At 37.7% G+C, this 72089-nt stretch overlaps 4 protein-coding genes across 4 annotated transcripts; all 4 read left to right on the top strand.

Annotated features, from left to right (window-relative positions):
- Positions 1–1267: 1267 nt before the first annotated feature.
- LOC138869536 (uncharacterized) lies at positions 1268–1837 on the top strand. Its single transcript, XM_070147161.1, has one exon. It carries the CDS (start codon positions 1268–1270, stop codon positions 1835–1837), a length of 570 nt encoding a protein of 189 aa, XP_070003262.1.
- Positions 1838–23144: 21307 nt separating this feature from the next.
- On the top strand, positions 23145–26413 carry LOC104240669 (dnaJ protein homolog). The gene is made up of 7 exons (XM_009795539.2): positions 23145–23315; positions 23446–23633; positions 24364–24532; positions 24621–24762; positions 24897–25173; positions 25258–25456; positions 25845–26413. Exons 2-7 carry the CDS (start codon positions 23484–23486, stop codon positions 26162–26164), a joined length of 1257 nt encoding a protein of 418 aa, XP_009793841.1. The 5' UTR covers positions 23145–23315; positions 23446–23483; the 3' UTR covers positions 26165–26413.
- A 1504-nt stretch (positions 26414–27917) lies between these two features.
- LOC138869535 (uncharacterized) lies at positions 27918–30109 on the top strand. The gene is made up of 3 exons (XM_070147160.1): positions 27918–28025; positions 28118–28268; positions 29739–30109. The coding sequence occupies exons 1-3, from the start codon at positions 27918–27920 to the stop codon at positions 30107–30109; spliced, it is 630 nt and encodes a 209-aa protein (XP_070003261.1).
- Positions 30110–38485: 8376 nt separating this feature from the next.
- Positions 38486–39606, top strand: LOC104213887 (CASP-like protein 4D1). Its single transcript, XM_009763445.2, has 3 exons — positions 38486–38610; positions 38868–39000; positions 39379–39606. Exons 1-3 carry the CDS (start codon positions 38495–38497, stop codon positions 39520–39522), a joined length of 393 nt encoding a protein of 130 aa, XP_009761747.1. The 5' UTR covers positions 38486–38494; the 3' UTR covers positions 39523–39606.
- The last annotated feature ends 32483 nt before the right edge of the window (positions 39607–72089 follow it).

Here is a 72089-nt window from a genome sequence, read left to right as displayed (position 1 = left end):
TAACTCTTTTGATGAGTGTTTGAAGAATCTTGACAAAGTGTTGGCCCGATATGAGGAGACAAATCTAGTGCTTAAGTGGTAAAAATGCCACTTTATGGTCGAGTGGGACATTTTCCTCGGCCACAAGATCTTAAAGAACGGTATTGAGGTGGATAAGGCAAATATTGAAGTGATTTCAAAGCTTCCTCCTCCTACTTCAGTCAAGGGGGTTAGAAGTTTTCTTGGGCACACGGGTTTCTGCCGAAGATGCATCAAAGTCTTTTCTAAGGTAGTGAATCCTTTGTGCAAATTATTGGAAAATGATGCAAAGTTCATGTTTAATGATGAATGCATGAAGGCTTTTGAAATTCTAAAGTACAAATTGACAACCACTCCTATTATTACCGCACCCAATTGGAGTTTACCTTTTGAACTCATATGTGATGCAAGTGATATTGCGGTAGGAGCGGTCTTGGGTCAAAGAGTAAACAAGATATTTCACCCGGTGTTTTATGCAAGCAAAACAATGGATAATGCTCAGGTTAATTACACGGTGCCGGAAAAAGAGTTGCTAGCAATTGTGTTTGCAATGGAAAAGTTTAGGCCTTATCTCATGGGTGCCAAGGTGATAGTTCATACTGACCATGCAGCACTCCGCTACTTGATGACAAAGAAGGATTCCAAGGCTAGGTTGATGAGATGGGTTCTATTGCTTCAAGAGTTTGACCTTGAGATTGTTGATCGAAAAGGAAGTGAAAACCAAGTGGCGGACCACTTGCCCCACTTGGAGGAGGAGGGTAGGCCCCGTGATGACCTCGAAATTAATGATTCATTCCCTGATGAGCAACTCCTCTCTGTATCTGTGAATAGCATACCTTGGTTCGCGGATGTTGCCAACTTTCTTATGACCGGCATTGTTCTGTGTGAGCTCTCTTCTAACCAAAGGAAGAAGCTTAAACGGGATAGCTTGGACTACTACTGGGATGAGCCTTATTTGTTCAAAATTTGTACTGATGGTGTGATCCGGAGAGGTGTTCCGAAAGAGGAGCAAATGAGTATTCTTGATGCTTGTCATTCTTCTCCCTACGGTGGTCATCATGGTGGGGCTAGAACGGCTTCAAAGATGCTTAGCTGTGGATTTTATTGGCCTACATTGTACAAGGATGAGGGTGAGCTTGTGAAGAGATGTGATGTGTGTCAGAGAGCTGGTGGAATTTCAAAGAAGGATGAAATGCCTCTCACCACTATTCTTGAGGTTGACAAATTTGACGCGTAGGCCATTGACTTCATGGGACCTTTTGTGAGTTCATGTGGTAAATTGTACATTCTGGTGGCTGTTGATTATGTTTCCAAGTGGGTTGAGGCTGTGGCTTTACCCAACAACGAGGCCTGGAGTGTGGTGGCTTTTCTCAAGAAGAATATCTTTACTCATTTTGGCACTCCTAGAGCAATCATCAGTGATGGGGGTTCTCATTTCTGCAATAAAGCATTTGACACTTTACTTGCAAGGTATGGTGTCAATCACAAGGTTTCAACCCCTTACCATCCTCAGGCTAGTGGGCAAGTTGATTTCTCTAACAGGGAGATTAAGAGCATATTGTCAAAGACTCTCAATGCAAATAGGACTGATTGGTCAAAGAAACTGGATGATGCTTTATGGGCTTATAGGACTGCTTACAAAACTCCAATTGGTATGTCTCCGTACCGGTTGGTGTTTGGGAAAGTGTGCCATCTTCCAGTTGAGTTAGAGCACAAGGCGATGTGGGCTTTGAAGAAGTTAAATCTTAAATGGGATGTTGCAGCAAATCTCCGGGTAGAGCAACTCAATGAGCTTGATGAGTTCTGGTTTCATGCCTAGTCCAGCTCGTCCTTTTATAAGGACAAGATGAACTACTTACATGACAAGTATGCTCGTAGCAAGGAATTCAAGGAAGGTTACTTGGTTCTCTTATTTAACTCCCGGTTAAGACTGTTCCCGGGAAATCTCAACTCAAAATGGAGTGGACCTTTCGAGGTGGTGCTTGTAACTTCGTTTGGTGCTCTTGATTTGAAAAACAAAAATGGTGAAATCTTTAGAGTTAATGGGCACATATTGAAGCACTATCTTGGCAAGTTTGATGACAGCCACGTGGTGGCAATGATCCATCTCAAATGATTGATGGTAACCTGCGTCGTGCCGTGATATTAAATCAGGCGCTTCTTGGGAGGCAACCCATGTGTTTTTCTTCTTTTTCATTTTCTTCTTAGTGTAGGATTTGTTTGAACTAACTGGTTGTGAGATGTGTGTAGGAATGTTTGATGCAGTGCAGGACTAAACTGGAAAAATTCTGCAACAGTCTGAAGTTGGACCGCTGACAGCGCTCCATTTTTCGCGGTCAACAGTGGGCAGTTCGCGGAGGCGTAATTTGATGGCGGCCGCGGGATTGTAAAGTCCAAAATGAGACTTCTCTGAAGTTTTCATCCGCGTCCGCGGCATATTTTTTGTGGTCAGCGGTGCCTTGCCGCGACCGCGTGCCTTTTTCCGCTCTCAGCGGCAGTCTCAATAAAGCAGCCCTTCTGTTCGTCAAAAGCGCGGACCGCGGTGATTTTCCGCGGCCGCGCCAGGTGAGCGTTGTGGGTCCCAGGGTACCTTCTATAAATAGAAGGTCATGAGACCTTTTACCCTTTTCGCTCTCTCCACTCTCAAGCAAACAATTTCATTGTTCATTTGAGCCCTAATCTGCACAAACACAACTAAAGTCTATTTTTCATCACTCATTACACAACTGGTAATTTCACTCCTTCATTATTCTTTAATTTTGTACTTGTTTTTCTTTTAATTGTTAGTTTTTACTTCTTCTTCTTCTTTTCTTTTAATTTTGACCTAGGGTCATTAGTGTTAATTAAATTAGGTTTAAATAGTTAGGGTTGTGACTTAATAGCTAGTTGGGGTTAATAGTATAGATAATAACTGCTAAATGCATGAAGAATTGAAACCCTAGGATTGCTCAGTCGATTTTGAATTCCGCGGTCAGCGTTCATGAGATAAAATCTGAGTTTGGAAGTCTTGATGACCGTAGTCAGTGGTGACAAATTTCGCTGACAGCGGCCCAACCTCTGCGGTCGCGCTGAAGTTCTTGCGGTTAGCGGTGCGCATGTTCAGAGAAGTAAATGATATGGGTTCGCGGCAGCGGTTATTATTCTGCGGACAACGAAGCAATCTCCGCGGCCGCACCCAATTTTCCGCGCTTAATGGGACCATAGAATCAGAGGGTGGGTAGTCTGATCCCCATAACTTCGCGGCTGCACTGCATTTTCCGCAGTCAACGATGCTCATTCTGCGGCCGCGCTTCTTTATCCGCTGTCAGCGGTCTGCAACTTTTTCAAGCACTGTCAATTGTTCATTAGTTTTTCTTTACTGATTTTTCTAGCACCAGCACTAACAATCTTCCATTGATTATGTATGTAGACAATGGCTAAAACAAAAGGTGGCAATGACAAATAAAAAGGGAAAGTAAAGTCCTCCTAGGGTATAAGGGACGAGGACAAATAAAGTTACCCCTAGCAGTGCGGCAATCTATTGGGAAGATGTGGAAAGATATCAAAGTTGTAAACAGAGCTGCATCCCACTCCGAGGGGAGTGAGTATGTTCCCTCCCGGGAGGCCTCAGAGAGTGACTCTTTGCCCACACATGTACCAGACTTCCCAGAGAGATTTTGACTGAGAGATACACCCCAAGCTTCTCCTACTTCTCCTGCTTCTTCTGAGTTGTCTGATGGCTCAGCGGAGAGTAGTGAGTCTTCAGCACCAGCCTCTCCTACTCCCCCCCCCCACACACACACACACAGTCTGAAGCCCATTGATGTAGATGCTGAGATACCGGATGAGAGGAGAGGGGGTGATACCCAGACTGGAGGTTTGGAAAGGACAAGAAAATTGGAGGTGTAGCAGCAGAGATTTGTTAGTGAGCAGGCAGATCACAAATTGAGGGAGTGGTGGCCTCCAAGGTCACTCATACATGAGTGGCAGTTTATAGAGCAGGATCTTTTGCCCCACAACCCTAATATGAAGCAACACTTTAATGAAAGAGTGGGGTGGGAATACTTCACAAGCAGAGTGTTGGATGCTAATGAGCACCTAGTCAAGGAATTTTATGCCAATGTCGCCCACATCAAAAAGGGCACATTTGTGACTAAGGTGTGGAACCTGAAGATCAAGTTTGACGAAAAGACTCTGAACGATTATATTGGTTTCAATGATGAAGATGAGTCACTGTACTTAGAGGAGGTGGCAATGGATGAGGCAGCCCTCACGTGGTTGGCATCACTACTTGATCTCCTGAATACTACTCCATCTTGGTTGGCAACGGGGGTCCCTATTTACAGGAACACCCTAAACTTCGAGGTAAAAGGTTGGGAGACTTTTGTGTGTAGCAGATTAGACCCCACTACTCACGACAGTGACATGCCGGTTTCCCGGGTGATTATAGTGGCGGCTATCATGGCGGGGTTCCCGATCAATGTCTGGAATATCATGTCTAGGGTGATCACCAGAGTGGTCAACGAGGGTGATAGATCCTACCCCTTTTCGAACTTCCTCACCATGTACTTGGAGGATCAGGAGGTCGAGAAAAGGAATTTCAATATTAAGGTGAAACCCAAGAAGCCCTTCTCATGGTACAGCTTTCAGGGTCCAGGCAACCCCAAATCCAATGGCAAAGCGATTGCTTCTATTGGCCAGTCTAAAGAGCCAGCAGTGGTGGTCACTATTTCTGAGCCTTCCACTACCATACCAGATCTTTCCTCAGGACCATCTACTTTTGTGCCTTCCTCAGTGCCGTCCTCATCAGCATACCCTTTGACTGCACAAGTGCACATAGGCTGAACCAGACTCTCTCCAGCATCAACAACTAGATGCAGGCAACAACTTCTAAGCTGTATGTCCTATCCAGTTCAGTGGTAGCCTAGTCAATTCCCGCACAGCCCCAGGTGCCAGCTTCAGTGGAGGATTCTCTCAAGGAGCTTCTGGGAAACCATAAGAAGCTTTTGGACAACCAAAAGCTTATCATGGATGCTCTGGCAGAACAAGGTAAAGCAATTAAGGAGCTGAGCAAGTAGACGAAGAAGCTGAAAAAGACTAGAGCATCAAAGGAGTCTGTGAAGCTGTTGAGAGGAGAGGTGGAGAAAAGGAAGTCAGTTGGCGACCTACCATTGGAGCTATTATTACAGGACCAGATTCCAACAGCTCAAACAGAGCAGGTACCAGAGCAGGAAGCTGGGGGAGAGCCTAGGAGAAAACGACTGATTCCTCAGACTGATGACTTGGAGATTCAGTTGGAGGACCCCGAGGGAGGTGCTTCAGGCCAACCACAGGACCCCAAGGAGGGTGATCCAGGGACCCGGCCACAGGACCCCATGCAGACAGAGGACCCATAGGGAGTTTTCTTTACTCTCTAACCCCTTCCTTGATCTTATTTTTTTTGTATTAGCATTAAGGACAACGCTAGTTCTTATTTGGCAAGGTGGTCCTACTTTGATTTATGATACTTATTTTTCTCTTATTGTTATTTTTCACTTTTGGTATGTATATAACTTTAACATTTAGTTCACTTTTCATTATTTTTCAATCTCATTTGTATATAAAGTTACTTTCTCATGTATATATCCATTCCCCATTATGTATATTCGTGTAAATCCCCTATTGTACATATTCAGTTTACTTTCCGTATTTTACTTCATAACTTCTTTTGCAATTTTTCTTAATAGCATAGCTTCTTATTTCATTTAGTAGCTTCTTATTTTTACAAGTTGTCATAATCAATAAGCCTTTGGTTTTCTTAATGCCATGGTTCTTTCCAAAGGTGGAGTTTGTGTGAACCGGGTGGCTCTTCCCGATGATGGATGGTATGACAAACTTCTTAAGGGTTTGAGTCTGTTTTCTTTTCGTTTTTTTGTAAATAGTAGCTAGTGAAAAATAGTGCCTCAAGCAAAATTTCACTTGGACCTAACATATTTACCTTTGACCTTATGGTTAAAAACAAATTGGTGTGTATAGGATGGTGATAGTTGTGACCTTGAGACACTTGTGTTGACTAAACAATCATCGAGTGGTTTCTCAGAACCATTTGTGTTGCTCAAATCTTAGCTAAGATTGTTGTGGGCCCTCGACTCTGTCTCTTTAGCAATCCTATAGCTTGTGTGGTGAGGTTTTAATTTGCAAGTCCAAGTCCCGTGCCAATAAGTCTAGAACTTGCCCTGAATGTTATCTAGGCGAAATCCTAAGTGTAGCTCGACTTGAGAAGTGATTATAGGCTCTCCTTGATCCAAATTGAGACTTGAAAAATTCCATAAGCCACCAAGAATGATATCCCTAGTCAACCCTATTGAGCCATAACCCTTGTTCTTTCAATAACCATGATACAAGCCTTTATCCGTTCTAAAATGATCCTCTCTTGGCACCTGATCTTTCCTTAGCACAAGGCAAAAGCATAAGTTTGGGGGGGAGAGACGAGGAATGCAAAAGTGATAAAGGGTACAAAATAAAGAAAAGGAAAGGCAAAAAGAAAAGCCAAAAAGTCAAAAAGAAAGTGAACAATATGGAAGAAATGAAGGGATTCAATAAAAGCAAAGATAAAAGGCTTGGAAAGATTAGAAAGGAGAAAAAAGGATTGAAATGAACAAGAAAGAGTGACAGTGTGTCTCTCTAGCCCCTAAGGAAGAAGTAAATGACTAAAAGAGTCAAGAAAATGTGAGCCAAAATGAAAAACTGAAGTGCTTAAGGAAAGATGAAACCTTCATAGACCAATATATCCTACCTTGAACCAAAAGTCTTCATTACATTCCCGCAAAAATCCTATATGATCTTAGGTTGAGTGAGCTTACATTAGTGGTGACTCACATGAGGGCAAGCTTATAATACTTAGAGCTGGACTTGTGACCTTGCTTTGAGAGAGATGAGTATGTTTTCCACAATCCTCGTTCTGAGTGCTACAATCTAAAAGCGAGGTTTGCATATGGAGAGTCGAGGAGTATGAGTTTGGGTTCCACAATGACCAAAGTAGTAGAAAGAGTTTTCTTGATGAGTTGAGTCAACTCTTGATGCTTTTGTGTCGCACTAAAGCCATGGTGCTAAAAAGGTTGTGTATTGTTAATAATGCATTTGAGTTGAGGGTAATTGTTAGTCCCAATTGATGCTTGATGAGGTTACTTTAGGATAGCTGAAATTTTTCTTTCTTTTATCTTGAGGAGGTGGGAATTACTTTGTTTGCTTGAGGACAAGCAAAAGCGTTTGGGGGAGTTAATAACTAGGGATTCTAGCCGATTTTATGCTCCTTTTTGCTTAAATTTTGGATTAAAAGTATGAACAAGTATTCCCGAAAGCTAACTTATTGTGCTTGTTTGCAGTATGGTCAAAAAGAGACAAGGAAGTCATAATCAGCTCAAAAAGGAGTGAAACCTGCACAAGTTCAAAGTTGAACTCACTTTGAACTCAAAGGGCACTGACAGTGAGAATTAACAGCAGACGTAGAGGGTCTACCACTGAAGCGGGCCTGATGCCGCTCTCAGCGGATTGAGGATTCATAGAGTGATTCTTTCAGCTTAACAGTCACCGCTGCCCGCGGTGAAATTGCGCGGCAACAGTATCATAACGCGACCGTGATCAAGTTTTTGCCCTTAGCGGAACGAAGAATCAGAGGACATTAGTTGGGAGCTCAGATTGAATGGCGTGCTCCGCGATCATATTTCGCGGCCGCGGTTGAAGGAGCACTAAGGCAAGTGTTTTTCCACTCCCAGTGGACTCAAGTTCAGAACCAGCTAAAACAAGAAGAACCGTGGTCCACGCTTGCTTTTGCGTGGTCGCGGAAGTCCAAGCACTAAAGCGACCCATTTTTCACTGTCAACGGAATTCCCGTAGGGGCAATTTTGTCCGAAAAATTAAGTTGTGTATAAATAGTTCTTTTTCAGATTTTTAGGTCATTTGTTGATTTGTAGAGCACGTGAACCACCTCTTTTTGCTTTTTAGAGTAATTTTAGAACATCTTTAGCAATTAATCTTCGATTTTACTTTTTATGGCTTATATTTCATCTCCATCTTTGATTTCTTTTTTGATTATGAGTAGTTAAACTCATTACCTAGGGTTGTGGCCCAACCCTAGTGTGGGTATTTAATGGATCTTCAATTTTAGAGCTTAAATATTTATGGGTTAATGATCTTTAGCTTGATTCATGCTTTAATTGTTGAATTGGTGGTTGCAAACACTGATTTGTGCCTTTTTGACTTAGGCTCTTCTTGAGAAAAAGAGACTAAGTCTAGGAAATTCAAGCTAATAAGGAATTGGGGTGCATTCAAGAGATTGATAGCCCCAATTAAAGGATTAAACCTAGAGATAGTAATAGCCGACTTGAACCAATTTTGCTCGCATTATTTAAACACCCAATTGGGCTTGAGAAAGCCAATTAGGACAAAGTCACTCAAACTACCGAGAGGTATAGAGTGAGTAACTATGCGCAATAATTATATCATGATCCCAATTATAACAAGTCTGCCCTAAGTTTTAGACCCCGTTAGATACCCACCTAGGTATAAGTCACTTCCCTAGTGTCCTTTTTACCAATTGAGAAAACCCTTACAAAAATATCATACTTAGCTTATTTTCATTCTTCATTAATATTAAAAGTAGAATAGTAACCAAAACAAAGCATGATTGGAAGTACAATTAAAAACATCGCACATAGCTAGATTAGATAGAAACTCAATTCTAAACTAGTATTAGCTCTCTGTGGATTCGATCTCGACCTTTCGGGTAAAAGCTGCATCGACCACTCTTGTCATTCTATAGTGGTATAGGGTTGGACTCGATCACGCGAAAGGGATCGCATAAGCGGACTAGCAAGGGGAGGCCAGTGACCACAGAAGCGGACCAAAGACCGCATCTGCGAAGGCGTAGGTGCGAAGGAAGCCATTGCAGAAGCGGCACAAGCGCTGTAGAAGCGAGGCCGCGGAAGCGGCCTATGCACCGCAGGTACGAAAATGCTGGAGGCAGTGAGGTTTCTTTAAAAAGGGGGTTTGGCCCATTTTTCTGCCATTCTCTCTTGGTTGGATGATTTTTAGAGAGCTTCAAGTGGATATTTGCGTCATCTATGTTAAGGTAAGTGATTCCCACCTATTTCAAGTTAAATACTTGGATTATACATGCATTTGGGCATGAAAACTAGTAAGAATTTGGGATTTTGAAGAAAAACCTAGAACTTGGTATTTTTGGATTTTTACCACGGATTTGAGCATGGAATTGGACATAAATTATATATTTGAGTTCGTAAGGTTATGAGTAAACTCTATCTTCAAAAAAATTCGGAATCCGGGCACATGGGTCCGAGGGTGATTTTTATCGACTTTTCGATTGAGGTTAGAAATTGTTATAAATTGAATTGTTATCAGTATTTGAGTATACTTTATGGGTTTGAATAATTATTGACTAGTTTTGGAGCATCGTGCATCGATTTGAGTTGTCGGAAGAGCTTCGGAGCCAGTTATGGAACTTCGGAGCAAGGTAAGTCTCCTTTCTAACCTTATAAGAGGAAATTAATCTCATAGGTGATTATTATGTGCTCCTATTTGTGGGGGTTATGTACGCACGAGGTGACGAGAGTCTGTACGTAGCTACTAGCTATGCCTATGTCTGAGTAGTTTTAGGCTCACATCATGCCTCGTTGATATTGTTGTTAATTTATGTTTATTGTCTGTCTTGAGAAGAAACAAGATTAAGGTTGCGTAATAGTTGTGTTGAAAGAAATTTGAATTGAAGAATTTAAGATTTTAATATTCTTCATTAAACCTCATATTTTCGAAAAGAATTGAGAGATATTATAGTAGCTTAAGAAATCTATGAGTAACCGCGTCGCATGTATGATTCGTGAGCGCGGTAATTTCCTTAAAAAGCTACAAGCTGAATTTCCCTTATTTCGAAAAGAATCAACAAAGAGATCTGATTTTAATGTTAAATTTATATTTGACCGCGTCGCAAGTATGATCCGCGAGCGAGGTGATTCCTTAAACCGTGTCGCATGTATGATTCGCGAGCGGGGTATTTCCTTCTACTACTCTTATGGGATCGGGTCGTTCGCCGCGGCGGGATCTATGTACCAACTCTCATGGGAGCGGGTTGTTCGCCTCAGCAGGTTAATAGATGCATTTATGGTTCACGCTGTTCGACCCTCGGCAATGCATATTTTACTTTTATGTTAGATCGGGCCGTACGCCTCGACATTTTCTATATATGTATTGTATTTTCCTTTCTGTCCGACTTTTATTCCGGACAGTTATTGTACTATATTTTGTTTTTCCTAGAAATTGCTCATGCACTTATGATACCGGGTTCTGGGATGACTATGAGATCATTCAGTATTTAAATCTGTTAAAGACATCACTATTTACACAGTAAAGTTCATTATTTATTGTTTAACATAAGGAAATAAATGATTTCGAAAGATCTAAAATGAGAATTTGATTAATTTCTTGGTGTTGGCTTGCCTGACAGTGGTGTCCGGCACCATCACGACCTTTAATGGATTTTGGGTCGTGACATATTTGAAGATGACTAAGAAAAGGGAAAAATTCTTATGGACAAACAGATCCTTAAATTTCCGAAAACCAAACTAAAAGTCAGGTATCACCTACATATTTAGTGAAAATAAAGAGAATTCGGCGTAACAACAAAAAGCCCAAAACAAAAGTGTCAAAATATTTCCGGTGTCAAAAGCAAGTTATTCTTCCTAATTTTATGCAAAATCCATAAAAAATAGAATTTTTCTGGAATACTCTTATCATTTTAGCTTATAAATTCGAAGTATTTTATTTTAATATATAAATGATCAAAGTGCTTCAATGGAAAAACAGGAGAGGGGACAATTGAAACTTTCAAGAGAAAGAAAACTATATTCACACAAGTCCATGTAAAAAGTTATATCAAAATGGTTGTTGCTTCGGTGAAGAACTTCTACAATGCTTCTGATCCCCTCCTTCCTTTTCTTCGTCGCTAGCTTCACCCCCATGATATCCATGAAACTTTAAACCCCTAGCGGAAGTCTAACTCCTTTTTCCACATCCATGGGAGTGATGTTGGATCAAGTAAGAACTATTTATATGGTATGATATGCTGCTGTTACAACTGGAGTTCCAAATATAAAGTAGTGGTGTTGATGCCATACGTGAAATTAGAAAATAACCTTGGATTGCTAATGGCTTGGTCCCATGACCTTATTCATCAGAACAGTAAACCTATTTATGCTAAACCATACTGCATGATGTTTGGATATGATGTGCCTGTTTATATAGTGATTTAAAAATATAATGGTGAAGATTCCATCCAAATTCTGTAATTAAGTGATGCATGTATAAAGGTATAACTGAATTATTTTGGAGAAATCCATGATTGCATAAAACTGTAACTGAAAGAATAATTAATTTTACTGAAACTTTATGTAAAGGCTTCAACATCAGAATGGTAAATGAATAAAGAAGGGGAAAAGTAGGAAAAATTTGTGAAAAACTAAGAAAAGAGATAAATAAGAATGGTGATTTTATCATGTAATTGGAAAGTAAATTTGGAACATGACTTGTTGGAATTGCTGGAATTGGAGTCACTACTTCAAAATTTGCAGTTTCTCGATTTCCAATGTACCAGGGGTACCATGCTCAAAAACAGTAGCCTCGTCGAAGATTTTTCAAGATTTATAGAGCCCCCTCCCCACGCCCGAAGGACTTCGGCGATAGACCAGCAATGGAACACTTGAATTTGTACTAAAATTGTGATATACATTTCGGTATACATGTTATTTGATGTGTTATACACTGTAATATACTATAAATATAATTATTTTGGTGTTATACACTTGGATATAGAGACAACAATAAATTACAAATAAGTATATTTATAATTTCATATTTTAGATATACAAAGAAGGAAAATAAAATTATGATAAACATTTAGATATACACCACGAAAGAAAATAAAGTTTTGATATACATATTATTGTTGTGATATACATTTATTGGCTACCTGATGCTAATATCTATATGTAGGACTTTTTCTGCTTATTATGTGGATACATTGTCGCACTATGCCAAAATCCCTAAACATTAATACTTAATCCCTACTACTTTGTTCCATTGGATTCGGTTGATGAAAATAACAGAAAACGGGCCAAGGCCCGAATACAAAATACTATATAAACAACGAAAAAATGATAATGTATAGTCGCTCTTAAAATAATAGTCGAATATATATATATATATATATATATATATATAATATAAATTTTATGCCCTTTTGTAGCTACCGAATATAGGCTAAAAGTAATTTTTGCCCATAAATAAATGAACATATTCTGGGCCGTCACTTAAGGAAAAACTTACAAGCAAATAACTAGGACCAATAATATATTGATGGACTATCTTCTTCTTTTTTTAACATAAGAGCACGATATTTATATTACTTAAAAGACAAATTACAGGAGTAAGACATAGTCTTAAGGGCATTACTATTGCCCATATTTGCTAGGAAATTACAAACATCAGTAGAAATAGTTCTTATACTATTACAAGATTCATGCTTGTTTTTTTGAACTTCTTCTTTAGCAAAAAAAGGCGGACAAGTATGGTAAACACATTTGTTACTGGGGGCATGCTTCATAGCTTCTTTAGCCGGTCGATGAGCCACTTCATTTCCTTCCCTAAAATTGTGCCTCGGTATTGGGAGCTTCAATTGGTGCATTAACCATCTGCATTCAAAAATAATATTGTGAAAATTAGTGCAATCCTCATGCATTAGTTTAATAACATCCGTGCTATCAGTTTTAATTTCCATATTTGTATGTTTAAAGTCCACTGCAATTCTTAATCCTTCCAGAAGGGCCAACGATTCTGCATGAATTGGGGAGGAAGCGCGTATTGCTTTATGATATCCCATAATCCAATCATCATTGCTGTTGCGGAATAATCCACCAATTCCTGCTACATTATTAGTAGAAGAGAAAGCGCCATCACAATTTAGTTTAATAGCATTTTTAGGTGGTCTATACCACCTAATCTCAATGGGGATTTTCATGGTGGTAAAAGGCTTTTTTTCCGTGAAGAAAATATATTCCCATGCAAAATGCATGGGTTTTTTTTTACGTCCAGATGGCAGCTAAGATTATTTAAATTATTGTTATTTCTGTTTTTCCAAAATTCCCAAATGCAAAATGGGAAGAGAGTTTCCCAACTAATCTTATGAGAATTGTGATTGATGAAGGCATCACGAAGGTCCCTGAGCCAATTAATTTCGCCCGTAGTGTTATGGTAGCTGATGCCCATAGATTTCCAGAATTATTGGGTAGAAACACAGTTTAAGAAGATGTGTTGGATGCTCTCAATGCCAATTCTGCATGTAGTGCATCTGGCATCAATATTCATACCAATTTTGTGAAGGTAGGATCTACACGGAACACGATTGTGGGAGCATTTTCGGAGAAATTTTTTTATTTTGTTAGGACAACGGAGATCCCATATCCATTTATGGAAATTTGAAGGTGGATAGGGATTACTGAGGAGATTATAACAAGACTTTGAGGAGAAAATGTCATTAGAGCTTAGCTTCTAACTAAATTCATCAACTTTGGAATTATTGGATGGAGTTGGAGTAATACTAATATTGTGGAGCACTTCTGGGGGTAATTCAAAGCCAATTTTGTTTAAGTCCCAATTATTATCCCTAGTTAAATTTTCTAGAGAAAGATCACACTCAGATTTGTTAAGGGGGCCCTCAATGGAGCTTCTAAGGTAGGAGGAATTATAAATCCAATAATTATACCAAATGTTTAAACAGGAATTTTTTGAGAGGTGCCAAAGAATTTCTTTATTGCATAATTTCCATCTTTGGAGAATGGATTTCCAGATGAAGGAAGAGTTTGTGATAGATTTTGAGTGAGCATACTTGGACATGAAGAGGTGACACCAAGGAGCTGATGGATTTTTTAAGAGTCTCCATACAAGGCTTGATAGGGTAACCAAGTTCTTATTTTTTGCCTTGTGAATACCCAAACCACCTTCCTTTAGATCCTTGGTGACAGTATCCCAGTTGATTAGATGAAGCTTTTTAGTAGTACTTGTAGAGCCCCAAATAAAATCCCTTTTGAATTCTATCAATGGATTTTAGTGTTTTGGGAGGAAGGAAAGTGTATTGCATTATGTGTGAGGGGATTGCTCCTAGAGTACTTGTTGCTAGGGTGATACGCCCAGCCATATTAAGAAAAGAACATTTCCAGTGAGAGAGTCTAGTATGTAACTTATCCGGGATGAATTGGAAGTCCTTCGTTTTAGGATATTTACTAAGGATTGGGAATCCAAAGTATTTGCCAAGCTCAGTGGTGGATTTTATACCAAAAATAGAGGTTAGGAAGATTAATTGATCTTTTGAGAAATTAGGAGGGATAACAATTCTGGACTTAGTTTTGTTTATGGTTAGTCCAGATTCCAAGGAGAAAAAATCCATGCATCCTTTTATGCATATGCTAGATTTTTTATTAGCTTTTCCCATAAGAGTTAAGTCATCCTTAAATAGTATATGGGAAAAGGAAGAGCCCCTGTGGCCAATTTGGATGGGATCCCAATTCCTAAGGTCAACCTGGTGATTGATAAGTCTAGAAAGAAGTTCAATACATAATATGAAAATATAGGGGGGGAGAGGATCAACTTTACGAATACCCCTATTAGGTTGGAAGAAGTTTGTTCTAGACCCATTGACTAACACCCCTATTGAGCTAATAGTAATACAATGCATAATGAGTCTAGTAATCTTAGGAGGAAATTTGAAGTAATGAAGGGTCTTATGGACAAAAGACCATTCTAGTTTATCAAAAGCCTTTTCTAAATCTAGTTTAATGAGCATATCAAAGTTAGACTTTTTTGAACGTCTAAGGCTATTCACAATTTCCTGAATGATTATAGCATTATCGCTAGTTCTTTTATTTTTAATGAAACTAGATTGCATAGGACTAATAAGGAGGGGTAGGAAAGGTTTCAATCTATTAGCGATGATTTTAGTGATAACTTTGTAAGCAGTATTGCACAATCCAATAGGTCTAAAGTTTTTGAGATTGTTAGCATTAGGGAATTTGGAAATGAGACATAAATATGTATCATTGATACTACTAGGAAGGGATTGGGTGGAGAAAACTTGGTGACAATAAAAAGTGAAGGAGTTTTTTAAAATGTTCCAATACTTTTGATAGAAAAAAGAATGGATGTCATCCGGACCTGGAGCCTTAAAGGGTTTGAAAGAAAAAATGGCCTTAGTGATTTCTATATTGGTAAGAGGGTAGTCTAGACAATGTAGGTCACGCTTATTAACAGTAGAAGGATCAGAGATAGAATTTTTTATTGGGGAGGCAATTTTTGCACTTTAAAAGGTCTCTCTAAAGAAGGTAAATGTGTGATCTAAAGAAGGTAAAGGCGTGATCTATATTGGTAAGAGGGTAGTCTAGATAATGTAGGTCAGGCTTATTAACAGTAGAAGGATCAGAGATAGAATTTTTTATTGGGGAGGCAATTTTTGCACTTTGAAAGGCCTCTCTAAAGAAGGTAAAGGTGTGATCTAAAATTTGATTTGGGTCTGCTATCCAATCTCCTTTATCATTGGTGAAGTACATAATGACATTATGACATTTACAATTAGAAGTCATAATATGAAAAAACTTTGTGTTGGCATCGCCATCATTTAGCCAATTGCTCCTAGACCTTAACTTCCAAAAGTCATGTTCCATATGGAGGATATTGTTGTATTCTAATTGGAGGGTGAACTCAAGGTTTTGTAGGAAGTGACTATTGTGGTAGTGGGGGAAAAAATGGATTCCATTTAGTCTAGCAAGGATTTGTCTCTTTTTTTAAAAGATATCCCCAAATGTAGTATTTTTCCAATTAATAACCTCCTCAGTAAAATGTTTTTGCGCATCAACTAGGTCTTTCCCTAACCAACTTTGTTTAACTATATTAATGAAGTCCGGATGTCTACACCAAATAGTTCTAATCGAAAAGATTTATCTCTACTATTTCCATTCCTAGGTTTTAGATTTAATAGAAGAGGATTATGGTTGGAATGAGTTTTTGGAAGATGAATGACTACGACCTTAGGGTAGAGGTCAATCCAATCTTTATTCACAAAGATCCTATCTAGCCGTTCCATAACTAAACCTTTTGATTTTTTTCTATGGTTAGACCAAGTGTATTTATAGCCCTTGTAACCTAAGTTTAAGAGATTACAATGATTAATACTTTTCCAAATCTCTTTGCTACGTCTACGATTAATGGTGTTACCTCCTAGCTTATCACTTGAGGTAATGACATCATTGAAATCCCTCCCCCTCCCCCCGTAGCCATGGACCCTTTACATTATTGCTGATTTTTTCTATGTTATTCCACATTTCTACCTGTTTAAACAATTTAGTACTAGTATAAACGGAAGAAAATAGCCAAATAACTTTTAAGGGAAGTACCTCAATTGTGGCGTGTATTTCTTGTTTGTTTCTAACAAAGTCATGGACCTTGACCACATTTTCATCCCATAGAAGCACAATACCACCTGATTGACCCTTACTAGGGACTTCAATCATTTGAGAAAATTCAAAATCACTTAGAAGGGACATATGACTTTTCCATTCTAGTTTCTAGTAAAGTGACCATGCAAGGTCTATGAGTGTCCAGCATTTTCCGAAAGTTGACCCTAAAATTTTCATTGTTACCACCCCGGATGTTCCAAGTTATAACATTGGTGGGCCTATACATATTTGCATGGTTGGTTGGTGTCCCATTTTCCCTGTGTGCTTGAGGAACTGGGTTCCTCCTTAATGAAGGAACTAAAATCATGGCATGATTCCCCGTCGTTGGGTCCTGAGGGGGTCTCACATCCATTGAGAATTTGTATAGTGCTATTGGGTAGCTTAGGACATATCTTTTCTCTCTTTGATCCCTGAAGAGATATACTTTTACCTCGTTGATTCTTGAAAATTCTAGGACTGGACCGGATCCTAGTAGATTTACTTCTTCCTCCTCCTCCATCTCTACATTTTCTGGTTCTGGTGCATTGGGAGGGACCTGAACCTGAGGGTTCATTTGAGGGATATGAGGTGGTGCATGGGGATCCTGTAGGGGTGGAGGTTGTTCATGTTGTGGAAGTGGTGCATGGGGTGGTAGCTGGTTGTTTTGTGTGGCTACAGTGTCGAAGCGAGTCGTCCAGGGGATGAAGATAGGATTCATGTTGTTGATCTCCCCTGGACGGAAGAATGGGAGATCCACTGGGACTTGTTAAGATTGAATAGGGTGAAGTGGGGTGGTAGATTCCATTGAGTTCTCATGGCTTGGGCTTGACTGGGGTTTAGTGATGGGGCTAGTGGGTGGAGGATGTTGTTCATCCACACCTGATTGAAGTAATTGTTCATAGCCATGTTCATCTCCTCCGAAATAGTTGAGCTAGGAAATGAGAGTTTTGTAGCACTATGATCGTTTCTTGACCATTGAGGACCATGCTAACGTTATTGCATGGCCCGTGAGGGCTTTCTCTACCCACGAGAGGGGTTGAAGATCTTGTGGTAATGGTGGTTGGATGAAGAAAATATGGTTGTCTGTTGCTTGATTTTGAGGAAGAGGAGGGTTAGACATGTTTAAGGCTCGTTGGTGCCTTAGTATTTGCACTAGACGATATCTTCTTCTTTGAGTAATTGGGATCCTTGTCATTGTCAAGAGGAGGGGTAGGGTTTATATGAATGTTATGAGGGTAGTGGTCTAGGTTTTTGCTGTGAGTAGTCGAGATAGAAAAACTAGTAGTGTTGATATCTATAGGGATATCTTTTAGGTTACTTGGAGCAGTGGTGTTAGAAAGATTTTGCTTGGATTTTGTTAGGGAAACGTGGTGTGATTCATTGGCCATTTGGGACTGGGAGGATAATTCTTTGACCATGTGGTTGGGTAATAGAGGTGGAGTATTACCTTCCATGCAGTTAGATGATCTTGCATTAGTGAGGGAGTGGGCTATATTAGTAGAATTAGTGATGTTTGTGTGTGACATACGATTAGATTTAGGAGGGGTTAGAGCATCATTAGTAGTAGAGGAGTAATTATGAGAATGCATATGATTTAATTGGGTTATTTTTTAGTCTGCCAAGTGGACGTCTATTGGCTCATTGACTGCCACGTCAATTTCCATGCAGGAAGTGTCGATATTTCCTAGGCTCCTTGTGATTTCATTGGTGTTAATTGGCGGATTGTCCAATGCATCAAAGGAGTTGCTTATGTCAACTGTATTTTCATTTTGATTAGTATTATTAGCATGTAAAAAAGGAGTAACAATATTCCCATTAAGATTAATATTTCGAGATGGGAGGGGGGAGACTTACCTGGGATGGGAAGTAAATGAACCATTGCCTTACCAGTTGGTTTGTTGTGGTTTTGGCTTGTGCACAGACTTTTTCTTCTTGGGGAAAGTAATAGTGTGCCAGGCATCCTCTTTGGGCAGTGAAGATCCCTTTTGCAGGCCATGACTTGAAGTGTCTAATGCCTTGGATTGGCTAGTGGCACTGTCCCCTTTTGAAATGGAAGGTTTGCTTCTTTGCTTCGTGTAGATGCATGAGGCCGTTACCCTAATCTACCACAATTCTTGCATAGGAAATTGACTCTTTCATAGTGGATTTCTTGTTTGTATTGTCCAATGTAAATGAATGGTGTAACCGGAATCTCCAATGAAATTTAAATGCATAGTCTATCATAACGACCCCCTAGGGTAGAAGAGGTGCATGCATCAATTTTTAATAGTTTACCTATCTTGTTACCAACTTTGTGAGTAGTTGGCCGTCGTAAAATTCTGTTGGCAATTGTGGTAAACGTATCCAAATAGCAGCCAGTGAAATCTTAGCTTTTGAGGCAATAAAATTTGGTACCCATTTTTGGACAGATAGGAAATGGCCAAAGATGAACCAAGGACCCTGATGAAGGACTTTGAGCATGCTATCTTCATTGCTAAACTTTGTAATATAATAATCGGATCCTAGGTCAATAAGTGAAAAAATTTCTTTTAGTTTCCACATGTCCTGAATTTTCTTTTTGAGTAATTGATGTTGGATTCTCATTCCTTGTAGCTTTATAATCGTTGAGTATTTCCATGGAGAGTAAATGCGGTGTAGGTCTTCCGGAGATAGATGAATTAGGTGATCATCATTTGAGTAAGGGATTGTATTTTCAAGGCCATTGGAAGGAGATGGATGAGAATGGTTATATGAATCAATGATCATGTGGATCTCCCCATCTTGAATTCCATCGATTAATTTGTTCTTGAAACTTGAGTTTGAAGGCGTAGGAGTTATTGAGCATTGCATTTGATCAATGTAGGAGGCTTAGGAGAAATTAAAGTAGAGATTTTTGAATTGTTCATGGTTTGGGATTGTAGTGAGAAGGAGGAGGTTCTCTCTCCAAATAGCAGCCAGTCTTTTTCCGTTAGTACTAACACATCGTACTATCTTATGTTGTATACAGTATGTAATTAGAAATTTAGAATAGATGAACAATTAAGAAATGTCATTGTATGCTCTTTTTAAGCTACTATTTATATATTTTTTTCGTTTTAAAAGATTTACAAATATAGATTTAACGGCCGACTACTATTCTATGCTCGTTTTCTCCTTCTTCCTCCTTCTTTCAGTATCTAAATCCAAAGAGCTTTCACAAAAAATACCATGAAAATTACTATAAAAATAATGAGATTGAGAATACTAATTGCAAGAAGTATTGTTGGGTCTGAGATTCTTTACGTTAATTAATCTCTCTTTTGTTAATTAGTTTATTATTTATTATTTATCACCCATTTCGAGTTTAAGAAAAAATTAAAAATATTTAAAATATGACAAATATTTTAATGACTATATAAACATGCTATCAAGTATTAAATATGAAGTTAAATTTAATTTTTTTAAAATATAATAAATTTGTATCCTTTTTTAATATATTTAAAAAAAGTATTACATGTTTGGAAAACTGAAAGGGGGTGTGTGGTTTGAATACGGCTTATGCTGTGATAAGTTATGCTAGGGTTAGTTATACTGGGATTAGTTATAGATATTATTTTTTATTCATTGTTTGGTATATTGTATTAAAAATGACAATTGCATAATTTTAAAAAGAAGGTATAAGTTATCCCGACACTAATTACCTCACCCCCTATAAGTTATCCCGACACTAATTTTAATTCCGGGATAATTTATACCAAATTTGCTAACCAAACAAAGTATTAAGGTGGTATTAAAATTGTATACCACCACTATATCTACTTACCAAACAAGACTCGAAGAGTTTTTTCGTCTTATATCCAAACTTCCAAAGTATTATTATTAATTCATTTAAAACTATTATACAGTGAAAATATAATCAACAATAATATTTACCCAAAAGTTAAAGCAATTATAGAAATCAGAAAAATATATTGTAAATACTTGATAATTCCATCATGTCTAGATTCATCTCAAACCAAATTATGAAAAATTTCTTTATACACCACATTTCTAGCTTCATTCGTTATTTGGCCATCATCATCATAAACTAAAATCTTCAACCCTTTTCTACTTGTCACGCGTGAAAGAGCAACATACACTTTTCCATGAATAAATATTGGCTTCTTCAAAAATAATCCCACATGAGACAATGACTGACCTTGATTTTATTAATTGTCATGCCAAAAGATACAACAATTAAAAATTGTCTTCGCTGGAACTTAAAAGGTATTCTTGCATCTGATGGCGTCAACGTCATTCTCGGGATAAACACTTTTTGTCCAGCCATATTACCCGATAAAACCTTGGCTTCAATAACTCGATTTTCAAGTCTTGTGATGATCAACCTCGTGCCAATACACAATCATGATGATTGGTCAATATTTCTTAGCAACATCATAGGAACACCAACCTTCAAAGTAATAGAGTGATTTGGAATTCCAGAACATTTAATACTGTTCAGGAATTCGGGTATATGCATGTGCTCCAAAGCTGAAAAAGAATTATCAGACATATAAACTGTATCAGAACTCAAATATGTCTTCTTAGGACTATGATTGAGTGAAACCATATATTCATTGATCGACTCCACCGTATCAAGATTCGGAGCAAGAATTGCTCTTCGCTGGAGGTAATCAATGTCACTGGAATGGTTAAAGAAATCTGGATATGTGATTTCAACAATTGCCGATATTGGATCATCACAATTATTGATGAGAAGATCATCCGGGATTTGGACTTTCTCAATGCCATCAATGCTTATGTAACCCACATCTTATGAAATATTTATATAATATCCGGTCATATTGATTGTTTATTTTTTATAGCTAATATAAATATATGATATACCGACAACACACGATTATACACATATTATATATGGATTATATCTAAATTACACATCATTCAATTTTTTAATTTAAGTGGTCGGGTGAGCACCTATTTAGGCTGATTAGATAAAGCCAAAAGAAAAATATGCAATAATTTCAACCAAAGACTAAAAATATAATTAAAGTTCATATGTAGACAATTTTTATTAAAACTCATCCTTTTATAGTGAAATAAATTATTTTTTTGTAACAAAAGAAATAATGACATAAAAAATAAGATAAAAGAAAATATATATTGAAAAAAATGTTAGAAAATCTAAAAACGAGAAAAGATGACAACAAATTTCTTCTTATGTTTCATCTTTATTGAGTATAAAAATTTTGAAAGTTAATCTCATCGATTTCAAATATTTCTTTTCAACTCAAATACATAGATTATAAGATAAAGATATCTTAGAATATTTTTTTTTAATTTACATTATGTGTCATTTTAAAAAAAATCACTATTACTAACAAATTAATATAATATTCGAATTTGAATTGGAATGCAATTTGAGTAGTTTGCATTGAGGTTAAGCCAAGTATGGTGTCGAAAAATAAACTATTTGATAGTTTTAAGATAATATATGCAATATTTTATAATAATAATAATAATAATCGACTAATTTAACATTTAGTGATTCAAAGAACAAATTTTTTGTATATATAGGATATTAAAAATTCAAATTTTGGGGCTATAGATATCGATAAACTTAAAGTGGAGTCATACTGAAATAAATTCGATCAAATAATCATTTAAACTTTCTGATAGCTGATTAAAGTGAATTTTAAATTAAAGATAATATCTTCACTTGCATCATTAAAAAGATAATTCATTATTATAATATATATAAAGTTTTAGAAATTGAAATTTTAAAATAGAAATATTTTTTGAAAGATAAAATCATACCAAATAAGAGTTCAAGTCGTAGTATAAGAGTTACGTCGTAAACAAAGAATCATTTATATCGTGTCAACTTTTGTGCTTTGCCATAAATATGAGTTATTATTTCACTTTGTGGCTATTTTTAGGTTTCAATGACACCTATGAGAATAGTGCAAAAATAAAATTATTACTATGAGAATTGAGAAAATGTTAGTCTTTTTTCATGTAGTGCTTCTTAATTAATATCTGATGATTATCTATAATTATTTAGAAGGTTTAAATGTTAAGGTTATTTACATATAATTCAAATAACTCAGATATTTAATATGGTTAATATCAAATATCAAAATGGCGTAAAAAAAATCACTAGCTAAAGAATTTTTTATATTTTTAGATAGCCAACTAAAATAATTTTTGAATTAAGAATAATATTTTCAATTACATTATTATAAAAATAATTATTGTTGAAAAATAATATTTTAGAAACTGAAATTTTAAGAAAGAAATATTTTTTAAGAGATATCAACACGCCAAATAAGAGTTCAAGTAGTAGTAAAAGAGTTAAGTCTTATCTAAAGAGTCATTTATTGTCTCAACATTTAATTGTTTTGCCATAAATATGAATTATTATTTTGTTTCCTGACTATTTTTATGATCCAATGACACTAACAAGAATGATATCAAAAAAAAAATAGAAGAAATAATTATTTTTTTCATGTAATTAATATCCAATAATTATCTATATTTAATAAAAAAGTATAAATTTTAATATTATTTACCTATAATCCAAATAACATACGTGTAATCCAATCCAAATAACTAGTAGAGTTATAAAAGAAAGAAGTCTAATAACGAATTAGGAGCATTCTAGAATGTTCTAACTCCTAACGAATCAAGTCCGTTAATTCCCTAGCTCCAATAAAACCACAGATCCCACACACGAAGCTACTCCTCTTACTCTTTTTCTCCATTCCCCTGACTCACCTGAAAGTCAAGACGTCCCCTCCTTCCTCTTCTCGCCGCTACTTTCCATCGGTACGTACTCATCGATCGATGATTATAACATTAATCGTTTATTCGATTTTACAGCTTGATGTTATTTCGTAATTTGTAGTGAATTTTGATGTTAATTTTGTAGATCTATTCGTGTTTTTGTTTTTTGTAGATCAAATTTTGACTTAGTAAAAGCGATCGAAGAAGAAGATGTTTGGAAGGACACCGAAGAAGAGCGATAACACAAAGTATTATGAAATCTTAGGAGTTCCGAAGAGTGCTTCTCAGGATGATCTCAAAAAGGCTTATCGTAAAGCCGCTATTAAAAACCATCCCGATAAGGGAGGCGATCCTGAAAAGGTAATTTTACTGTTTCTGTTCTAGGGTTTCTATTTATTGATTACCTATTTTAGCAATTGCTTCTACCTATGTGTACAGATTGGTGTATGAATTGATTTAGATCTGTAATCTGTTAATTGTTATTCGTTATATTGTTTCTACTTAGTTGACGTAGATCAACTTGATAATGTTTAGTGGTTGTGTAATTATACCCTCAGATTTATCTGAACTATAATAGACGTATAGCGCTTAATATGACATACTTTTTTTGGTTTAATAGTTTGTGATTAATTGCCGTGTCTGAGGGTGTGATCTAGTGGTCAATGAGGTGGGATGGAAAACATGAGGTTTGAGGTTTCAATCCCAACGGTAGGCAAAAATATTTGGTGGTTTCTTCCCATCTCTCGAAGCCTTAGTGGACAGATTTACCTTTACCTGTGCTGGTTGAAGGCAAAAAGTACCCCTGGAAATTAGTCTTGGTTGGCTCAAGCTGGCACGGACACTACGATTATTAAAAAAATAATTTGTGATTAATTGGGCTGCATGCCTTTTAAATTAGCCACAATGTGTGCCTTTTGTTACATTGTCAACTGCAATTACTGTTGTGTTTTGACTATATTTTGTATGTAGCCGAGAGATATCTTGATGAATCAGTTTTGTCCTTTGGTTCTTTTAGTTTAAGGAGCTTGCCTGAGCTTATTAGGTTCTTATTGTTAGTTGATGCATTATTTGGGTTCTTTGATTCTTTCAGTTTAAAGAGCTTGCCCAAGCTTATGAGGTTTTAAGTGACCCGGAGAAGCGTGAGATATATGATCAGTATGGTGAGGACGCTCTCAAGGAAGGAATGGGTGGTGGAGGTGGTGGACACGACCCATTTGACATATTCCAATCATTCTTTGGTGGTGGAAGCCCCTTTGGTGGTATGTTAAGCACATGTTGAAGTTGAATTTACTTTTTTTGTTTTCACGTTTGTGCAATTAGTTTATCTTAAATTTTTCTGATGTTCAGGTGGTGGAAGCAGCAGAGGTAGAAGACAAAGAAAAGGAGAGGATGTTGTTCACCCTCTCAAGGTTTCGTTGGAGGATGTTTACAATGGGACATCAAAGAAGCTTTCACTATCTCGCAATGTGTTGTGCACAAAGTGCAAGGGGTGAGTGTATAGCTTGATTAGTTATGTTTCAACTTCATTTTTCATTTATTTATGGAGTCATTGTAGTGTGTGTCAGGGGTGAGTATTTTTCACTATGTCTTGCATTCATGATGGTGCTATATTGTCATTTCCAGTAAAGGGTCTAAGTCAGGTGTTTCAATGAAGTGTTCTGGCTGTCAAGGGTCTGGGATGAAAGTTTCTATTAGACAGCTTGGTCCATCTATGATCCAGCAGATGCAGCACCCTTGCAATGAGTGTAAGGGTACTGGTGAGACAATTAATGACAAAGATAGGTGCCCACAGTGTAAGGGAGAGAAGGTTGTGCAGGAGAAGAAGGTGTTGGAAGTTCACGTGGAGAAAGGTATGCAGAATGGGCAGAAGATAACATTCCCAGGCGAGGCAGACGAAGCAGTAAGATATGCAGTCACATTTTTGAAATAATTTGCTTATAATAACTGAATCTTGACATGATTTCCTTGATTTGTGCTTTTGCAGCCGGAAACTATTACTGGGGACATAGTTTTTATCTTGCAACAGAAGGAACATCCTAAGTTCAAGCGAAAGGGAGATGATCTTTTTGTTGAGCACACGTTGACCTTGACTGAGGCCCTATGTGGTTTCCAGTTCATCTTGACTCACCTAGACAACAGACAGCTGCTGATCAAGTCCCAGCCTGGCGAAGTTGTCAAGCCTGGTAGGCCCGATAGCCCCTAATGACTGTCAAAGAATCATGTGTAATGCACTTGGAGTCTCCCATAATAGGCTGCTTCATCAGTTTATCCCCTGGCCAGTGCCAATCTTTTAGCATTACCCCTCAAATATTTGCTGAGGGTGATAATGGCAAATATAAGAACCTTTTCTTCTCAGGTTCTTATGCAACTATTTAGATTCATGGAGTCATGTGTATTTAAGCCTCTCTCTCATTCTCTGCACATGTGTGCATGTGTGTGTTTATGCTCTGTCTGTCTCCTGCCCTTGGCTAAATTTGGTTGTGGTTCACTTTTTGATTTCTGATGGATAGGCTGTGGTTCTGAAAATATCTTGTGGATACTGACTGATCACAATTTTTGTTGGTTCTGCAGACCAGTTTAAGGCTATCAATGATGAAGGAATGCCAATGTACCAAAGGCCTTTTATGAGAGGGAAACTGTACATTCATTTCACTGTTGATTTCCCCGAGTCATTAACCCCAGAGCAGTGCAAGAACCTTGAAGCGGTGCTGCCGCCAAAACCCAAAATGGAAGTGTCTGAAATGGAATTGGATGAATGTGAGGAGACTACTTTGCATGATGTGAACATCGAGGAGGAGATGCGAAGGAAGCAGCAAGCAGCCCAAGAGGCATATGACGAAGATGATGATATGCCTGGTGGTGCACAGAGAGTCCAATGTGCACAACAGTAATTTGGTAATTGGTAGTGTTCTGTATGCTTCAAGAAATTAACAGGGCCTACTCTCCCCTGGTAAAGACCTTTGTCAGAATATTGCTATCCATGGTAGGACGTAGATTACTAGTAAAGGATTTGGGAAATTTTATTATGCAAACTGACACTATAAGCAGAATTTTACTGCTTGACAATTGCAAGTGTGCTTACATGTTTTCGCAATTTGTTGGTTATTTTATTCAATTGAAAACCTAGCATCTTACTTCTATCCTTTATAATTTCAAGTCGAATTTGAAAATGAACGTGTGCCTGCCTGACGAAACAACTTGTGAAAGTCTTGTACTTGTAATATCTTACTTGTGAATTGGCATGGCTGGCTGCACCCAAGGGGTCGTTATACTAGAAAAGTGGAGATGGATTTTGACAATAGCTGGATATTGATGACACCGGATTACTAGTTCTCTGGTTCAAAGGTACAAACAAAAGTACAAAGTGCTCCAGAGTATAGCACAAAATGAGCAAATTATAAACATATGTAACTGGTAAGATTAAAACCATAAAAAGTTAACCTATACGGGCAAAGGGATTCCATCAACTTGAGCAATCGTTATGATAAACGCTTGTAATCCTATAAATATTTTTTTTTAACTATAATGATTTAAATGCTCTTAAAGCTATTTACAGGCAAATATAAAGGTAAAAGTATCTCTACAAGGAGAAGGATCAATGAGATAAGGCCGAATGACAAAAATGAAACGAAGAAAGAGTTCCAGATATTTTGATTGTTCATAAAACGCGTATATAAGTCAAAAAATACCTATAATAACCTGACAACTTATAGAGCATGTTTGGATTGGTGTATTTTAAGTGCTTTTAAGCCAAAATAACTTTTTAAGTTATTTTGTAGTGTTTGAATAAAGTAAAAAGTGCTTTTAAGTACTTATTTTTAAGATAAAATGACCCCTCCCCCCCAAAAAAAAAAAAAGCCAAAAGCTAAAATTTCTAACTTATTGTTTATGCTTAAAAGCCACTTGAAATAACTCCATCCAAACGGGCTCATAAGCTTGTCAAAACGTCCTTTTATGTAGACGAACTTAAGCCTAAGCTATTGAAATAAGACGACTTTCTTGTATTGGGAAAAATTTAAATGTAAAGGTGACGTGTCGAGATACGTAGACTGGTCAAATGGTCAAAGAATTACAACTAGCCAGGAGGCACGAGTTGCAACAGATACGAGCAAATGGCAGAGGAAGAGGCACAGACAGTTATTCAAATAACTCAGCGCCCGTACCTATCTAAGTCATTTATGTCCGAGAATCAAAAGGAATGAATCTGAGAATAGAAAAGAGTGCAGATACGATATTTAATAGGCATTAAATGTGGAATACGTTAGATAATTTGTATTGAATGTAATGATTATGTAACGTAGCATTCAATGTCTTTAATTACTCATAATAGCCTCATTATGATTTGGGCAAAACATATATCTCCAAGATATCTATAAAAGGGAGATATCTGATCAATTGTAAGGACAAGAAACACTATTAGAATAAACTTTGGTTTACTTGTTTTTCTCTTGATTACTCTCTTGCTACCTAAATTACTTCCTTTTATACATTCTTTTGATTATCAGTAACCCGTGTTCTTCTAAATTCTAGCTTTGACTAAAATTTCATTTTTTGGTTAAACAAATTGGTTCCGTTATCGGGAAACTGATAATCTATTTTCTTTTCACTTAACTTTCCTTGTTGCATCAATTATGTCGAACAACAATGACAACACTCAAGGAAACCAAGAGAACCAACAAAATTAGGGAGATCCACAAAATATTAACACTCAAGTTCCTACTCCACGAGACTCTCCACGGCAATCTCATGAGGGTACTCCTGATGGGTCTCAAATAAACGAGCATGCTCAATTTGAAAATGCTGAAGCTGTTGATGAAGCTTTGAAGAAATTAATTGTTGCTCAGGTCAACAAAGCTATTGAGGCACTTGTTAACCAGTTACCTGTTGCAACACCCATACCTATTCCAAATAATAACACTTTGGAAAACCCTCGTTCCGGGCTTGTTAACTCAGGCAGCGGTGGAACTCCAAGTGAATCACAGGAGAGAGAACCAGGTAATGTAATTAATTCTGATTTACAAAATTTAGTACTAACCTTGCAGAAACAGCTCAAGGAGCAAAGTGAGCGCATAGAGCAGATACCCGGGGTGCCGCCCATAATCAAAGGGGTAGATATGGATAGATATTCGCAACAACCCTGGAAGCCAAGTGCTGCTCCACTCCCAATTCCAAAAAGTTCAAAATGCCTGATATTCCAAAATATGATGGAACAACAGACTCACGAGATCACGTGACTGCATTCACAACGGGCGTAAAAGGCAACGATTTGACTAAGCAAGATATTGAATCAGTATTAGTCAAAAAAATTGGTGAAACGCTCACCAAAGGAGCGCTAACATGATGTTCTCTTTTACCTGAAAATTCTATAAATTCTTTTGCTGAGCTTGCAGATTCTTTCATCAAAGCACACTCGGGAGCTCAAAAAGTAGAGAAAAGAATGGAGGATATTTTCAAAATCAAGCAAGGGGACTCAGAACTGCTTAGAGAATTCGTGGACAGATTTCAACGTGAAAGAATGACATTGCCACATGTACCTGACAACTGGGCAGTTATAGCTTTCACAAGTAATTTGAATGAAAAAAGCTCGGAAGCTACGAGAAGACTCAAGGAAAACCTTCGAGAATTCCCAGCTACAACGTGGAATGATATTTATAACAGGTATAGCACGAAGCTGAGGATTAAGGAAGATAACTGTTCCACGATTTCAAAAAGAAGAAAAGGTAAGTTCGAGACGTGCGGAGACCGAAAAAAGATCCAGTAAAAACAGGTACGAGCCTTACATGGGACCTGTGGGAAAGGACTCATGGTCAAAGCAGGATAATCAAAGGTACGATCACAGATCAAGAAACAGAGAATCAGGTTCTTTATCAAGATTCAGGAACAAGCGAAACAACTATGAGTCACGAGATGATGATAGAAATTTAAAAGCGAGATTCGGTGGTTACAACTTCAATGTCAGCACCTCCGAGCTCGTAGCTGTTTTGAAAAGCATGGGAGATAAGGTTCGATGGCCAAAGGAAATGAGATCGAATCCAAACAGGCGCAACCCTGACCATTGGTGCGAGTTTCATAATGATCACTGACATAAAACAGCAGATTGCAGATTTTTATAAAGTGAAGTTGATCATTTATTAAAACAAGGATATCTTACTGAGTTGTTCAATGAGAAAGGCAAGCAAGCTTACATGAAGAATAAGCAGGAGCCTCCAAAACCACCATCTCCCAAAAGAACTGTCAACGTTATAAGTGGGGGTGAAGACGTCAATGGTATATCATATACTACAGCTAACAAAATTTCCAAAGTAACAATTACCCAAGGGAAACGGGTGCGGCATGTTTTAGAGGAAGACAACATTACATTCAATGACGCAGATGCAGATGGCGTATTAACCCCTCATAACGACGTACTGGTAATATCTTTAATTGTACATGATACTAATGTGAAACGAGTTTTGATTGATCCAGGTAGTTCCGTGAACATTATTTTGCTAAGAGTATTATGTGAGATGCAAGCTGAAGATAAAATGATACCAAAGGAGCATACTCTATCTGGATTTGATAATTCTAGTGTCATCACGAAAGGAGAGGTAACACTCACCAGATTCGCTGAAGGAGTCATCAAAGATACAAAGTTCCAGGTGGTAGATATGGAGATGGCTTACAACATGATTCTTGGGAGACCATGGATCCACGAAATGGATGATGTTCCTTCAACCTTGCATCAAGTTATTAAATTTCCATCGCCATGGGGAATCTGTCAAATTTGTGGAGATCAACATACAGCCAGGGCTATCAACTTTGTTGCAGATACAAGCATGAGAAATGAAGGTAAATAACAATCACAGAAGGCAGTTGAGGACACCACAACACAAACCTCAACTGAACAAGGGCAAACAGATGTAGATTCAAGGCCTGATACCATTCAAGAACCAGAAGAAAATGAAAATATCAAAACAACAATAGAGGAATTAGAGCCTGTCGTGTTATTTGCTCAATGGCCTGATAAAAAAGTCTATGTTGGAGCCAATCTTAGCCAAGGTATGAGAGGTAAGTTAATTGAATTTTTGAAAACTAACGTGGACTGCTTTGCTTGGTCCCACTCTGACATGACAGGAATACCACCGGAGGTGATGACTCATAAACTAAATGAAGATCCATCATACCCTCCTGTCAAGCAAAAGAAAAGAAAGCAAGGAACTTTCAAGAATCAGGTGATTCAAGAAGAAGTCCAAAAATTGCTAAAAATTGGTTCCATTCGTGAGGTAAAGTATCCTAACTGGTTAGTTAACACTGTTGTAGTTCCAAAAAAGAACGGTAAATGACGAATTTGTGTAGATTACACAGATCTTAATAAAGCCTGCCCTAAAGATTCTTTTCCACTGCAACTGCAGGTCACGAACTATTAAGTTTTTAGATGCATATTCAGGTTATAATCGGATTAAAATAGATCCGAGAGATGAAGAAAAAACTTCATTCATAACAGACAAAGGGACTTACTGTTATAAAGTAATGCCCTTTGGTCTATAGAATGCAGGTGCAACGTATCAGAGGTTAGTTACCAAAATGTTTCAAGAGCATTTAGGGAAGACTATGGAGGTATATATAGATGATATTCTTGTTAAAACTCAGTATTCAAAAGATCACATATCACACTTATCTGACACATTTTTTTCAATTTTGTGCAAATTTAATATGAAGTTAAATCTCGAAAAATCTGCATTTGGCATTGCATCAGGTAAGTTTTTGGGTTTTCTTGTTTCTAACCGTGGTATTGAAGTGAATCCTGCACAGATTAAGGCCATTGAAGAAATCCCTGATATACTTTCAAACAAGAAAGAAGTTCAAAGATTAATAGGGAGAATTGCAGCCTTAGGAAGATTCATTTCTAAATCATCAGAGAAGTGTTTTAAATTCTTCTCAGCCCTTAAGAAGCAGGATCATTTTGAATAGAATGAGGAATGTCAACAGGCACTCAGGAATTTGAAAACGTACTTATCAAATCCACCTTTGCTGGCAAAACCAAAGGCTGGGGAAAGACTACTCATTTACCTTGTTATTTCGGAAGTTGCGGTAAGCGTTGTTTTGGTCCGAGAAGAACAAGGTAAACAATCCCCTATCTATTATGTTAGTAAATCTTTGTTAGATGCGGAGACGCGGTATCCTCAGTTAGAAAAACTTGCACTTGCATTAATCATGGCATCTAGAAAGTTAAGACCTTACTTTCAGTGTCATCCTATCGCTGTAGTAACTGCCTACCCTTTACGTAATACATTACATAAGCATGAGTTATCAGGTAGGTTAGCTAAGTGAGCAATAGAGTTAAGTGAATACGAAATCACATACCAACCTAGAACTGCTATAAAATCACAAGTGTTAGCTGATTTTTGCCAGGGGATGCAATTAGAAGCAGAAAAAGAATTACAGGTATTCAATGGAGCTAACCCGGGAACTTGGATTTTATTCACTGATGGCTCATCTAATGTAAAAGATGCAGGTTTAGGGATTGTCTTGGTACCACCTACGGGTGAAACCATTCGACAAGCTATTAAATGTCACTCCATAACTAACAATGAAGCGGAGCATGAGGCTGTGATTGCAGGTCTAGAATTGGCATGAGAGCTTGGCATAAATCAAATTATAATCAAGAGTGATTCGCAACTCGTGGTTAATCAAATGTTGGGAACTTATACAGCTAGGGAAGCAAAGATGCAACAATACTTAGAAAAGGTACGTGAATTGATAAAGCAATTTCAAACCTGGAAAGTTATACAAATACCAAGGGATGAAAATGTTGAAGCGGACGCCCTAGCTAATCTCGCATCTGCAGCTGATGTGGCAAGCGATGTAAATGCCTCAGTTATACATTTATTTCATTCAGTTCTCGATCCTGATAAGAATGAGGTAAATTTTAATAATTTAACTTGGGATTGGAGGAACGAGATTATTGCTTTTTTGCAGTATGGTACCGTCCATGATGATAAGAAAAAATCTCATGCGCTTCGAAAGAAGGCTGCTCGGTACTGCTTAAAGCAAGGCAATTTATATCGTAAAATGTTCGATGGTCCCTTAGCAAGATGCCTCAGACCTTCACAAACGGAGTATGTAATGAAAGAAATACACGAGGGACATTGTGGGAATCACGCAGGAGGAAGGTCATTGGTAAGAACCTTAATTAGGGCAGGTTATTACTGGCCTAAAATGGAAGAAGAAGCAGAAAGTTTCGTGGCCAAATGTGATAAATGTCAAAGGTACGGTAACAATATGCATATACATGCAGAGTTATTACATCTGGTCATTGCGCCATGGCCATTTATGAATGGGGAATGGATATCGTGGGTCCATTACCACAAGCAAAAGGACAGGTAAAGTTTCTGCTCGTACTCACTGGTTATTTTACTAAATGGGTGGAGGCATGAGCATTTAAACAGGTGCGAGAAAGGAAGTCAAATATTTTATTTGGCGGAATATCATATGCTGATTCGGTGTACCAAAGGAGATCGTGTGTGATAATGGCCCTCAATTTATTGAAGCTCAAATCACGGAATTCTTTCAAAGTTGGCAAATTAAAAGGATTATGTCAACACCTTATCATCCGGTGGGTAATGGGCAAGTAGAATCAACGAACAAGGTTATTATTAATAATTTAAAGAAACGATTAGAGGAATCAAAAGTAACTGGACTGAAGTGTTACCTGGAGTTTTATGGGCATATCGCACAACTGCAAAAACAAGTACAGAAGAAACATCGTTTTCATTGGTTTATGGAGCTGAGGCTTTAATTCCAGTTGAGATAGGGGAACCAAGTACACGGTTCACACAGGCGACACAAGAATCTAATGACGAGGAGATGTGGGTCAATCTAGATTTACTCGAGGGGAGGATAAAAGTTGCATTAATAAGAATGGAAACATAAAAGCAAGTCATAGAACGATATTACAACCGAAAAACACGCCTTAGATTCTTCAAAGTGGGGGATTTCGTGCTTAAAAAGGTTTTTCAATCTACAAAGGCAACTAATGCGGGTAAATTAAGTCCAACATGGGAATGACCCTATAGAGTTCGTGATATTGCAGGAAAGGGAGCATATGAACTGGAGACAATGGATGGCAAGATACTACATTCACATTGGAATGTTGTTCATTTGAACAGATACTATTTCTAAGGAATACCCACGGTCAAGTATCACCATTTTAAATTTAATTTTTGAATTATTAAAATTTTACTAATGATTTTAGATGATAGGCAAAAAGCTAACCTGCACTAAATGATGAGTCACGACCTGTAAGGCACACAGAATAATCTAAAATTCCTGGCCTAGGGTTACAATTATTCTGATAGAAATTCAAATGGGTTAAGCAGTCTTCATCTATAATCGCACCTCCGAGTCCTGTATGTTTTTCCTTTTCAGGAAAAGGACCAAATGAGAGAAACTATCAAGTGCTCGAGGCTTCATACTTCAACACTCAAACACTTGGGGGACTACATAATATGCATAGACATGTGTATAAAGAAGGCAAAGAAGAATGAGGAAAAATCAAACCTAAAAGAGTCAAGTGCAGAGTAAAAGTCACAAAGTCACGAGATGGAGCCACGAGCTAAGGCCAAAGAAAAACCTCACTATAGTTAGGGTAAAGGCTATGTACTAAAACGGGTTATAAGGAAAAACCCCGTGTCTATTATTCTTCTTTTGTAAAAATCTGTTACAAGAAAAACAGTTACGAGAAAGTTATAGATGTAATTCAAATACATGTAAAGTATTATTCAAAACTTGTCAAAGTTATTTCAAGGAAACATGTGTTCCCTATTTCTTTTATCGTATGATAACACCATTATGAAGTTGAGACGTCTTCTTCATTAAGTGTCGAAATATAAAAGGGTCCTCTTTTATAAAACTCATGTTTAAATTAGTTAGTCACGAGATTAACAGAAGCATTTTCGAAGAACAAAAATGCAAATTATTCTATAAGTCCTTAAAAATAAAGGCAAGAATAAAGCAGACAGAAGTTTAAGAAAATAACATGAAAAACTTCTTAATACTTAAAAACTGAAGACTAAGTACGAACTTAGTCATAAAACTATGAAATTGTTTATACAAATTGCCCCATAAAAACTTGGGGACTTGCGTTTCCAAAACCAACCCTCAAATGAAGCTAAGGGTTTGATTACAATTTTCCAAAATAAAAACAAAAACAAAATCATTCAAATGATTAAAACTGGTCACTGAGAAGTTTGTGGAACTGAAGTAGGAGCATCAATAGCAGCGGGCTCAATTTGGGCAGGTGCATCAACAGATGCGATTTCAACTTGGCTTGCAGCAACAGGCTCAATTGGGCTTGAAAGAGTTGGGATACTCGTATCAGCTTCAACATTCACGGGAGCTTCAACCACGAGAGAAGGGAAGTCTTGAGTTTGCTGAGCTTTTTCAATGGTTTCATTAATCTTAGCTAACTCCAACTCCAGGTTGAAGTTTTCTTGGCTAGCTTCAATTAGGGTATCACGACGTGAATTCAAAAATGCCCAACTTACCTCAACAACAGATTTTTCTTCAAGGATCTCATAATCCTTTTCCCAATCAGCAATCTCATTCTTTAGCTCTTCATTTTCAGCCAAGGCGGAGTTATAAGAAGCTTGAAGAGAGGCGTGGGAGCTCTCTAAAGCACTCACCTTATCAGCAGAGACTTGAAGGCCTTCTTGTGCTTGAGTTAAGCTTTGCACGAGCTCCCCAGCGTAAACTTCTTTTTGACTCAAAAGAGCCTTCAACTCTCTGTTCTCTTCACTGGCCTTAGATAGTTGCTCTGAGAAGGAGGATTCGAGACGTTCTTTTTCTTTTTCTGCTTGGCTTGAAGAAGCTTTTACAACCGCTAACTTTGAAGTTAAAGACCGCACCTGCTTCTCTAAGGTACTCTTGCTCTCTTGTAAATCTTTCATATCAATTTGTGCACTCTTAAATTGTTCCTTCCAATTGATCGCCTCCAACTGAGAATCACGTGCTATCTTCGCTGAATCACATGCTACCTTCTCCAAGAGAGGGATTTTATTCATCATTTCTGTGTCGATAAGATTGGCCTAAAAATAGGAAGGGAAATAAGAATCCCAAAGATAAAAAATATTTACAAGGTAAAGAAGGGAGAGAAGGAAAATACCTTCAAAGTGGCATGCACGATATCATTCATTAGAGTCAAGGAACTATGGCTCTCCAGCTTTGCTTTTTCAATTGGGCCAATTAAAGGCTCCAATCATACATTTGCCTGACCTGACTTCCTCAAAAGGCTACTATCAGCAGGAACTTCAATAGTTACCCTCCTCATAGCGACACTTCTACTTGAAGAGCCCACTTCCGTATGATGAACGATAAGAGGGGGAATTGTCAAAGGAGGAGCGGTAGAAGAAGTGAAAACAGTAGAAGAAGGAACAGAAACAGCTGGGGCTGGTAAGGAAGGAATCACAGGCACGGGAGTTGAAAAAGAAGATAAGGGTATTTCATCTAAAATAGGACCTAAACTTCCACTACCAAAACCACTGATGAAAAGTTGATCAATAGACTCACGGGTATCATGAGGAGTGACGTCACCGTTAGGAATTATTACTGGGGTTTCAACAAGTTCGGTAAGAGAAACAGAAAGACAAGGGGAAACTTCAGCTTCGTCATCAGAGACGATGTGTCTCCTAGCTCGTGACCTCGTCACTAAGGAACCCCCATCTTCCTCTTCTTCAGAGTCTTTATCTTCAACAGCTTTCCTTTTCGCAGAAGAAGAACCCAAGACTATTTCTCGGGCTCTTTCTAAAGAGATACAGGACCCCGAAGGAGTACGGGTTCCCGAAGAGACACGATAGGCCGCAACTGCTATAGCAATAACTCCTCGAATAACAAATCCTGATAAAAAGAAGGATGGGAGTTAGATAAATAAAGAAATATAATGCATGAAAGATGAAATAAAAACTCTTACCATGAGTTTTTACTTTCCAACCGTAACGGTTAGAAAGTGTTCTCCAAGACCTACCATCTATTGGTGCGGTCTTCAGCAATTTATCTACCCAACCACGGAAATTGGGAATATCCTCCATAACTCCCATGGTTGCTAAAAAGGGGCAAAATTAGAGAAGTTGATAAACTTGAAGAAAAAAGTCACGAGAAGGATAAAAGACTTACGTGCAAAATTCCACTTCTCAGGGAAGGGAACGTTATCCTCACCCACAAAGCCAACAGTGGGGGCAGTAACAAACCGGGCATACTAGCCACGGTCCTTGTCATCTTCAGGGCTCACCAAAACCCTCTTACTCCTGGCCACTAGGGTAAAAACGCCATTACGGAAAAGCTTAGGGGAGTAAAGATGAATCAGGTAAGGGAAAGTAAAGGAAACGTCAGCCATATTGGTTAAATGCCTCAAACAGGCAATAACCCTCCATATGATTGGGCCAATTTGACCCAAACAGACATTAAAGAAATGACAAAATTCAAGAATGACTGGGTCAATAGATGGTTTGAACCCTAAAGTGAAAGGGTGTGCATAAACAAAAGAGAACCCAGTCAAGTAAGAAGTAATCTCTGAGTTGGATTAGGGATAATAATGGGAAAATCATTACTCCAATGGCAGTCTTTGCGAACTACAGGAGTCAAAACTTCTGTAATTTGAGTAGGGTAAGCATCAGCACGATCTAAAGTGGAAACCTGGTTTCTAAGAGATTCCCTATCATGGTAAAAAGATAGTTATGTAGGGACTATCTCCTTTACTAAAGGCTCACGTAATGATTCAGAAGGTTCTTTACCCCTAGAAGAAGGACCATAACTAGGAGAAGGTATAGACGAACCATCACCATGAGTAGACCCTAAGCTACGAAGCCTACCTCCATTTCTATGCCTAATGGGGGCATTAGGGAAGGTATCAACAATGGGAACTCTCCTAGGGTTAGGGTTTGGTGAAGACATGACGAAGAAGAATAATGTGAGGAAGAAGTGAACTGAGATTTGAGGAATTAAGTGTTCAATAAGTTTTATGTGGTAAAAGACAAGGAAGCAACCGCCAAAGGTAAAAGTTCAGTGATGGAAGGACCATAATAATGATAACTAGCACTTCGTGAATAGTGGAGCCGTTCTTGAAAAGGGCTGCAAAACTGCAGAACCAATGGAAAAATGACACGTGTACGGAGAATTAAATGGAAGCGACAATTGAAGCGTCAATTTTGTCATAACATTAATAGTGACAAAAATTCTCTTTTAATGAAATCCACTTCCCAAATATTCAACTGATGAATAAATGGAAAGTGGGGGAGGACTATCTGTATTGGAAAAAATTGTATTTAAATATAAAGGTGACGTGTCGAGACACGTAGACTAGTCAAATGGTCAAAGAATTACAAGTAGCCAAGAGACACGAGTTGCAACAGATACGAGCAAATGGCAAAGGAAGAGGCACGGGCAGTTATTCAAATAACTCAGCGCCCGTACCTATCTAAGTTATTTATGTCCGAGAATCAAAAGGAATGAATCTGACAATAGAAAAGAGTGCAGATACGGCATTTAATAGGCATTAAATGTGGAATACGTTAGAGAATTTGTATTGAATGTAATGATTATGTAACGTAGCATTCAATGTCTTTAATTACTCAGAATAGCCTCATTATGATTTGGACAAAACTTATATCTCCAAGATATCTATAAAAGGGAGATATCTGATCAATTGTAAGGACACGAAACACTATTGGAATAAACTTTGGTTTACTTGTTTTTCTTTTGATTTCTCTCTTGCTACCTAAATTACTTCCTTTTATACATTCTTTTGATTATCAGTAACCCGTGTTCTTCTAAATTCTAGCTTTGACTAAAATTTCATTGTTTGGTTAAACATTTTTGTTAAATAATTCTTTGATGATTGACTTGAAAAAGAGTCGATCAAATACACCTGGAGGATTATTAGTCTTAGCAATTTACAATCTGCACTAAAATATGAAAGGAGCGAAAACCTGCCATTTATCTAGAAAACAAAGAACTTTTTTTTTGTATTCTTGTTTAACTTTTTATTTCGGGTTTTTAGCTGATCAAGCAAAACTTTGTCGCATAAGTAATTATGATACTTGAAGCTTACGTTGATTACTTTGATCTGGTAAAAAAAACAAGTTGGAAAGTTAGATTTGTCGTTTTGACCAGTGGATAGAAGAAACTTAATATAAAGAAAAAACTTCTTGTTAGAGTAAGTTTTTGAGATTCACAAACCATTATCATCCATGGCGATTAAACCGTTGTTTATGTTAACTGCAAGAATCCTCACATTTTTTTTCCTACTCATATCACTCATCGTCCTCGCCACAACTGAAGATTTTAATCAAATTTCTGCTTATCGGTAAGTTTTGTTAACTAATGACCTTTATTTATATATACAAAACCCAGCGGTCACGGGTTCAAGCAGCCACTGTATAAATATAAAGTAAAATATTACGTGCAGCAATAGACTCTATATGGTCCAAATCTTTCTAGGACCACGTGCATAGGAGCATATCGTGCACCTTTTTCTTTTATTTATTATGTATATACAAAACTTCATCGAAACAAGAATAATTCTCGTTAGAATTTTTTGGTGGTTGTAAATTAAATTTGCAGTTACACATTCTCTGCAATTGTGATTGGATTAATGTACACATTCCTACAAACTGCCTTGACAATATTTCATTTGATCTCTGGCCAAAACATTTGTGGAGATGTCTTGGCTCACTTTGAATTTTATGGTGATAAGGTACGTTAACATACTTTGATCTTTTGTGAAACTCTGAATATATGAACAATAAATACTGGAATTAATAAGATGAAATAAAATCTTGTATTGTATCTTCATAATACTTTATAGTACCACAGTGACATTATTTGAGTGGGTACGAAATTTGATATTTTAATGACTTGTATATTATATGATATGATTAATGATGAATGAAAATATTAAGAAATAGTAGTATTTTTATGTTAGTTTGAGAGTACGTCACATCAAAGTATATATATAGGATTTGACATGAAGAAGTAAACTTAACCTGATCGTAGAAATTCTCCAAACTGTCAGTACACTGAACATAAACTTTTGCAGATAACGCGTTATTTTGTAATTTTGATTTGGGTGCAGGTTTCTTCCCACCTACTAGCCACTGGAGCAACAACAGGTTATGGAATTACCTCTGCAGCTGCCAGTCTTCTTCTGATAGCATTCTTCTTCTCTGCAATTTCCTCTATTTTTTCTTCTTTTAATCTCCATAATAATAAGAGTTGAATTCCCAAGTATTTTGTGTTTTGGACCATTTTAGTATACATAATTTGTTTCTTGTAACGTTAACTTTAGCGAGTAACCATTTTATTTCTGTGATTGTTGTTGAATACTGTAATCATTTCATCTATGAGAAATCTAGAGAGATCATTATTTTATAAAATTAATTATATCTTCGACACTAGATTACACGTGTGAGCTTGATTATTTGATAAGACTTAAAATGAAACAACATGTAATAATATAGAACAAAAAATAAGAGAATACAAGAATATTATTAGTGCGGCTGGTATGAGTTCAAGTCTTATCAAATAATCTAGCTCACATATAATCTGGAAACAGTCTCTACACATTACGTTCTTAAGATCCACTTGTGAGATTATACTGAATTTTATTTTTATTGTTGTTGTACTTGAACTCAGGATCTCTATTTGTCCAGTTCATATTAAATTAATGCTTAAACTGTTCAAAGAGAGAACATTTTTATATAACGGAGTACATAAGTCAGAATAGTTCGGGTTTTTTCAATTACCAAACCAAACCAATTGTGTCAGATTTTTAAATCTATAAACCAAACCAAACCAAACCAAACTAATAAAAGTCGGATTTTTCAATCTCGATTTTTCTTGGATTTTTCAGTTGTTGGGATTTTCGTATTTTTTCGGTGAAATCTTCATAGCACAAAACATATAACTTGTGCTCCAAATATATTTTTGGTCCTAATAAGATAAAACTATATAAAATATTATCCAAGAAAATAACATAAAATAATGTGAGATGAATCCACAATATTGTACTAAAATATGCAACAATAAAGATAATAAAATCGCATAAAACAAATATTTCTTAATAAGCTATAATGAAAATGAACATAATTTAAAAATACTAAATCATGCTAAATTAAAATAAGTATTTTAGCATGACTAATAAGTACTAAATATTAATTACATGACTAAACTATAAAAAATAAGTTATGCATTTTCACTATCTAAACCAATGCAAAACTAAAGAGATAGATATCCAATATCATTGTCATTCTTAATATTGAATTGAATTTTTATTGTTAGCATTATTATCGATTTTGCTTTTGCTTTTGCTTTTGGCTTTATTCGGGTTACTAACTTTTATGGGCTATCAAATATATTTGACCATTAAAATTTTTTAAGTCCAAGTTTGAAATAATATGTTAAAAATGAAAACTATAAAAAATATGTATAAAGTATATTATAATAAATATATTTCAGGATAAAATATTTTTAAAACTTGTATACATGTAATGTCGGGTTGGTTTGGTTAAAACCAAACCAAACCAATTATGGTCGGGTTTCTTTACCTAATACCAAACCGGATTAAACCAAACCATAATCAGATTCTTTTTTTCAGATTTAGTTCGGAAGGAAGCGAAGCTGGTGGTCACAGAGGCTAAGACTGCCGCTTATGGTCGTATGTACTAGGAACTAGGGGGAAAAGGCGGTGGGAAGAAGTTATTTAGGCTGGCCAAGCTGAGAGGGAGGAAAGCTCGAGATATAGACCAAGTGAGATGCATCATGGATGACGATGGTAGAGTATTGATGGAAGATTCCCAGATTAAGAGGAGATGGCAGACTTACTTTCAAAAACTTCTTAATGAAGTAGGGGATTGATAACTAGGGATTTTAATACATTTTATACTCCTTCTTGCTTAAGTTTTGATTAGAAATTTGTATAGAATAGTCCTAAAAGGCTCACAAGTTGTGCTTGATTGCAGGTTTAATCAACAAAGTGATAAGATGTCAAAGATCAACTCAAAAGGAGTAAAACTTGCACAGGTGCCAAAGACAAGACAAGCTCAGGCAATGCAGGCCCAGTGCGGCCGCACACCATTCTGTGCGGTCCGCACTAGGAGATTCAGAGAGGTTGATTTCCAGGCAAAGATGCAATGCGGACGCACTAGGTTTTATGCGGTCCGCACTGAAGGCAATGCGGCCACACTCGATTTAGTGCGGTCAGCAGAACCCAAGATAAGAGAGGTGCCAGATTTGAGGATTGAAGCCTATGCGGTCTGCGGTCCATTTTATGCAGACCGCACTAGAAGCCTATGCGGATGCAGTCCATTATGTGCGGTCCGCACTGCCCAAGTTTAGAGAGCTATATTTTTAAGTTCAGAGTCCTAGTGCGGCCGCACACCATTTTGTGCGGTCCGCACAAACCCTGCAGAGGCATTTTTGTCCAGAATTTTCAGCTTAGTATAAATAGCTTCTTTTCCCATTTTTAGGGTATTAGATAGTTTTTGTAACGTAGTTGCGCTCGTGGGTTCGACTTTCTTAGCCATTTTGGGCAATTTTATCTACTTTTCATCATTGAATCTTGTTATTTACCTTAGTGATTAATTAATATGAGTTGTTCTTCATCTATTTCTTGCTTTTCTTCTTTAATTATGAGTAGCTAGACCCATAAGCTAGGGTTATGGCTCAACCCTAGTATGGGTAATTGATGGGTCTTGTATTTTAGGGCTAGATTGATTATGGGTGTTTGATATTTGGGCCAATTTCATGGTTAATTGCTGAATTAGTGGTTACAAATACTAGTTTGTGTTTAGTTGACTAGGGATCTTCTTGAGAAAGAGAGCTTAAGTCTCTGAAATTGGTCCAACAAGGAATTGGGGCGTACTCAAGAGACTGATAGCCTCAATTAAAGGTTTAAACCTCAAGAGAGTAATACCTGACTTGAACCCTAGTTTCTTGTGCAAATTTGCATACCCAATTGGTCTTGAGAAAGTCAATTCGGGCAAAATCACTCGAATCACCGAGAGGTGTTGAGTGGGTAATATCGTGCAACGGTTATATCATACTCCCCAATTATGTCAATCGTGTTTTAGATTCAATTACCCGTCAATTAACCACCTAGGTGAAAGTCATTACCCTAGTGCCTTTTAAACTATTTGAACAACCCTTTTTAGATTAACTCTTAGCTTAATCTAGTTGCATTTACCATTTGTAGTTGATAATAGTAGAAGTAAAACAAAAATCCCAAAAATGATTAGAAGTGTAATTTGGAACACATACGCAATCCTAAACTAGATAGATACTTGATTCCAAATTCTAGCTCTCTGTGGAAATCGATCCCGACCCTAAATCGGGTAAAAGATGCTCCGACCCTCTCTCGCTACTCAATAGTAGTGCGGAGTAGGCCGCAGTCACTTTTTGGCGTCGTTGCCGGGGAGCTAACGGTTTTGGCTATCTATTTAGTTAGTTTTGTATATTGTTCTTCTTTCCTTCTTTGTTACTAACTTGTTTGTGTCACAACTCAGGTACTAAATGGCAGCGAATAATGCTAATGACCCTCTTGGAAATGTGATTGCGGGGGAGAAGGTAGATGATGTCGGAGATGATGAGGTGCCTCTTGTACCTCAAGGACAACATAGAGGTCGCAATGCCAATGCTAATCCCAATGAAAATATTCCAGACCCTCCTCCGCCACCTCCAAGAGTGGCTCTCAGAATACTTCCGAACCAGGGTTATGTGAGTGCTATTGTCCCACCCCGAATTCGGGCGGGCAATTTTCAGATAACCAATGTGATGTTGACCTTACTTGAGCAGCATGGGTATTTCATGGGCGCTGCAAATCAAAATGCCTACAAACATCTCAAGGGGTTCGTGGATACATACTGAGGGAGCAAGCAGACGAATGTGTCCGAGGATGCTCTTAGGTTGAGATTCTTCCCATTCTCACTTCGAGGGAAGGCATTAGATTGGCTCGAGAGACTTCCCAACCATTCCATTACAACTTGGGATGAGTTGGCGTATAAATTCATTGCTAAATTTTTCTTGTCGGGACATATGGCGGCATTGCGTGATGAGATATTGGCTTTCAAGCAAGATCCCACAGAACCTTTGTATGAGATTTGGGAGCGTTATAGAACGATGGTGAAGGAATGCCCCAACAATGATATGACTTGAGGCTATGATCCAACAAACCTTCTACCGGAGTATTAACACCACAAACCAATTCATATTGAACCAACTAGCTGGGGGCAACTTTATGAAGCTGTCGTATGATGAGGCATGTGATATACTTGATGAGATGGCTGGCACTTCTTCTGTATGGCAAAGTAGAGCAAATATGCCCCGGGGTGACCCCACGGTTACTCATTTGCACAAGGAATTGCATGACCATGAGCAAGTTATAGCGGAGTTGACAACTACTATGAACCAATTGGCTGAGGCACAGTTGCAACAAGTCCAAAACCCTCGCCAAGTGAATGCCAAGGAGGATGTCAATATGCTTGTCAATAAGAGAAGGAAAAGAAGGCAACAAAACCAATGGAATTCTTAGCAATTTGATGATGATTGTGATGGATTTTAAAATTATGGTTATGATGACAAAAGTGAAGAGGTTCAATATGTAAACAACTATCAAGGCCAACAGGGCAACTCTTCTAACCAACAACAGTGGAGACCTCAAGGTAATTGGGGCAATCAACAACAAAACAATGGTAATTAGGGGAACAACAACCAAAACAACAACTGGGGCAATCAGAACAACAATCAAGGCAACCAAGGGAATTGGAATGGTAATAACAACAATTGGGGTGTCAATAACAATCAAGGTGGATGGAACAATGGAAACCAAAGAAACCGGGGGCAAGGCTTTCAAAGGCCCCCAATGTACCAACAACCGAACAATCCACCCCTATTTCTATCTCAAGGTCCTAGTTCTTCTGGCAGTGATATGAGTAGAATTGAAATGATGTTCGAATAGATGAAGAAGAAGAATGCGGATTCGGATGCATAATTGGCTTCCCACAATACCTCTATTAGAAATTTAGAGGTACAGTTAGGCCAAATCTCATAGTCTTTAAATACTCGCCCTAAGGGTACTCTACCAAGTGATACGGTAGTGAACCCGAAGGGTGGAAACAATCATGTCATGGTGGTAATAACGAGAAGTGGGAGAGGCGGTGATGTGAATGCCTCCAAAAAAAGCAAATCTTAGATGATGATGTTGAGTTGCAAGAGGATGAAGTCCCTTTGGTAGTTGAAGATGTGGTTGATGAAAATGTGAACAACGAAGTGAGGATTGATATTCAAGATGTCGAGGTGGAAACTCAAAATGATGTGAACCCGTCTAGGGAACACATAATTGACATGTCGGAGCCGATTGTGCCAAAAGCCAAGGCTCATTTGCCAAAGCCACCTCCACCTTATCCTCAAAGTCTTGCGAAGCAGAAAAATGATAATCAATTTAAGAAGTTCATTGACATGATGAAGAGCTTGTCCATTAATGTCCTTCTGGTAGAGGCTCTTGAACAAATGTCAGGCTATGCAAAATTCATGAAAGACTTGGTCACAAAGAAGCGTTCCATGGATTGTGAAACTATAAAGATGACTCACTAAGTTAGTGCTATAGTGCATTCAATGGCCCCGAAGCTTGAAGATCCCAGTGCTTTCACCATTCCTTGCACCATTGGGAGTGCGTACTTTGCCAAGGCTCTATGTGATTTGGGAGCTAGTATCAATTTGATGCCCTACTCAGTTTTCAAAACTTTGGGTATTGGGCAATCTCGGCCGACTTTCATGAGGTTACAAATGGCGGATAGATCGATGAAGAGACCCTTAGGTATTATTGATGATGTGCTTGTCCGGGTGGACAAATTTATCTTGCCAGCTGATTTTGTGATCTTGGACTGCGAGGTGGACTACGAAGTTCTTATCATACTGGATAGACCTTTCCTAGCTACGGGGAATGCATTGGTTAATGTGGAAGCAGGGGAACTCACCTTCCGAGTGGGTGATGAAAAGGTGGTCTTTCATGTGTGCAAATCTATGAAGCAGCCCAACAGTACCGAGGTGTGCTCTTTTGTTGACCTTGTCACAATAGTGACAATTGATGACACCAGTGAATTGATCAATGTGGAGGACCCATTGGAGGCCGTATTGTTGAATCTTGATGTCAATGAGGATGCAAGCCGAGTGGAGTGTGTGAATGCTTTACATGGAATGGCTCTTATTCTTATGAGCCTAGGAAATTGTCTTTGGATCTCGAGAATAGAAAGACTCTGCCAACTAAACCTTCAATTGAGGAGCCTTTGGTGTTGGAGTTGAAACCACTGCCTCCACACCTCAGGTATGAGTTCTTAGGCTCAAATTCTACTTTGCCAGTTATTCTTTCTTCTTGCCTTACTAACATGCAGGTTGATGCCACATTGGTGGTGCTTTAAAAACGGAAAAAGACAATTGGATGAACTTTAGCTGATATTTGAGGAATAAGCCCGCATTCTGTATGCACAAGATTATTCTGGAAGATGATGTAAAGTCTTCCTTGGAGCATCAAAGGAGGTTGAACGAGGCAATGCAAGAAGTTGCAAAAAAGGAGGTGATCAAGTGGTTGGATGTCGGGGTTGTGTACCCCATCTCTGATAGCTCTTGGACTGCACCGGTGCAATGTGTACCGAAGAAAGGTGGCATGACTGTGGTTACAAATTCTTAAAATGAGTTGATTCCTACAAGAACAGTCACTGGTTGGAGGGTATGCATGGACTACCGCAAGTTGAATAAAGTGACCCGCAAGGATCACTTCCCTTTGCCTTTCCTTGACCAGATGTAAGATCGACTTGCTGGAAGTGCCTTCTATTGCTTCTTGGATGGGTATTCTGGGTACAACCAAATCTTGATTGCTCCAGAAGATCAGGAGAAGACCACATTCACTTGTCCATATGAGACTTTTTCTTTCTCTAGGATGCCTTTTGGGTTGTGTAATGCACCGGCTACATTTCAGCAGTGTATGATTGCCATTTTCACTGATATGGTGGAAGACATTTTGGAGGTGTTCATGGATGATTTTAGTGTTGTGGGGGATTCATTTGATGAGTACTTGAAGAATCTTGATAGGGTGTTGGCCCATTGTGAAGAAACCAATTTTGTCCTCAATTGGGAGAAATGCCACTTTATGGTGGAAAAAGGACTAGTTCTTAGGCATAAAATTTCGAAGCATGGTATTGAGGTAGATAAAGCAAAGATCGATGTGATTTCAAGGCTCCCTCCCCCTATATCTGTCAAGGGAATTCAAAGTTTTCTTGGGCATGCGAGGTTCTACCGGAGATTTATCAAAGACTTTTTGAAGGTAGTGAATCCCTTATGCAAGTTGTTGGAAAAGGATGCTAAGTTCGTGTTTGATGACAAGTGTATGCAAGCCTTTGAACTTCTCAAGCATAAGTTGACCACCACTCATATCTTACCACGTCTAGTTGGAGCTTTCATTTTAAGCTCATGTGTGATGTGAGCGATGTTGCGGTTGGGGCGGTTTTGGGTCAAAGAGTGAACAAAATATTTCATCCGGCGTACTATTCGAGCAAGGCAATGAATGATGCTCAATTGAACTACACGGTGACCGAGAAAGAACTTTTGGCTATTGTGTTTGCTATGGAAAAATTCCGGCCATATCTTATGGGTGCTAAGGTTATTATTCATACCAATCATGCCGCACTCCGGTACTTGATAACGAAGAAGGACTCCAAAGCTAGACTGATGCGATGGGTCTTGTTACTTCAAGAGTTTGATTTGGAGATTGTGGATCGGAAGGACCACTTGTCCTGCTTGGAGGAGGAGGGGAGGCCTCATGATGGCCTAGAGGTCAATGATTCATTTCCTGATGAACAACTCTTTTCGGTGTCGATGAATGATATGCCATGGTTTGCAGATGTTACTAATTTCCTTGTGACCGTTATAATCTCATGTGAGCTCTCTTCTAACCAAAGGAAGAAGCTCAAGCGGGATAGTTTGGACTTCTATTGGGATGAGCCGTACTTGTTCAAGATTTGCACGGATGGTGTGATCCGAAGGTATGTCCCGGAGGAGTATATTGGAGTCTTGTCATTCCTCTTCCTATGGTGGCCATCATGGCGGGGCGAGGATGGCTTCTAAAGTTCTTAGTTGTGGGTTTTATTGGCCAACTTTGTTCCAAGATGCGAGTGATTTTGTGAAGAGATACGATGAATGTCAAAGAGCGGGTGGAATTTTGAAGAAAGATGAGATGCCTCTCAATACAATTCTTGAGGTTGATATTTTTGATGTATGGGCCATTGATTTCATGGGCCCATTTGTTAGCTCTTGCGGGAACACTTACATTCTTGTGGAGGTTGATTATGTTTTAAAGTGGGTTGAAGTCGTGGCTTTTCCCAACAATGAGGCCCGGAGTGTTGTTGCATTTCTCAAAAAGAGCATTTTTACAAGGCTTGGTACTCCTCGTTCAATCATAAGTAATGGGGGGTCTTATTTTTGCAATAGAGCTTTCGACACTTTGCTTTCAAACTATGGAGTCAATCACAAAGTTTCTACCCCCTATCATCCTCAAGCAAGTGGTCAAGTGGAAGTCTCCAACAGAAAAATCAAAAGCATATTGTCAAAGACGGTCAATGCAAATAGGACCGATTGGTCGAAGAAGTTGGATGATGCTCTATGGGCTTATAGTACTGCTTACAAGACTCTGATTGGTATGTCTCTGTATCGGTTGGTGTTTGAAAAAGCTTGCCATCTACCGGTTGAGTTAGAGCACAAGACCATATGGGCTTTGAGGAAGCTAAATCTTGAGTGGGATGTTGCAACCAATCTTCGTGTGGAGCAGCTTAATGAACTTGATAAATTCTGATTCCATGCCTACTCCAGTTTGTCCTTGTACAAGGATAAGATGAAGTACATTCATGATAAATATGCTCGTGGAAAGGAGTTTAAAGTAGGTGATTTGGTTCTCTTGTTCAATTCTCGGTTACGTCTGTTTCCGAGTAAGCTTAAATCAAAATGAAGTGGACCGTTTGAAGTGGTGTTGGTGACCCCTTTTGGTGCTCTTGATTTGAAAAACAAAAATGGAGAGGTCTTCAGAGTTAATGGGCATCGGGTCAAGCATTATCTTGGAAAAATTGATGACAACCATGTGGTGGCACTTCTTCATTTCAAATGATGTGATGGTAACCTGCGTCGTGCCGCGACGTTAAATCAGGCACTTCTTGGGAGGCAACCCATGTGTTTTTCTTCTTGTTTTCTTTGATTTTCTTTGTAGTATAGGATTGATTTTTGGGCTAACAGGTTGTGAGATGTTACAGGGTTGTGTTGATGCAGTGTAGGACTTAGTCGAAAAAAGTGCCAGGTCTCTGAAGTTGTTAATACGGCCGCACTGGTGAGGGTGAAATGTAGACCTCTCTGAAGTTTGCCACTGCGGCCGCACTACATTTTGTGCAGTCCAAAGTGGACCACTGCGACCGCAGTACATTTTGTGCGGACCGCAGTGTGTTGCCTCCTCAAGCTTGAAAATAGTTGTGCAGTGCGGACCATGGTCCATTTTGTGCGGTCCGCACTGGTTGGTGAGACTGGGCCCCGGGTCCTTTTCTATAAATAGGGTCTGAGACCCTCCTTTTAGCCTTTTCGAACCTTTGAATCGCAGACACTGTTCATCACTTCCCTTACTTGTAACTAATTGTTTGGACTCGTTATTCTTCATTTCATCTCATATCTGGTACCATTACATTCCTTTTACTTGTTCTCTTTTGTTAATTTCTTTTAATTTATGTTTTTCTTGCTTTCCTTTCTCTTCTTCCCGAATTTTCTTTTATAGAATAAATTAGGGTAGTTAATCTTTGGATTAATATAGACATAGTTAGTTACATATGTTGGGCAAACTCTTAGGGACAGGACTTGGGTGTTAATTAAGCTTAAAATCAAAAATACATGAACCCTAATTTAGTTCCACTGCTGGGCACTCAGTGTGAACCGCAGTCGTTTTAGTGCGGTCCGCGGTGCCCCTGTGCGGTCCACAGTACCATTTTGTGCGGACCGCACTACTTATTGTTCTAAAAACTGAACCTCAGGGAATGTAGCCGCACTACATTTTGTGCGAACAACATTGCCCCTTTTGTGGCCGCACTACATTTTGTGCGGTCCGCACTGCCTGGATACAGAGAGTGGGTAGTTTGAACCCCACCTCTATGCGGACTGCATGACCATTTTGTGCGGTCCGCATTGACCTATGTGCGTCCGCATACCATTTTGTGCGGTCCACATTGGGTGACTCCTGCAACCTGTCTGCAATTTTTCTTTTCTGATTCTGCAACTCTGTTCTTAACTGCTGCAACTGATGCTAACAAGTTCATTTGGATTGTGTTTGCAAACAATGGTGAAACAACGAGGTAAAGGATCTAAACAACCGGGCAGAGGAGGATCCTCCCGGGAAGGGAAGCAGAAAATGATAAAACTCACTCCCCAAGCTAGGCAAAACATCAAAAAATGAGGAAGATGATAAAAGCTGCTGACAGAGCCATTGACATGTCGGGGAGTGAGTACGAGCCCTCCCGGGAGATCTCTTCGGACTCTGTGCCACAATACATCCCTGACTGGCCGGAGAGGAACAGGCTGAGAGACACACCTCCGGCATCCCCCGCTACACAAGCTTCCGTAAATATTTCTTCTGGGTCGTCTGAGGGCTCAGGTGAAGTTAGTGGGGAATACTCCACCTCTCCCACAGCTTCATTATCTGGAGAGGGTGCAGTAGGTGATGAGGAGGAAATATGGGGAGAAGAGGAAGTAGGAGAAGGAGGTGAACCACATGTGGGGGGTATTGCTAGAACTAGGAAGCCGGAGGTGTGGCAAGACCGATTTGTTAGTGAGGTAGCATATCATAAATTCCGGGAATGGTGGCCGATGAGGAAGTTGATCCTGAAGAGAATTTTTGTAGATAGAGACTTGCTACCTCACAACCCCAATGTGAGGAGGCAGTTTAGGGCGAGAGTAGGCTGGGAACATTTTTTGGATGAGTGTGTGGATGCCAACGAACACTTGGTCAAGGAATTATACACCAACGTTGCCCACATCAAAAGGGATCCAAGGTGATCAAGGTTCAAAACCTGAAAGTGCTGTTTGACGGGAAGACAATAAACGATTACCTTGGCTTCAATGAGGAGGATGAGACCCTATACATGGCAAAGATGGAAATGGGTGAGGAGGTCCGTCCTTGGCTAGCACAATACCTGGCAATCCCGAGTACCACCCCTGACTGGTTGACTGCGGGCGTCAAGATTCTGAGACGTAGTCTGAATTTCGAGGCACGGGGGTGGGAGACATTTGTATGTAGCAGGTTGGACCCCACGACACATGACAACTCCCTACCTCTTCACCGGGCAGTTTTGGTGGTGTCGATCATGGAGGGGTACCCAATAAATGTAGGGAATGTGATGTCAAGAATTATTACAATTATGGGTGTTGAGCATGACAGAAACTACTCGTTACCCAGTTTTCTCACTATGTACTTCCGAGATCTGAAAGTGGAAAGAGGCCCTTCGACATCAAAGCCAAAGCAAAGGCCCCTTTTTCTTGATACAACATGCAGGGCGATGATAACCCTAAGAGCAAGAATTTCAAGGGTACAGTTACTGCTCCAACTGGCCAGTCTGAAGAGCCAGCTGTGGTAGTGACTCCTGCTGAGCCTGCCTCTACTTCCACAGCTATCCCTCCTGGTCCATCCACCTCAGCGAACCCGGAGATTCCATCCTCCCGTGCGCATCCTATTACTGCCCACCGACTGTGTAATGCACTTCTTAGTATCAACAACTGGATGCATAGTGTGTCCTACCAGTTGTCTACACTCACTACCACGGTAGAGGCTCAGTTGGCACCTCCACCCCCACAGGTTCCTTAGTCGATAGAGGATGCTCTCAAGGAGATACTAGACAACCAAAAGAAAATCCTTGACACTCAGAAGGTAGTGACTGAGGCAGTTGATTCACATAGCAAGGCTCTCAAAGAGCTTGCTCGGGAGCACAAGAAGTTGAGGAAGACACAGGCATCCAAGGAGTCCGTGAAGCAGTTGAGAGCTGATGCTGACAGACTGAAGGCAGATCAGCTGCCTTTAGACTTACTGCTCCAGGACCCAGTACCCGCAGCTCATTCCCAGCCAGAGCAGTCACAGAGGCCTCCCAATAGGAAGAGGATGATTCCTAGAGCGGATGATGTAGTAATACAGTTTGCCAACCCATCGGAGGCTTCCTCCAGTCAGCCACAGGATGCACTTCAGGAGCCTGTCCAGGTCTAGGCCCAAGTCCTAACAGCATAGCAGCAGGCCACCGGGAACCAGTTTGAGGTTCCCGAGCACAGCGATGACCCTGGGACCACTCAAGAGCCTATGTAGACAGACAAGCCATAGGGAGTCCCTATATCCTTTTTCCTTTCTCTTTTGATGCTTTATTTGGTTTAGTTGGCATTGAGGACAATGCCAACTTTCATTTGAGGGGGTAGACCCTACATTCGGATGATTGTATATATTTGACATTTTTTATGCTTTCTTGATTTTTCATCTTTGGGTTATATATAATTTTAATATTTCGTTACATTTATCGCACTTTTATTTTACTTTGGGTCTGTATATAAAGTTATGTTACATTCTACATATTCATCATATCTATTGTATATTCAAATCCCCTCTTTTATATATTCATTCTACTTTCCGCAAATATTTTGTTCTTAGCTTCTTATTTGTGATTCGTAGCTTCTTGTTTTTAAAATTTGCAATAAGTTTTTGGTTTTTATAATGCCACGATTCTTTCCAAAGGTAGATTTTGTGTGAACCTAGTGGCTCTTCTCAATGATGGATGGCGTGATAACCTTCGTAAGGGTTTGAGTCTGCTATTCTTTTTGCTTTTAGTAGTTAGTAGTTAAGGGTGCCTCAAGCAAAGCTTCACTTAGGCCTAGCACATTTGCCATTGATCTTATAGTCAAAAACAAATTGTTATGTTTAGGATGGTGAAAATAGTGACCTTGAGACTCTTGTTTTGACCGATAATCATCAAGTGGTTTTTCGGGACCATGGTGTGCTCAAATTTTATCTGAGGTCGTTGTGAGCCCCCGACTCTGTGTCTTTAGTAATCCCATAGCTTGTGTGGTGAGTAATTGCATTGCAAGTCCAAGTCCCGAGCCATTGGTCTAGAACGTACCCTGAATGTTTGTTGAGGCGAAATCCTAAGTAAATTTTGACTTGAGACATGATTATAGGCTCTCCTTCGTCCAAATGATAGCTTGAACACTTCCATAACCTACAAATTATAAGATCCTTAGTCAACCCTTTTGAGCCTTAGACCGTTTTCCTTCAAGATCCATAATACAAGCCTATACCCGTTCTAAAAGATACCATCTCTTAGCACCCGATATTTCCTTAGCACATGGCAAAAGCATAAGTTTGGGGGGAGAGACGAGAATTGTAGCAAAGTGGTAAAAAGGCACACAAAAAATGAAGAAAAGGAAAGGCAATGAGAAAGAGTAAAAGAAAAGCAAAAAGACAAAAAGAATGTTCAATGTGAAAAAGAATAAAAAGGGATTCAAGAAAAGTAATGAATGAAAGGCGTGGAAAGTTGAAAAAAGAGAAAAGGTTTGAAATGCATAAGAAGGAGTGATAGTGTGTCTCTCTAACCCCTTATAAGGAAGTGAAATGACTCAAAAAGTCAAGTGAATGTACGCCAAATGAAACAAAAGAAGTGCTTAAGGGAAGATGGAACCTACTTAGACCAAAACATTTCCTACTCTGAACCAAAAGCCTTCACAATATCTCCACAAAAGTCCTATATGATCTTGAGTTGTATGAAGCTTACATTAGAGAGATGAGTGAATTTCCATTATCCTCATTCTGAGTGCCATTATCTTAAAGGTGAGGATTGCTTAGGGAGAGTTGATGATGTGTCAGTTTGGGTTCCATAATGATCGAAGTAATAAAAAAGAGTTCTTTGATGTGTTGAGTCAATTCTTGATGCTCTTATGTCGCACTTAATCCATGGTGTTTAAAGGAGTAAAAGTTGTTAATGATTCATTTGTATTGAGGGCAATTGTTAGTCCCAATTGATGCTAGATGAGGTTACTTTAGGACAGCTGAAAATTTCTTGGATTTTCCCTTAAGGGGTGGGTTTTATTTTGTTTGCTTGAGGACAAGCAAAAGCTTAAGTTTGGGGGAGTTAATAACTAGGGATTTTAATACATTTTATACTCCTTCTTGCTTAAGTTTTGATTAGAAATTTGTATAAAATAGTCCCAAAAGGCTCACAAGTTGTGCTTGATTGCAGGTTTGATCAACAAAGTGACAAGATGTCAAAGATCAGCTCAAAAGGAGTGAAACTTGCACAAGTGCCAAAGACAAGACAAGCTCAGGCAAAGCAGGCCCAGTGCACCGCACACCATTCTGTGCGGTCCGTACTAGGAGATTCAGAGAGGTTGATTTCCAAGCAAAGATGCAATGCGGCCGCACTAGGTTTTGTGCGGTCTGCATTGAAGCCAATGCGGCCGCACTCAATTTAGTGCAGTACGCAGAACCCAAGATCAGAGAGGTGCCAGATTTGAGGATTGAAGCATATGCGGTCCACGGTCCATTTTATGCGGACCGCACTAGAAGCCTATGCTGCCGCAGTCCATTATGTGCGGTCCGCATTGCCCAAGTTCAGAGAGCTGTATTTTTAAGTTCAGAGCCCTAGTGCGGCCGCACACTATTTTGTGCGGTCCGCACTAACCCCGCAGGGGCATTTTTGTCCAGAATTTTCAGCTTAGTATCAATAGCTTCTTTTCCCATTTTTAGGGTATCAGTAGTTTTTGTAACGTAGCTGCGCTCGTGGGTTCGACTTTCTTAGCCATTTTGGGTAATTTCTACTTTTCATCATTGAATCTTGTTATTTACCTTAGTGATTAATTAATATGAGTTGTTCTTCATCTATTTCTTGCTTTTTTTTCTTTAATTATGAGTAGCTAGACCCATAAGCTAGGGTTGTGTCTCAACCCTAGTGTGAGTAATTGATGGGTCTTGTATTTTAGGGCTAGATTGACTATGTGTGTTTGATATTTGGGCCAATTTCATGGTTAATTACTGAATTAGTGGTTGTAAATACTAGTTTGTGTTTAGTTGACTAGGGTTCTTCTTGAGAAAGAGAGCCTAAGTCTCCGAAATTGGTCCAACAAGGAATTGGAACATACTCAAGAGATTGATAGCCCCAATTAAAGGGTTAAACCTCGAGAGAGTAATACCCGACTTGAACCCTAGTTGCTTGTGCAAATTTGCATACCCAATTGGTCTTGAGAAAGTCAATTAGGGCAAAATCACTCGAACCACCGAGAGGTGTAGAGTGGGTAATATCGTGCAACGGTTATATCATACTCCCCAATTATGCCAATTGTGTCTTAGATTCAATTACCCGTCAATTAATCACCTAGGTGAAAGTCATTACTCTAGTGTCTTTTAAACCATTTGAACAACCCTTTTTAGATTAACTATTAGCTTAATCTAGCTGCTTATGTAAAACGAAAACCCCAAAAATGATTAGAAGTGTAATTTGGAACATATACGCAATCCTAAACTAGATAGATACTCGATTCCAAATTCTAGCTCTCTGTGGAAATCGATCCCGACCCTAAATCGGGTAAAAGTTGCTTTGACCCTCTCTCGCTACTCAATAGTAGTGCGGAGTAGGCCGTGATCAGGGATTAGGATATTGTGTTAGGTAAATTGGAGCATTCCGGGAGTCACAGAGACTCTGGGTACTGCAGGTGCATCAAGGCTGACGAGGTCGTGGGAGCCATGAGTAAGATGAGTAGGGGCAGAGCGACCGGGCCTGACGAGATCCCGGTAGAATTTTGGAAGTGTGTGGGGAAAACAGGTTTGGAGTGGTTGACTAGGTTGTTGAATGTTATTGAAGGTGAAGAGAATGACGAATGAGTGGAGGTGGAGTACGGTAGTTACACTGTATAAGATCAAGGGTAATATCTAGAGTTGTAACAATTATGGGGGTATCAAATTATTGAGTCATACTATGAAAGTGTGGGAGAGGGTGGTTGAAGCGAGGTTGAGGATAACGGTGTCTGTTTCCGATAACCAGTTTGATTTCATGTCGAGTCGTTCTAATACAGAAGCTATACACCTTGTTAGGAGGTTGGTTGAACAGTACAGGGATAGGAAGAAAGACCTGCACATGGTGTTTTTTGACCTAGGGAAAGCGTATGACAAGGTTCCTAGAGAAGTTCTCTAGAGAAGCTTGGAGGCAAAAGGCATGTCGATTCCCTACATTATGGCGATTAAGGATATGTATGATGGGGCAAAGGTTCGGGTTAGGACAGTAGGAGGCGACTCTGAGGATTTTTCGGTTGCTATGGGGTTACACCAAGGTTCTGCGCTCAGTCCGTTCCTATTCTCCATGGTGATGGATGCGTTAACACACCATATTCAAAGGGATGTGCCATAGTGCATGCTATTCGCCGATGACATAGTTCTGATTGATGAGTTGCGGGCCGGTGTTAATTAGAGGCTGGACTTTTGGAGACAGGCTCTTGAATCTAAGGGTTTCAAGCTTAGCAGGACGAAGACGGAATACATGGAGTGTAAGTTCAACGCTGAGCAGGGGGGAAGTGGGCGTGGATGTGAGGCTTGAGTCACAGGTCATCCCGAGTAGAGGTAGCTTCAAGTACATTGGGTCGGTTATCCAGGGGGAAATCGACGAGGATATCACACACCGTATTGGGGTAGGATGGATGAAGTGGAGGTTAGCATCTGGAGTATTATATGACAAGAGAGTGCCACTGATACTCAAAGGTAAGTTCTATAAAGAGGTGGTTAGGCGGCCATGATGTACGGGGCTGAGTGTTGGCCGATTAAGAACTCAAATATCCAGAAGATGAAGGTAGCAGAAATGAGGATGTTGAGGTGGATGTGCGGGCATACTAGGATGGATAAGATTAGGAATGATGATATTCAGGAGAAGGTGTGTGTGGCTCCCATTGATGACAAGATGCGGGAAGCGAGGCTCAGATGGTTCGGGAATATTCAGAGGAGAAGCCCAGATGCTCTGGTAAGGAGGTGCGAACGGCTGGTTGTGGAGGGCACGAGAAGAGGTAGAGGGCGGCCTAAGAAGTATTGCGGATAGGTGATTAGGCAGGATATGGCGAGACTTCAGATTTCCGAGGACATGACACTTGATAGGAATATGTGGAGGTCGAGTATTAGGGTTGTTGGTTAGGAGGTAGTTGAGTCTTGCCTTATGCCATAACTTTGTGAGACTAGTTTGGTAGGGATACTACTTCGCTTTTGCTTTGTATCCTTCTTCTTGAGTTCATGTTGTTCCTATTTTTATATTATTTCTGTGGTGTTATTGATATTGTCTTCTTTTGCCTTTTTGTCTTCTTGAGCTGAGGGTCTTTCGAAAACAGCCTCTCTACTCCTTCGGGGTAGGAGTAAGGTCTGCGTACACACTACCCTCCCCAGACTCCACTAGTGAGATTTCACTGGGTTGTTGTTGTTGTTGTTATTGTTCGGATTATTGATTTAGTGCGATTTGTCGGTTTCCTTTGTGCACCCTATTTCTATATAATTAATTATGTATAAAAAAGTAAATTTTATTGGCATGAACATAATTCCGAAGTCTTTAAATCAACTTACATGAACCAAAAACTTTATTCTAAAAAAACCATGACGTTCGTGACACCAAGTGTTGATATAAAGTCAACGATTTGCAATTTGATTTCTAGCACTATCATTATCTGTTTCATCTGCAATTTTATTTTTCAATCAAGTTGGTTAAGTATCCTTTCTTAAACGAATTAGTGAAGAGAAATTTATATTAAATGCATTATTATTGGATCACCTAGAAATACTCATACGAATTTTAAATAGAATATCATAAATGATACTCCCTCCGGTACTTTAATTAATTTTTTGGTTTATTTTTTATGGTCCACGTACGATATTTAATTTTTTCAAATATCAAGAAAGAATTAACTTATTTTTTTCAAAGTTGGCATTGAAGTAAAAAACTTAGTAATATTTGTTATATTTCCAATGAACAAATTAAGAGTAATTTGGTCAATTTTATTATTAATTAATTTTAATAGGTGGATTTGTTAATACGTATGAAAACAACTAAAAAATCAATTAAAGTAGACATGAGGGAGTAACCTTTCTAGCCAAATGGATTTAACAAAAAGGACCAATTATGTGTATTTTAAAAAGGAATATTTTGGAAAAGGAGCAAGTCTACGATCTCAATTTTGGCATCAATAAACTTATTGTAATCTTAACACAACTGTATTACTATAGATTCTTATAAGAGATTATGACAAATAATTCAACCTACACAAAGCACAAAAGCTGAGTCATTAGGCAGCTTTTGCCAGACAAATATATATTTTATAAATATTTGACAGGGAACTCAATTATTACTCCCTCCGGTTTACTTTAATTAATTTTTTTTTGTTATTCACAATATTTTTTTTCAAATATCAAAAAAGAATTAATTTTTTTTAAGTTGCCCTTAAAGTAAAGAACCTATGAGTATTTATTATATTTTTCGTGAACACACTTCAATAATATAATCAATTTTATTGCTAATAAATACTAAAAGATAAGTTCTTTAATATGTAATATGTGAAAAGTACAAAAAAAACAATTAAAGTGAATCAGAAAGAGTATCTTATATCAACTTGAGAATTACAAGAACTCATAAACTTCAAATCTCAGATCCGACTCTAACCTACCATAGTACTCCCTCTCCAACTCCAATTTTCTGCACGAGTTTTCCTTCCACCAGCCGGTTAATTTCAAACATAAAAAAAAAAAAAAAAAATACCTTTTGACTGACACTAAATGAGTCAACTTCCTAAATTGATAGAGCATAGACTAGCATTTGTCTCAAAAGCAGGTGAAAAAGTTTTTCCCAAATTTATTTTGTTATTTTTTAACCGGCGAAAATAGTTAAAATTTGATTTTATTTCAACCAAATGTCATTAGAGATTTCTTTGTTAGTTTATGCAATAACTGAAAACCTTAAAAAATTACTCTCGATGTATTTTAAATTTTTGCAAAAACTGAAACAAAAAATTCTTTAATGTTATTTGCTTGATAATCATTTTTTAAAAATTTGAAAAATAAAAATTAATATTCAACACTTATCAAACGCCACCAACTAGCCATGTCACAATCTCGGGACAAACATTGAGTAATGGGTTCAACTTGCCCCCCCCCCCCCCCCCTCCAAAAAAAAAATCACCCATAACACACACTCAACTTCCATCCCTTCAAATAAATAAAGAAAAAGAAAATTTTCACAAAAAGAAAAAAAACCTTTATTTTTTTTCACCTTGTATTTGATATCAGTTTTGAGGTACCTTATATTTAGATTTGTGCCGGAAAGTTTACCTTTAGTTAAAAATGAAGAGGTATATAAAATCCATCACCAACCTTGGCTGGTAAGTTGCTTGATCTTTCGTGACATCTTTTATTATTCATACATATATAAACTTAATTTCCTTTTCTCTTTCTCTCAAACTCATCTTCCCCACCATCCAAAGTTCAAAAACCCCGTCTTTTCTCCACAATTTCTTTTAGAAAAGAAAAAAAATACATACTTTTCTTGACTTCATTCCCATATATGGAAGGTGGTGAACTGAGTGAAGGCACTCCTGAAGAACTAGGTGAAAACAGATTAAATTACTCTGGCTATGGCTTTATATTTTCTGTTGGAATCATTATAATCCTTATAGTCATAACTTATGCTTCTTATTTGTACATTCGAATGCGATCTCGCAATAATTCTGCCACAACAATAACGACAGTTGAAAATGGAATGATTATTATTCAACAAGGTATTGACGAAGATACTATACGGACCTATCCAAAGTTATTATATGCACACAAAGTAGGTGACACTGCATCTTCTTCTGGCTGTTCTATTTGTTTGGCTGATTATAAAGATAAAGATATGCTTAGGCTATTGCCTAATTGTGGCCATCTTTTTCATATCATGTGTATTGACCCTTGGCCTAGGCTTCATCCCACTTGTCCTATTTGTAGAAATTCTCCACTTCCTTCTCCTTTGGTTGAGGTGGTTCCTCTTTGATAGGTTAGTCGGATCAATGAATACTGTATACCAAATGGTTATACAAAAAAGAAAGTGGTTCTCATGCAACAAGGGAATTTGAGTCCATTAGTTACTCCCCATCAACAAATTCAAGAAGGTAGATGATTTCTTTTCTTTTTCAGTTCTTTGTACTTTAAATTTTTATAATACTTTCGGATCATTGATATGCATTTCGGCTAATTTACTTGGTATCAAACCGCCTTTCACCTGTACCATTATCGTGATAACTTCGTCCATCAAAACTTAAGTAGATGAAAAGAAATCACCTAGTATTATTTCTTCCTCTGCTGTAATTTATTCTTTTTTATTCTGTTCATGTTTTCCTTGTCCGGTAAATACTGCAAAGTACTATACAGTCTAGGTTACTTCAAAATTCAAATGTACAAATTAATATAGTAAGTCCTACAAAAGGAAACTTGCTCAAAATTCTAATCTTACATTGATCTTCAAATTATTTTCTCTGGTCCTATTGGTGTAGTATTAATTTACTCCCCCCCAAAAAAAAAACTAAAAAAAAAAAATAGCCCAATATACGAAGCATCCTACGGTAGCCTATTCTAATGCATGCATTAGTGTCTGATTTCACCACTTGAACCCGTGACCTATAAGTCACACAGAAATGACTTTACAATTACCCCAAAGCTCACCATCATAATATTTATTTCAGGCAGAGTTTTCTTTTTCTTGTTCACATACACTGAAAATAGCCACACAATGATGTGAATTGATTGCCATATGCCAACGAAATAAACAGGCAAAGTTGTAATCGAAGAATTAATAAGGAATAAGGCAAATCACGCATATAGTCAATTTGACCACCTTTCGTGAAAAAATTAGATTGTGTATATAAGTAAAATATTAAGTTTTAGAGGTATATAATAAATATTGAACATTCTTTATCGGCGAATTTTTTCGACTTCTTCAAATTTGAACACCTAAGAAATTTTTAGCTTCCTCACTGATGGCATAAATGGCTTTGAGCTGGCAAATAAAAAAACAAGTGGTTTATACTATACGAGTTCCAAGGCATATATAGTGGAGGGCATATTAGAGATCTGGAGATGCAAAGAAATTATTGTTCTGACAAACTTTTAGATTTTAAATATTGGCATGTAAATGATCATAATCTATCCATGCATAAAAATCAAAATCAATTAAATTATGATCTCTTATTCGAAACATAGCGTAAAAGTTTTTGATAATTTTGCTACATATACATGTGTGTGCATTGACTTGATGTTTGGAGATAAAAAAGTTGATTGTTCGTCTTTTTTTTTTAAGCATAGTTAGAAATTAAAACTGTAATTTCTAGATCATTAAGATTCGAACTCGTTATACCACAATACAAATTGTGATATTTTCGCAATTAGAATACCCCCTTGGAGAGTCGCGATTGGGCATATTGATATAATGATGACTAAGAGAGAATTCAAATTCTTGACCAAAGAGAATAAGTAATAAATATCGTTCATTTTCAGTTAGGTTCGAGTTCGAGGCATCTTGAGAAGGCAAAGTGGGAAGCTCCGGAGGATAAATAAAAAGAATACTCTTGTGCACAACGAATGACGCAATTAATTGATGAAAAATTACAGATGAAGTTAAGGATACAGAAGAGTTTAACGAGAGAAGAAAAGTTGTATATTAACAATAAATTACCAGGGATTTGGTGATTTAGTCAATCAAGCAAATTTATTTAATCCTCATGTACAGATCCACTGGCTATATGTTACGTGCGCATCTAATTATTGTAGGCTAATACTTTTTTATTTTGCGTAGAAACATAAAATAAATAGATAGCCAGTTAGACTAACACTTGGTTGGTGTCAGGGCAGCTGCAATTTAATTTAATTTACAGGTGGATTCTTGATCGTTTCATTCTAATTACTAGTCACTAGAGTTGGTAAACCCTATATTATTTAGATTATTTCCTACTGACGTCGTCTGAAAAGATATTCGGATAATATTTAAATATATATCCACACTTTTGATATATATATATATATAACAAATATAAAATTGAAATTGTGTTTGAATATATATTTTACTTGAAAAAGAAAAAACTTAAAGAATCGTAAGTGTAAATTATTTTTTTCACTTGAAATGCTCCTAAAAATAAGTTTTAATATTTCACCAGTATTTCAAATACTATTTGTAAATATTGAATTTTTTTTTATGAATGCGGTGTTCAAAATTAATGTCAAGCATTTGGGATGATTTACATTCTTATCCATCAAATAATCTTCGTCGAGTACCACATTTCACATTTTTATTGGCAAAATACATAGTTTGCTCATCGATCTTGTGTCCAAATTCTTGTTACACACCCTTTCATCACAGATAATCTTTTTTATATCTCTACTCTTTATAGAGCGTGTCTAAGACACACCATTTTTTTCTTAACCAAATTTTCAAAGCATGTGTACTGTCATGAGCCAATAAGGCCGTGATAGCACATAAAATTACAATTATCCCCATCTCCTTCATCTTGTCTACCATATATAACTGTCATCATCATGCATTCATTTTCTTTTTGTGCTCTTTTGATTTCCACAATTGAAGCAGCCAGGGGCGTAGGCAGTGTGATAGTTACGAGTTCAATTGAACCCATAACTTTCGACGTGGGATAAAATTTATGTGTAAAAATTCATTAAAATTGCAAAAATAATAGATATGAACCCATAACTTTAAAAATATGATGGGTTCAATGTTAATTTTTTTTAAAATTGAACCCATAAAGTTTAAATCTTGAATCCGCCTATGAAAGCAGTGAGGTGGTAATAATAAAGAGCTAAGTGAATTTCTTAGCGAAGAAAATTAAGAATTTACCATTTAATTATTTGTAACTTAATCCATTAACAAAATTAAAGAATGTGCTTATCTGGAAAAGCTTGAGCTAAGCTTTAATGGCTGAGAAATTTTTTGAAAATTTCACCCTTTCAAAAATTTAACTTAGCCACGACAAAAGCTCAAGCTAAGCTTTTGTGGAAAAAAGAAGAATCTTCTGTACATAAGCTTTAAGCCAAGCTTTAATGGTTAGTGGAGCTACAAAGAGCTTTAGTTTTTGAATTCTAATTACAATTTCTCAACAACAACAAAAAGCGACAAAGCTAAGGACTAATTAACAAGAAAAGATATGAGAAATCTTGGTGGGTCTATTTGAGAAGAAGTAGATCAGGTGGAGAGAAGTGGGTCTAAGTGTACAGGTTTAGTGATTTTTTTAAACAAGAAAGAAGATGACCGTATTTTAAATTTTAAAAAAAAAAAAACTAAAAAATTGACATATGATACAAAGTCTCCGGTTGACGAGCTTCATTTGTTAGTAAAAATACGCATCAACCACATTAGTGTGTCTTAGACACACTCTATAAAGGTTAATATAAAAGGTTGCCCATGGTGGAAATAGGTAAACTATGTATTTTGCAATTTCTATTTGGTTATAACACTAAATAGGAGATTACCTACTAATTCAATTTTAAAAGGATATTTTTGCAACAAGCGGGGGGGGGGGGGGGGGGAACATATATGCCTGGACTAACTGCTTAGCAATCAACATGAGATTTGTCTAGATCAATTATTAGGTGTTGCATGCATTTTAGATTTAAGAATGTTGGTTTCCTGAATTTTGGGTTCAAGGATCAAAATTACATTGTTTCTAATGAAACTGCGGCTTCTCACAAAGATCAGTCTACGTTACCACTTTAACATCCTCTGTTCAATCAATAGATCATTTCAAAAGTTACAATAGTAATTCACGACATGAGTTATATATGATCACCACACCAATAATAATAAACAATGCTTTCGGTCCAAAACAAGTTGGGATTCCTTATGATTGGAGCATCTAAACATTCACAATGTACGATAATTTCAGCAGAAATTTTATGTAACCAGGCATGCGGACAAAACTCTAAATATATCATAATTAATACAATGTCTTAAAAACAAAGTATAAACACTTATATAACACCAAATTCAAACCATCCAAAGATATAACTCCATTGTAGGCTACAAGATCAATCTGAACAGCAAATAAAGCTAATGAGAGAGACCAGGAAAACAGTAGTATTTGGTTCTAGCAGAAAGTGGTGATTTTACGAGTTCGAGATTTTAGGATTGTAATCTCAAGTACTAATAATTAGGTTTGGAATTTGATATATTTATTCTTATTTTATGGATTTCTTAACACATACATAAATTTAACTTTAATTAGCTACTAAGTTTGCTGAATCTCTATATCCACCCCTGCCAATAAAAGGTGGCAATCGAGCTGCTAACCCGGGGGAGGCGAAGGCGAGGGGTTGGATGAGTCGTTTTGAAGGACAGTGACAGTACTCAATTTCTGGCCTAAAGCACAGTAGTTTAAGATGCTACACATATAGTAAAAAACTCCTGGCTCCATCAAAGTAATGTTGGCTGGACCATCAGTGTAAACTTTGAAAGGGTGATCAGCAGTGCAAAGACCGTATTCTCTTCTTGATACTTGCATCACATTGTAAAGTTCTGGATCAAAGTCAAAATCTGCATGCCCCAAATAATAAAAGCATAAGATCAACAAATATATCCAGTACTACAATATTTAACAACAGCAACAACAACACACTTAGTGTAATCCCACAAGTGCAATCCCGGAAGGATAGTATATACGCAAAACATATCGTGATTGACTCTCGTCTCAAGGAAAAATAAAAAAGAGAGCAATAACAACAACAAAACAAGAAAATACGGAAAACGAAGTGGAAGAAACAACAGGTAGCGCAGTAAAGATCTAAGTAGGCATTTGGATATGATTCCTATTTTTTTTTTTTTTTCATATTTGAGATAATTTTATCCATGGTCATTGAACTTTTGGGTTTGTTACCCAAAAGTCACTTTTCTTTTTTTTTTGTTACGTAAAAATCATTCAACTTTGTATTCATTACACACAAGTCACTTTTCTTTCTTTCGTTACACAAAAATTATTTTACTTTACTCTAGTTATCACAAAAGTCACATCTTTACTTGAAAAGTCTATTATGCCCTTAATATTATATAAACCTTCAAAGTTGAATGATTTTTGCGTAACAAAAAAAAAGTGACTTTTGGATAACAAACACAAAAGTTTAATGACCATGGATAAAATTATCTCTTCAAATTTGGAATTTCACTAAAATTTGAATTGAAGATGAAGTTACTGTTTGGTTATAATTTTTGCAACATATTTGGATGTCTTTTTTTTCCAAAATCATAAAACATGATTAATACCCCACAACTTGTAAAAAATATCAAAACCACCCCAATTTGATTATCCTACTTGAAATAAACAATCAAAATGCTATTTTTGTTTTTATTTTATTTTTGATGAAGTAAGTGAATATTATTAGCCAAAGACATCAAGAAGATGCAGATATTACAAAGAAAAAGAAGTAGCAGCCCAAAAAATCAACAAAGTATATATCATAAACAATCAAAATGCTATTGTTTAAAATTATGGGGTAAATTTATAAATCTAAAAACTTGAAAATTCTCATTTTCAATTGAAACAAGATTTTCAAGTGAAAAAGGAAAAAATGATAAGAATTGTATGTCCAAACATTGTTTTCAAATTTTTTTTTAAAAAAACCAAAAAAAATGTATGTCCAAACGGGTTCTAAGTGTAAGAAAATATGAGAATAATTCTAATACTACGTACAGATCCAGTATTATTTGTCTATGAGATTAATTATATCTTCAAAAAATAAAATAAAAAAACCATTCTGTAAACTAAGAGTTAAAAAGTTGAGAATTACAAAGAGTGTCTCCAGGGAAGAAAACTTGGGAAGACGACCAGTTGGTGTAGAAGTTATTCATAGGAGGGATAGTCCAAATAGAGTCCCCTACTATATATTGCGTAGCGTATGATTGATGCAACAATAATGCAAATGTTATCAAACAATGGTGATTTCGCATTTCCATTGATATTTTTTCTTGGGAAAAGGGAGAAGAGAGGAAAGAAGATGACTGTAAATATTGATGGTGTTGCGGTTGCGAGGATAAGTAGTGGAAATGAAGAAACTGAAAAGTTTGAGAGAACGTAACTGTATCTGCCACAGTTGAAAAGTCAATAGATAGTCCCAAAATACATACTCCTACATAAACATACATTTTAAATAAGTCCCTTCAATTTGAATATTTAAAAAAGGAGAAAAAAACCTAATACAAAAAAGCAACCATAAGCTTATTTCCTGAATTTGTATCCAAACAAACAATTAAGAACAGAAAGCTAATTTCCTCTTGTAACATGAGTTTTAGCGTTGGCAAAGAGAAAAACCATTTGTAAATAAAAGATGAGGAAAAAACAATGTATAAATAAAAGATGAGGGCTGAGTGATCATGCCCAACTCTAGTCCTAAAAAGGATAAGCGGTCGCTGCAAATATAATTCGGTATAAAAGTCCGGAGTCGAATCCCACAGAGAACTAAGGTTTAGCTACAACTGTTCACTATCACCAAGAAGACAAGCTTGAACAATTCCTAACTTATAGATATTAAGATTCTTGTGTTTAACTAATTAACTAATAAATTAAAATAGTAAATTAACAACTAAAGATATTAAGGGTTAAAGACAAGATTAAGAAGGTCTAGAGTTATGATTTCCCCACTTGTCGGAATTCTTCCCGCTAGGTCTTCTATAATTTCACCTAAGTATTCTCTACCGATCATGAGCGCTCTGAGTGTCGTAATTCTCTCCCGAGTAACTATCACAATTTACTAGACATATTCTCCCGAATTACGCTAGCTGGCATTAAGTACGGCTCACTCAGATCGCACCAAGGTTTTGTTATCCCTAATCCTACCTTTAAACCCTCCGTATTGATACCTCATATACGTTAGGTGTAATGTTGTTCAACAACTACCTAAACATGCACTCTCTCCCGAGTAATACACACTAAATAGGCACCGTCGATTGAGAGCTCTTCAATCAACCACAATATAAACATAGTTGAACAAATAGAGAAATCTAACGACTCAATTATATAAAAACATAACAAGAATTTATCCTACAAAAGGTTCTATCAAAACCCTAGATAACAAATTATCTATTCATAATAGTATGCATAACTACAATACTAGAATTCATAACCAATAATAGAAATAGGAAGAAGGAATTGAAAAACTCGTAGAAGACTCCGCATTGCTCCTAGTGTGCTCTTGCCTCCTTAGGTCGGATCCCCGGTCTCCTTAGCCTCCTTAGGTTTAAATTATGTCAAAAGTTCTAAAAATACCGTTTTTCCATGTATATATACCAAGTAGGGTTGGGCCCAAACAATTATACCTTCTCTTACGCGAAAAAGAACACTTTTTCCGGACAGGACGTGCGCGGCCGCGCACCTGGAAGTGTGCCCTCACACTTAGTCGCGCACTTTTCACACTTTCTGCCTCATATGTGCGGTCAGTATGCGGCCGGGCACTTTTCATCCTATTTTGTTGGGAATTTGGAAAAACTTAAAACATGAAAGTTGTATCCCTTTGAATTAGCTTTCCAAAAATTTATTGTGGATCCCAAACGAAATTCAGAGCGAAAAGTTATGTGTATTTTATTAGACAGTGTACAATATGCCTACTCGATTCTTCGTTCGTTCTTAGCTATCATCTGTTGATCTCCGAACATGATCCTGCCTTAATTCCTTGGGATTTTACTCAGACTTCAAAGCTCCAAATCACTTGAATACATTTCATAACATCTACATATCTCGGAATCACTCCTACAAGGCATAAAATATAGAATTAGTGCAAAATACTAGCAATTAAAGCTCAAACTCAATTAAAGTGCAGTAAATTAGAGTGTAATAAGCAACTAAAATACATAATTATAGTCTATCATCAACACCCCACACTTAAACCATTGCTTGTCCTTGAACAATCAAACTACACTTTATATAGACATGATCTTTAAATAATTCTCCTAAGTTATCACACCAAGAATATTTAAAATAGACTAAGCACAAAAGTGTAGCATTTTCACCTCAAGATTTGACTCACAAGTACCACGCATTATTCACAACTCTCCCACTTACTCTAACATAGAGGTCAAGGATTACCTTTCTTCATGAATCACGTGCCCTCCCACAACAAAAGAGAATAGTTCCACAATCAATAAAAATTCAAGAACAATTAGGAACTCAAGATAGACAGAGTTCACTCACTCTCATAAACGACGTGCCACAAAAGATGCACCATAGGCTTCTCCGTAGTGTACTACTCTACTAATTTAGCTAATTCAGTCAAGGATCAAGTAGGACTTTTAACTGGTTGTAATGTAGGTTGCGAGATGGGTATGATACATTTGGATATCAGAGTGACTCCACCTCCCTAAGCACTTTAATACATACACTTTAGCAGTTGAAACCCCACACTTATGTCAAACCATAACTCCACCTTCATATCTATATATATTAACTCCAAACTATTTAAGTACATTTATATCAATGGTCACTACTATTTTCACAATAATAAAACTCTTTTTTTTCAATTCAAGTGGCTCTTACTTTTTCAAAACAATGCACATTTCTCCTTATTTCATTAGTTCCACTCAAAAGCCAAACCAACCACCTCACACTTTAACTTTTACAAAGTTCATAATAATTCAAGTGCTCATGAGAGGTGAAAAGGTTCAAATAGATGGTTAATTCAAACAAATGAGTAAGGCTTGTAATGTGGTTGTCAAAGAAACATGATTACATGCTCAAAGGGGTTAACTACGATACATAATAATTAGGCGGGTAATATATATATCACTTCCAAGACTGAACAAAACTATATCACTTCCAAGATTGAACAAAACTACTATTTCGCTTTGCAAACACACGGGGCAAGCTCTAGAAATCAAATGCAACGCACAGAATAACACAAAACCCTACACACACATGGCACATAACTCATTTAAGATTGGACTCATCAAGATACTCTAATTAAAGCAGTTAAGCAAAGTTAAGATCATACAATTTAAGGTACTTATACAAGAGTCAAAAACTGAGCCTAAGCGTCACAACTAAAGGACTCACTATTCTCAAGGCATAACAAAGTTAAGAGATATCGCTGCAATTCAATTCATCTCACACTGGTTCCTACTCCTAAAAAAATAAAACTAACTACACCCGATTCAAACAAAATTCTTGGAAAAGAACCGCGGCACAAAGAAAAACCAAAGGGGAATTACTACACTACCTACAAAAAAAATCTTTTTTTTCCTTTAGACTTAAATCCCTTAAGAAATTGTCTAATAGATCCATCGTCGAGAAAAGTTTAATCTTTTTTTTTTTTAAAAAAAGCATTATTTAATTAAACTAATACAACTAAAGTAGCATAGAAAGTCAACCAGACAATCTCCTCACCCCACACTTAAAATTATGCATTGTCCCCAATGCACATCATAACTAATAATAGGGTAAAAGAAGCTCCCAGGTAGGCCAAAGGCCGAAGTACTAGCAGCTCTTGTGGTACTCAGGCTTCTCTCAGGCCTGGTCTTTCGAGCGGGTACCTCACACTTAGTTCTAACCATCTGGTTTGCTTTTGCATCCTTCCAATAGCTTTGCTTTCCATACTCCTAGAAAATCAGAAATTGACACAATAAAAATAATACAATAAAAATATAAAAAATTAAAAGAAAGCAGTAAAGCTGAGTTGTCTCCCAACAAGTGCTTGATTTAACGTCGCTGTAAGCATGTAATTTTTGCCCTATATGAGAATTACTCCCACAAATTCAAAATAAAATGATTTTCCTTGGTGTGCAATTTTGAGTATTTTTGTGATATTTTTCGTATTTGTCTGTGTTTGCTTATTTGTTAAATTAATAAAAAATATAAAAATATGTCGCATTTTGCATGTAGGATTTAATTCTACAATTGTTAGTAATTAAATTAGTTTTACAAAAATTAAAATTACAAAATAGGCATCTTTTGCATTTTTAGCATTTAATGTCCAAATGAATAATTTTATACTTAATTATTAATTAATTTTGCGTTAATTATTATTGGGAGTTAATTTGTGATTTTATAACTTAATTTAGTTCTTAATAATAATTTAAGTATTTTTATAATTTAGTTTTAGAAAATAAAAGAAGAAAAGATAACAAAAATACGAATAAAAATCGGATTGTGCCACTTCTTCAATTTTCAACCCCAGGCCCAAACAATTGTCCACGACCCAGTCCACTTCACACGGGTCGACCCGGTCCGCCCCATTAATCCAATACCCAACCCCTTTCTTCATTTTTTGGTCTAAACACAAAAACAAAACAAAAAGAACAAGACAAAACCCTAAAAAACTAAGGAAATGATCCGCCTCCCCCCCCTTGGTTGTCTTCTTCTCCATCACCCAAATGAAGACCTCCCATGGCTGCCTCACCATCATCTTCTTCGCGTACCCTCCGCAATCCGCCATTGTCACTACTTCCTCTGCTTCCCGTTCCACCTTCTTCTTCCTTGATCTCACCTTCTTCTTCTTCTCCGCCATTGTTGCGTCGACCATTGTTGTTGCGTCGACTGCCTCCCCGTCGTCGTCCACCACCCATCACCTCCCTCACGTCCAAACACCTTCGACCAAACAGTCCCCGTCAACCACCAGCTTCCCCCTCGTCGTCACTGTCCAGTCGACGACCAAACAACCACCAAACGCCACTGCCCAGACGACCCCTCGCACCCCCAATGCTCGAACCATCGGACCCCCCTGTCGAGTAGCAGCTGTTGATGCTGCTGCTGCGCCACTTTCTTCTTCGGCAAAAACCCAGAAAACGAACAAGAACGCGTCACCTCCGAGCTACTGCTGTCCGCCATGGCTGCTCCCCGTCGTCGACCTCCGGCTGCTCCTGTTCTGCCTCACTTCATCTTCCTCCGAGCTACTGTTTCATCTTCTTCAGCTGGTGTTTCATCCTCCAGCTCCTCCGTTCTGCGCTGCTGCTTCAGCTTCCTTCGTCCTCATCATCCATGTCGCCGCAGCTTCACCGTCGTTACTGTTGCTACTGTCTTCCCTCCATTGATGAACCAGTCAAGCCCATCACTGTTGCCCGCACCCCAGCTCTTTCACGTAACCAAACGAACCCCCAACTGCCGATAGTGCCTCGATATGGTTTCGTTTGTTTCTTAGGTTCGTGTTCGTCGACGTTTGGTCGAGCTTTGGTCGAGCTTTGGTCGAGGTTCATCAAAACAGTCCATACATATTCGTGTCGATCCGGTTAGTAGTTTTTGAGTTTTATTTTGTCCGTATTTCGTTTGGATATTTTTTGAATCTGAAATCGGCAAATTTTTGTTTTGTTCATGTCTATGTTTAGATATTTAATTTTTAGTTCATGTTCATGTGTTGTTTGTTAAATTAATTTTTCAGATTCCAAATGAAAGATTAATTACTTGTTTTTCATGTTTATTTCATGTTCGTATTATTGTTGAAGTGAATATTTGTTAGTTTAATGTTTGTTAGATTCAAATTGAAATTTAATTAATTATTTCTTCAATTTGTTTCATGTGTTATGTATTTTCCAGAAAATATTAATGTTGTTTGAATCGTTAGAATCCGTCATGTTTGTTGCTAAAAATAGATTTAATTCATGTTCATCTTTGTTTGAAGTTCATGATTAAATCCAGTGATTTAATGTGAGTTTATGTTTGTCTTTGATTTGTTAATTTAGTATTTTTGTTGTTTGTATTGTTGTGTTCTTGCTCATACATTCATGGTCTAAATTAACCAGGATTGGTTCCCGATATGGTTAATTCATTCCATTAATTTTGAGTTGTGTTGTTCATGGTGTTCATATAATTGTTGTTGAAGATTGTTGAGAAATTGGTCATCTTGATCATATTTTGGTCAAGTTATGATTAATTGAGTGTTTAGAGCTGATGGGGGTAATCTGGTAAATTGCATTGCATTCGGGGGTAGATCTGTAATTGCAATAAGGTCGGAGGGGTAGTTTGGTAATTGAACATTATTTTGATTCTTTATGTTAAGCATGGGGGACAAATATAATGGGGTGGGGTTTTTGATGTACTTGTTTAATATAATGGGGGACAAGACAAAACATAATGGGGAGGAATCTTGCACTTGTTTAATGTAGGCATGGGGGACATATTGTAATGGGTTGGTAATGTGACATTTATTTAATGTAGGCATGGGGGACAAAGTTTTAAAAATAAAGAAGACATTTGATAGTGGGACAAAGATGCCATTGGGGGAATAATTTGGGTTTAGGAATTCAAGGCAAAGTCTTGCTATAAATATAGAGTCATTTCTTGACATTGAGGAGAAGACTAGAGAGTTTTAAGAAGGATTTTTGGGGGAGAGAAAAAGAGTTGAATATTATTGAGAGGATTTTTAGAGAGAGTTGACAGATTCTTTTACACTTGAGAGTTGACATACTTTTATACTTGAGAGAGTTTGTGATAGTAAAAGAGAAAGACAATTTGAACTTTCACTCGAACAATTCTGTTTGCTTTTCTTCGAGTGTTATTCAAAAGTCAGAAACTACTGCATCTCGTATCTTTTCTCTCTTCTGCTTTGACTGCGATTGTACTTTTGCACTGCTGAGTTTTCAATCTGTTACTGGGTTATTCTACTGGTTGTTACTGGTTTTGCGGTGTTGCTGAACCTGCTGTTGCCGCGTTATTACTGTTGCTGACTCCTACTTCTTTTGTTCTTGTACTGCTGTTTCCAGGTACACATTTGTACACTCTTGG

The sequence above is a fragment of the Nicotiana sylvestris genome, chromosome 5 (genome assembly GCF_000393655.2).
Source record: "Nicotiana sylvestris chromosome 5, ASM39365v2, whole genome shotgun sequence".
NCBI lineage: Eukaryota > Viridiplantae > Streptophyta > Magnoliopsida > Solanales > Solanaceae > Nicotiana > Nicotiana sylvestris.
This window is presented reverse-complemented; position numbering and strand designations above follow the sequence as displayed.

Bases quoted from the DNA above. Each gene is read 5' to 3' on its own strand.
- LOC138869536 (XM_070147161.1), top strand. From the start codon at position 1,268: ATGGGACCTTTTGTGAGTTCATGTGGTAAATTGTACATTCTGGTGGCT.
- LOC104240669 (XM_009795539.2), top strand. From the start codon at position 23,484: ATGTTTGGAAGGACACCGAAGAAGAGCGATAACACAAAGTATTATGAA. The intron at 24,533-24,620 runs GTATGTTAAGCA...TCTGATGTTCAG, and splicing joins TGGTGGAAGCCCCTTTGGTG to GTGGTGGAAGCAGCAGAGGT. The intron at 25,174-25,257 runs GTAAGATATGCA...GTGCTTTTGCAG, and splicing joins CAGGCGAGGCAGACGAAGCA to CCGGAAACTATTACTGGGGA.
- LOC138869535 (XM_070147160.1), top strand. From the start codon at position 27,918: ATGACAACACTCAAGGAAACCAAGAGAACCAACAAAATTAGGGAGATC. The intron at 28,026-28,117 runs GTACTCCTGATG...ATTGTTGCTCAG, and splicing joins TCCACGGCAATCTCATGAGG to GTCAACAAAGCTATTGAGGC. The intron at 28,269-29,738 runs GTAATGTAATTA...TGATTGATCCAG, and splicing joins ATCACAGGAGAGAGAACCAG to GTAGTTCCGTGAACATTATT.
- LOC104213887 (XM_009763445.2), top strand. From the start codon at position 38,495: ATGGCGATTAAACCGTTGTTTATGTTAACTGCAAGAATCCTCACATTT. The intron at 38,611-38,867 runs GTAAGTTTTGTT...TTAAATTTGCAG, and splicing joins AATCAAATTTCTGCTTATCG to TTACACATTCTCTGCAATTG. The intron at 39,001-39,378 runs GTACGTTAACAT...ATTTGGGTGCAG, and splicing joins TTGAATTTTATGGTGATAAG to GTTTCTTCCCACCTACTAGC.